The 72,089-nt window shown below is 42.2% G+C and overlaps 1 long non-coding RNA gene across 1 annotated transcript; it reads right to left on the bottom strand.

The window, feature by feature from the left end:
• Positions 1–30,305: 30,305 nt before the first annotated feature.
• Positions 30,306–49,761, bottom strand: LOC128848556 (uncharacterized). Its single transcript, XR_008447068.1, has 3 exons — positions 49,682–49,761; positions 41,318–41,430; positions 30,306–30,854 (listed from the first exon to the last, which is right to left on the bottom strand). It is a non-coding gene; the product is annotated as an uncharacterized LOC128848556 (long non-coding RNA).
• Positions 49,762–72,089: the final 22,328 nt, after the last annotated feature.

Here is a 72,089-nt window from a genome sequence, read left to right as displayed (position 1 = left end):
ACAGGGTGTTACCACAATTCCACATGACATTGTTCCTTTTTCTCCAGATCTGTGCTATCTCGACCCAGTATCCCTGGGCCTTTCTATTCCTGAAGAAAAGTAGTTTTCTAGCAACAAAAATCCAAACTCCAGTGCTTACGACTTGCAAAGTGCATGAGCTGGCACCAAAGTTTTGTTTTCACTAGATGTAAATGTAACCCACATACCTCCTGGGTGTGGTGTTCTGTCCCCTCTAGTGGCACCGAGACCACTTAGAGATTAATGAGTCTGCTACAGCCTTAGCTAAGGGCCATGTGGCTTTTAGCTCATGCTGTAGAGGCTCATGTATTTAGCTCCAAAGGTCCCAGGTTCAATCCTGCCCGCTAATGACTGGGTTCTCATAGACTTTAAGGTCAGAAGGGACCATTATTATCATCTAGTCTGACCTCCTGCACAACGCAGGCCGCAGAATCTCACCCACCCACTCCTGTAACAAACCCCTAACCTATGCCTGAGTTATTGAAGTCCTCAAATCGTGGTTTAAAGACCTCAAGGGTCTGTCAGTGTTACATAAATACCTCCAATAGAAACATTTTTCAATAGAGCATCTACTAAAGTTAACTATATTATTATTATTTACTATTTATGTTATAGGAGCACTCATGAGGATCAGGCCTCTGTTGTGCTAGGTACTGGACAAGTACAGAAGTAGACATGGTCCATGCCCTGATCTTAGTGGTGTGCACCAAACATACTGGGCCAGATTCTGAAACTGGGTTATGGCCCCTTTATGCCACCTGAGTAAAGCAAAGGGTTTGTAATCCATCTGCGAATCCCACCAGAGAACTCCCCCAGCCAAGGGGGACTACTGTCTAGTGTAGCTTCACGACAGCCAGGGCCTGCACCCTTCATCCCAGCACAGAGGACAGGCTGGGGAGAGGCAGAGAAGAATGCCTCCAGGACAACATCTATTGGCATAGGGTCCTTTAAGGATCCTGCATTAGTGTCACAAGTTAAAGTTGCCTGGAATCACCTCCTCCTTGCATCAGAGACTCTTACAGAATCCAAAGCAGAGTTCTAGCTCAATAGAGAATCAAGCCAGTGCTGTTTAATTGATTTTATGTCTTTTTCTCATTAAATATGATTGTTTTTCCATTCTCTTTCCATTTAAACCTGGAAATGCTGCAAATCTTCTTCAACCATGTGCTTCCTTTCTCCCCTCATTCACTTTTACCCTGCAGCATCAATGAATGGGAACATTTTTCTTGCTTTCAGAGGCGTTGCAAATGATTTCAAAGTAAATTCTTTGGAAGCCCAACCAGACCCTGAGCTTCCCCCCATAGTGTATTGATGGCAAGGAACATAGCACAGAGCAAGCACCATGACCCTATCCCAGCTATGAAAAATAAATACATTTTCTTCCCCACAAGCTGTATTTCTGTGTGGAGCGATATGAACATTTCCCACCGCCCACAGGGACTGAGGTACGTAATTGAAATCTCGAGGAGAAAGTAAACAAACAAAAATGGGAGCCAGGGATTTTCACAGGTAGAAAGAAGTAAGATAATTTTGGCTGCAAACCTACTTTGTTTTTAATATGGTTTTCACTAGCTCATTAACTACCTCGCTGAGCACCGAGGGAAGGCCTTCGGAGAGACAGTGCTGGAGACTGTTGAACTCCATTCATCTACACAACAGGTACGGCACTGGGGAAGCTTCTGTCCACCATCGACATCCCTCAGCCCTAACCATGCAGGGACTACTTCTAGGAATGAGAGAAGAGTTTGGCTTCTATTGGCTATTCAATGCTTTGCCTTGCTGTTCAGAGTGCCAGAAAGACACTAATTAGTGCCAATATTAGCAATAGTTTTTCTGATGTGGATTTCTGTCCGTTAGAATCTGGACTGATATCACCAAAGCATTTCACGTAAGACACTGAACATCACTAAGATGACACAGCCATTAGGCCTAATTTTCAAACTGGTTTTAACAGTGCAGTTTTGGGCCCACCATAATTACACCCACATTTTTGTGATGACAGTGAATTTGGGAGGCAAATACTAGCAGCGAGGTATCCAGTGACCTATTTGCACCTTCACATCAGGTAATTAGAAATCTGCAGCACATTTTTTCAACCCAAGGGCAACTTGTATGTGCACAAAATGACTTATGAACTAGCCCCCAAGCAGAGAACGCGGATGAGAGAGGACGACTGACTGGCTTCCTCTGAGAAAGCAGGTAGGGGGAGTTAGAAGGCAACTGAGCCTCGCGTCCAGACGATGACTGAAATAAAGCAGGGTGTTGCCGGCACAGAGTGCCCGAGGACAGCAACAAGGGGACCAAGCATGTTTTGGAAGTGGGCCTGGAGTTCCCACAATTATTGTTGGTTTTGTAACAAAAACCGCACCAACGTTTTCTTTGTTGTTTGTGTGCAGTCTCTCAGGCAAACTTCACATTTTTAAAGGCACTTAAATGGCATTGCAAAGGAAACCCTCATGCTGAGAACTGAGACCGGCAGGCTATCAACATTGCTGTTAAGTCTAATTCCCCACTCTGGCGCTTCGAATGCAGAAGGTGGGGGCCCGCAAGGATTTTAAAAACGAATACTGGCCACTCCAGGCTTGTATTAAACTCCCAAGGTTATGCATAGCAATGAGCCTTTTTAACTCTTTACAGGTAAAGCAATTAGACAACAGCTACTAAGAGGGATTTTATAGCTACTGGCTACCTGGGTGTTTCATTTATCACAATTGTGCTAGTGAAACCCAGAAAAATCTTACAGACCACCTTCTTGTTTACTAAGCATTTTAGACAAAATAGAGACTAAACAGCTTCTCTGTAAGCAGTGGCAGGAGAGTAGGAAACAAAAGGAAGGAAATATCACTTGAGAAAATACCCAAACACATCAAGACTGGATGAAGAGACTTTACAATGACTTGAATATTACTCACTCCCAGCCCCATTCCCACACGCTGCCAAAAAAAAAAAAAAAATCCCTTTGAATCTGCTAGTCTATTGTAAATACAAGCAAAAGGAGCAGTATTTATTCATTTGGATTCATACAAGCGCTAACAAGGGCCACCCATTTATCTGCTCTGAAAACTACATCAATAAGTAGTACCCCAAAATTACTGGTGGTAAATTTTCCATCAAAACTTTTCTTTCCCTTGTGGAAAATTGGATTTTTGATTAAATGACAATTTTTGTGGAAAGTAACTGCTTCCCTCAAAAATGTTAACCATTCTTTTATTGGAAAGCCAGAAAGAAAGAAAAAAATTCAGCCCCAACCCATTTTTTGTTTCAGATTTCAGCTGATTTCTCCTCTCTTCCCCAAATATTTGGCAGTTTTCAGCTGCCATTTTATTATGACCATTAAAGTGTAAAATTTTCTACAGAGGAAAAAAAAATGCAACCGGTTCTAGCCCCAATATAACTAAAGTACAGAAGTACAATTCAATACAGCCCATCAGTAATGTAAAACAGATCAGTAATAAGAAATAGTCGGTCAAAGCTATGCCGCGGCCAAAGCTAACCTGTGTGGCAAATGGCAACAGAGCAGCTTTTGAGTGTTTTATCCCATATCTTCACTCACCTTCCTATCTTTGAGCCATACTCTACCCTTGCATGGCTCCCATTGACTGCTATAGAAACCATGCAGATCTAGGCTCAGAATTAGTCCCTTTCTACACCCTCTGACCCAATGGGAAAGTCTCTTGTGAGGTTTTAGCTGTGTACGTCCTGTTAAAGTCCCTGCCTTAGGCCCATCTTGCTCAACACATTGGTCAAGATGACCTTTAGTTTAGGAGTGGGAAACATTCCTATAAAATAAGTACCAGTCAGAAAAGATCACATCACTGTTATAAAACACAGTATCACTGGAAACGTGGAAAAAATGTACAGTGTTACGAATACATAGGGATGATTTTGACCCCCCACCAATCTTGTCCAGCTCTAATGATACTGACGTGATTTTTTTTTTTTTTTTTTGTCTTGCACTGTATCTGACCTTGAAAGTACTCGATGCTATCTTGGAAAAGCCTGCAATCCTGTAGCACTGTCATATTTTACCATGATGAGCACTTAAACAAATGTAAATAAAAACAGCTTTTCTCTCCAGACTCGTCCTAACAAGGTTTAGCTGGGCCTCCACATAATCCGAGGGATTTCTGAAGCTTTTAGTTTTAACTAAGTAATTTGTAAGGCTGCCTGAGATGCTGCCAAATGTGTGGTAACTTGATTTTGGTAAATTCCCAATCATCTAATTAAAAACATGGACTGGAATCATTCAATTTAGGTGGATTTTTGTTTAAATCAAAAGAAATCTTTTTAAAATCACACATCTTGGAGATTCCAAAGAACTATTTTGAGCAAAGAGCATACACCAGAACTAAAAAATTGATTGTGATGGCATATAGTTGTCATGCATGCTTACAGAGTTCATAAATTTTGAGCTCGCAAAAACCATGCTAAACACAAGAAAGCCGAATTCTTTGTGAGCCTCTTTGCTAGTTTAATGTCTCTGGAGGAAAGAGCAAACATATCATGCCCTGGGGATTTCCGGTCCAAGTTTCTAACTAGGATTTTGGAACAACCGGTAAAGAAACTGCCCTAAAAGAGTCCAGTTTTGATTTTGCAGTGAATATACATGGACAGAACTTTGGGAGTTTAATGAGTGCCCTATGGCACATGGGTATTCATGCCAGGTGAAACTTACCCATGTGAATAGAGCCTGCAGAAGTCCTTGTGTGGATCTTGTGAACAGGAATGAACTTCACCCCGAGAGCAGAAAAGATCACTAAAGTCCATTTATGTACCATTAGATAATGTCTTGATTAAAGGAGCTCCCAGAAATGGAGACACTATTAAGTGAAGCTGTGGGGATAATCTTGCATTCATTATTCGGAGTAATTAACTGGAGGAAAGCAACTTTCTCCCCACAGACATAATCCGTTTGTAAACAGCAGCATGCAAACTAAATGGCTTTTCTTTCTCCTTTGTCAAGATAGCCAAAAATCAAAATTTTGTGCCTTTATTGTGATTGTTCAGCACAATAACACACACAGAGTAGAGTTTTGTTTTAGTGGCATCTGGCTAGGCATGTGAAACTGATGTGGATCAAAGACTATATGGTAGAATTAAACAAATATAATCAGGGTAATATGATTCACTCTTGTCCTGTTGCACAGATGTTTAAACAGATGTCAGGTAAAAAAAAAAATGTGATGGGGGTTAACACATTAGTTTAAATTATTGCATTTAAGAGAAGGGAGTATCTTTGTTAAAAACATTGAAGGTGAAAGTTAAGTATTTATGACTTCAGTTGCTGGGAATCTTATCTTCCATTTGCCTTTTAGTGGACAGCAATCACCAGCTCCCATAACAGGAATGCTGAAATTTCTACTGTGCTTATAATCCTTGCCCATCTTTCCACTCTGTCTGAATCTCTTACATCTAAAGAAACATGAGTATGCTACTTAATGTTTAATAAGGTAATTAAATTAGTATAGCAGGTTAAAGACTCTGGCTCACCTATTGGCCTGCCATTATGGGAAAACCTAATGAGGTATGTGGATTACATGATAAAAGTGCCTTTATTGTTATTCCCATGGGTAGCCTGGTGCCATTGTGGATTATCAGGCAAATAATTACGTACTATGCATGCTTCCCTCTCTAGATGTTCTAACATTTCCTGGGCCAGACTGACACTTTCGGAGCATACTTACGTGTCTAATCTGTGCATACAATAGCAGCAACTGGACGCAAATTGGGTAATTACATGAATGATCACAATTAGACATTGGCATGCACATTTACCTGAAGTATGTTTGCAGTTATCATAACTGCATGTAAATTAGGGGCCTGATCCAAAGTCCACTGAAGTCAATGGGAACCTTTCCATTAATTTCAATGGAACTTCAATGGGCTTCATTGAATCAGCCTCTTAGGGTGTACATTTTGCATTTGTAACTGCTTATAGAGGTTGAAAAGTTGGCTTCCCTTTGTTAGCCAAAAGCTACGCTAGTCACAGAAATAACGGTTAGCCATAAAAGAGTTCTTTTGGTGAGTGACTGTATAATTAACGCTGTCTAAAATGACATGTATTCAGAAGGATGCCTCTTAGTCTTCAGTTCTGAAAGTGGGACATTTGAGGGAAAGGGTATGTATAATGCTTATCTTTTCCCTGTAATATCTGTGCCTTTACCCCCAAATAATAATCAACCCTATTAGGATTCTGTGCTATCTTTCTCCCACTAATTGTGAAAAAAGTGTAAGGTTTTCCCTATCCCGTATGTTTGTAGAACAGAGAGGAACACAGAGCCCTGAATGTCTTGGAGGGTAATTAGTTTATAATTAGTGATCTTGGGTGATTTCCCCATAAATCTCTACGGTAATGATTCTTTTTCTAACCATATAATATATGTCACTGGGGAAAGTTTTTGTATCCAGAACATTCACTTTTCCACCAATGCTATTTGACATTGGTCCTGTGATGTGGCTTTGTTAACTTTGTCTGGCTATGTAAAGACAACCGCGTAAGTTCATTCTTTGCAACAACAAGCACTTCCAGAGCGGGGCCAACAAATTCAAGCCATATTACCACAAAGCGTCAATACTTTGAAACCGTTTCCTGCAGCTAAGCAGGGATGCAGTTGCTTTATTTGGAAACCATGAATATTGCTTTAATTTGCAGAACTATTTTTCACTGGTTTTCTTTGCTACATTGGAGATCCCACTAGAATACATCGTACACCCCTTTCCACCCTACCCAAAAATAAAATAAGGCCTACTTTGATGGAACCCTTTCAAGTGGTAAATATGCTAGAGATGGGCCTGAAACAGAACCCTAACCCTGTTATCATAGGGGTGTGATTCTAGTTCTGGGTGTGGGAGGTTGCAGGTGCTGGTCTGGACAAGTGCTTATACAGACAGGCAATTGTGGTCCAATGGATAGAGCATCAGGGAGTTGGGTTGTATTCTGCACTACCACAGTCCTACACGAGGTCAGACTGGATAATTATAGTGGTTTCTTCTGCCCTTAAAAACTGTGAACTGCCTGGGTGTTGGATCCAAATCCAAATATTGCCACTCCAGCTCATTTCTACTAGATTTAGTCTGTTGATCTGAGCAGGCTTGGATAAAGATTTTACTGTGGATAGATTTAAAAGAAGGCCTCGCGGGCGAGATGTCATTTACTCCCTGTATTTCAGGGCGGGCTTAAGCTATTCCATAGATTGCTTGGAGCTCTGTACAATGCTGCTTGCGATCAATGTCTGTTCTGCTTTTACACAGCAAGTACACCACAGCTTTACTGGTGGATGTAGACCACACTGATTATTTTAATTTAAAAAAAAAAAAAAAAAAAAAAGCTCAAGGCAACATTCTTGCATATGAAGTATTCTAGCCCTAAAGGTGTGATGGAAGAATAATCCTGCACATAACCCTTAGTTCTGCTGCCTAAAATAATACTTCAGGATGCTGGCAGGGGAATAGTGCACTTCCTGTGAGTGTTTCAATTCACATTCTCCCAAAAATAACACAGAGACTGTTAACACCTGCACTTTTCAACGTTTCCTTGCTAACAAGGAGATTAATGGGTTCCATTCAGAATGGACCTTTTTGACCTCATTTATGATGTTGGGAAACTCAGGAAATTGCTTGCTAATCCAAATCTTGATAATCCCAGTATCCTTTAAAAAAACCAAACAACCCCCTTTTCCCCCCAACAACATGGATCAGAACATAACAGAATCAGGAGTTCTATTTTCCAAAGATTCAGAACAAATAATTCTTCACAAAGGGATATAAAAAACAGTGGATCTTGCATTAAAAATGAAGAACAGCAAAATGGTAATTCAGTAAGTTATAGAACTAACTGGTTAGTCCCTGTAAATAGTATCATTTCATACTGGATACCAGCCGTGATTTCTAGGGAAGAAAGAAGGGCGAGCCCTCCCTCTGTATTCTTCATAAACAGTCTGCGGTTTCCCATTTATTTATTTCACATTGGTTAGGGGATTTCTTTGGTTGTGAGGGTAAAAAGGACTGAACCCCAATAACACACTTAAAGGATTGTCTGTGTGTGTGAAAATTTGCACATGCAAACACCTGTACAAGTAGTTACAGCTAATGAAACATACACCCAGTCTCCAAGTGGTATTTGCACATAAAACAGTTATCAAGTGCACCCAGATGTAAGACCATGAAAAAGCACAGGCAGGTGTCCGTGTGTAGCAAACTGCATGAACACAACAAGAAGCTGGGATGAGTCTATATCACCTCCTCAGTAATAAGGGAGAGAAAACATCACAAAAATGAAGAATACTTATGAGCTAGAAGGGAGAGAGATGTAACAAGACACAATCAGTTATATAGTGGCCATTTTAGGACTGCTGCTGCTTGCCAAATTTGAAGGGCCAGCCCCCAGAAAGGCATGCTGGGGCAGCTCCCCTTAAAGAGGCAACCCTGTACCAGGAAGGTTTGTACAGACAAGGGGATCACAAAGGAAGGCATTGCTCCTATGTTTTGTAGGCTGCCACGGCCTTGCAAGTCCTCTTGGGGAGAAATATCAGTAATCACTTAAAATCAATGGAGCTACGGATGTTCAGCACATTTTTAAAAAACAAAACCCAGATCATTCTTATTTAATTCTATGACAGGCAGCACGGCATAGTGGATAGAGCACTAGACTGGGATTCAGGAAACCTGGTTTCTATTCCCAGCTCTACCACGGTCATCCAGTAGAGCAGTGGCAAAGTCACACCCTGCACCTCAGTTTCCCCATCCATACAATGGGGACAATGATACTGACCCGCTTTGTGAAGTGCTTTGAGATCTAAAGATGAAGAGTGCTATGTAAGAAGGTATTATATGGATTTAGAAGTCCATCTTTAGTCACTTTTGAATTTTGGTCAATGCGTATATTCTAGATTTTAATCTTTTTTCCCCAGTGGCATTGCCTTTCCAAGCCATGTCTTACTCAGCATCCCTTTTATGGGATAAACTCTTGACCCATCAAACACTTATAATGATTCTATTTGCACCTTACAATCCCAATGGGGAGCAGAGTCCCATTTTACTGAAAACAACATACAGTCATAGTCCCTGCCCCAGAGAGTTTACAATCTAAACTAGACAAGACAGAAAAATAGCAACAAACTACACATCAAAGGTCTATCATTCTTAGCTACATTTTAGGGGTGTTTTTACTTTGCTGACGCAATGTGCTTCTCTGCCACCCTGCTCAAACACCAATATTTTTATTCTATGTTTAACGTGTCTTATGAACACTTGGTTACCACCAAATCTTAGTTTTATTCCAATTGTTTTCCCCTTCCCTCCATAGTCCCGTAAGGTTGATTGGTTCAATCCTACATTGCTATCCACAGGCTCTCTGCTCCCCCTGCCTCCAGCCTTTTCTCGCTTCAGCCCAGCTAACACGCTATGAAAATATCACTTTTCTTTTTTAAACACACAAGTCAAGAAACTTTTCAGAAAAGCTGCTTATCAGCCACAGGAGTTTGAGATTCCTTATTATTTTTTTCCTCCAAAAATTCAGTGTTACTTGTGACACAGGCTGCTTCCAGGGAATCAAAGAAAGCTTGCCAAGGACCGGAGAAGCTTGAATTCAAAACTAAAATCATCCATGGCCATTTAATTATTATCTATTATGGGTATAAGGGCAGGGTCCAGAACAGGTTAGACTTCTAACATCTGAAGATAGAATCCCTGACACTAAGGGCCGGGGTGCTGGGACAATTTTTATAGTGGGGGGGTGCTGATGATGGAAACCTGTATTTGGGGGTTGTTATTACGGGGTCTGGCAGCACCCCTAGTTCCAGCACCACTGCTAAGGTCAGACCTTACAATATAAGAATTTCAGGATGGTAAATCTCAAAGACCCAGCTAAACACGAGGGTATTGTCTGTTATAACATATGTGCTGTCAGTGCTTAATTTGTAATGAAAGATGGGCCAGGGTGCAAGCAATTAGTCGCTGGGACTCGAGCAATATATAACGAATGCAGCAAGCCAGAGGTGCTGGGGCTATGAACTGCCAAGCCTAGATGTGCCAGGGCTCAGCCCGGGCACTAATTAAGCACTGCCTGCTGTGTTTACTGTAAGAGAGGAACCCCATATTCAGTAGTTCTCACTAGAGAGCAATAAATCTCTTAAGCACATGACAAACACTAGCCATGTTACTTAATGCAGCTTTGGTTGCTGCTCAGATATAATAGTACTGTGGGTGGTATAAAAACCTGAATAGAAGAGAACATGTTTTAGTCTGATCAACCCTACTGGAAGTCAAAACACTGCATAACAACCTTTCACTGAGTTACCTCTGTACACAGCAAGACATTTTGTCATAGCTATATGGTGACGGACGCATAGTAACACCACAGGAAACAACAGTAACTATGTGGTATTGCTCATTTTTGGTACGGTGTTATTTCCTGCTAAGGTGGTAAATAACATGTGCTACCATTGTAGCCATTTTCACGAGTTGTAACAATTAAACCAGCACAAGTTGTTTTGCAGCTATTGAACGGGGGGAAGGGGGAGAAAGGCAATTTTGTCATTTTAACCCATTTGCTTAATAGGAAGTTTTCCACAATTGGGCTGAGAAAGTACAGTAGGTCTTGTGGGTATGCGCAGCAATTTAAAGCAGAAACTATAAAGGTCATGCCACTGAGGGCTAATAGAAGGAGTCTATTGTTTATAAAGGCCAGGTTCTACAGCGATACTTGCAGGAAGTACATTGCAAGATGAAGGCTGCTCTTGCCAAAATATTAGCAAACCGTTTCCCATGCCAAACGGAGTGAGCGACTCACAACATGACATAGTAAACAAAAGCCCACCTGGGCAGTGCTAGTCTTAATGAGCGTGAGGAGAAAATGTCTTCAGACGTGGAAATATTTTCACATTTGCTATGGGTCGGCTCCTGACTCCCTTACTTTGGTAATATTTCCTTTGACTTTATGGTTATTTTAGCTTAGAAAGACTATGGTGCTGATCCTGGTGTCATAACCAGACAGGGGGCCTCCAGTATCCAGCGAGCTCTGCATGGGAACAGAGGTTTGCCTGTGCAGATCAACATGTACTAAAGCAATCAATGAATGGATCAAACTGAAAAGCTCTGCTCTACACTGGTTAATGGAATAAATGTGTGTGGCAAAGTGATGGGAGTTTTATTCCAACATGCTATTACAATTATAGCATTACATTCCCTTCTCCTTATGTGATACATTCTCTTTTGGTACTCAGTAACTCTTTTACTTACTTGCCTGTGGATGTACTGTTGTTCAGGTCTTCTTGTGGAGCCAGTTGTTGAGTTTTTATTGGTGATGAGCTTTTTAATTCCACACAGCCCATTTTTGCTACCTATTGTGCCCCAGAAGCTGGTATTTAGTAGAGATAATCCACCCTGTGTAAGCAGGCCCTGCGTACTGTGTCATCAGCTGGCGAGTTAACTCATGCCATAGGCCACCCCTTCAAGTTGCAGGTGTGTTTTTTATTATTGCTGGAAGTAAGGCTTTTGGGGAATGGCATTCTGGAGAATGGCTTTGCAGGATTCAATGGCAGTGGTCGATCGGCCCAAAGATCTGAGTATGATCAACACAATCCTTTGGAAACAATATATCTGGAAATTCAACATTTGGGCTACCCATTGTAGGACAGGTATTCAAAAGTATCCACAGCCAAGGGAATTAGCATTTACCAACTAGTTCGTCACTTGTATTTAGAGGGCAGATTTCAAGCCAATTGTTGTGGGTCATTTTTAAGCCTGAAATGAATTCCACACTCAGTTTTGCACTCAAAATTCAGTTGTATTTTCTTCCTTCCTATTTGTGGATGCAAAATGTTGGGTGCAATCCACTGCAAGGGTATAATTGTACCCCTTCCAATTGAAGCCCCAATTTGAAAATTCTGCTTTCCTAACTATAGAAACTGTTTTGGTCAGGGACGCCGAGTATATTCTGTTAAGCTGCAGGATCACTTCACCTGATCTTCCCAACTGTGCATAAATGAAAACATCAAGATTGGGAAACTGCTGAACTCCAAAACATTCTTTTTTTAATGTCAGTCAAGAAACAGTTTTTCCTAAAGTGCTATGCAATATGTAGCTAGCTAATAGATTATGAAAAATAGAAGGATTCTTCATCCAAGCAAAAATGCAAAGCGCCCTGCTCAAGAATGAACTACCACCACCAGCAGCGTCCTCCAACGTTTGTTTATCCTGCCTCTCAAAGTAAAGTTGACAAAACATCTCTCCAATACTTGCCCTGAAGTCACAGACTTCTGGTGCCTTTTCTTATTCTCCTTTGTCACTCCGTTTTTTGTTTGTTTGTTTGTTTTTGAAGTAGCTCCATTCATCTTTGTCTAGTCTGTTCACTTTCACACAACACATATTTGAAAAGCTGTGAACATCATTTTTTGTAGACGCCTACAGCTGTAGATTTTGGATTATTAGAACACTGGCATTCCAGTCAACCTTCCATTAAAGATTTAATTAAAAACAAAACAAAGCTCAAGCTACACAGCTGTGTATCTGTGAGTCACACTGAAGACGCGCAGAAAGACTGAAATGATCACAAATGTCAAGTGGTTCCTGACATTCTTCTAATGCCCCACTGGGAGAATCCATTTTTACAGCTGATTAGCCTATGCGGTAACTGATCCCCTTTAATCACAAGTGGACTTTAAACAGGTTAGTATTTGTGACCAAGTTCATTCTCACAGCTAGAAGCAAATCATGAAATATGGGGGGAAATGATGACCATGAACAAGAGAAATTCAGGAATCTAGTGCAGAAGATATGGAGAGATGGAATCTATTTTGAGCAGAAGACAGTAGAGATGCTATTGTTGCCCTATAGGAATATCAAAGTAAGCAGAGATAGAAAAGGTTCCTCAATTCTGCGAGATCCTAAGGATGGCAAATTGCTGGAAGTCAGGAGGAGATAGTTGAAAGATAGCAACAAGAAGCCACAGAGCAGAGCTCCCTCCATGACAGAAACAGCAACGAGCTTGATGAAAGGCAGGCAGCTGTAATGAGGGGTTCGCTATTTGGCAAAGTAAAGAGCAAAGAGTATAGTCATGAGTATAGTCATAATGGCTTCAGGTCCCATACAAAGGCCCCAGTTCAGCAAAGCAGTTAAGTATTTTTGCTGAATAGGGGACGAACACAATCAACATTCCCTCCCAAACAGGCAGATGGGTTCCTGACAGAAGCTGGTGGTTTTTAGAGAACTGATGAATAGAACAGTTGACTAAAATGGAAGATGTTTCCTGCCTTCAAAGACCATGAGAAATAGAACAGAAACGAGAATTGTGGGCCTGATTCACCAATGCATCAGTCCAGTTTTACATAGGTGCTACTCCTTTGATTTCAACTGAGTTAGCCCAGCATAAACCTGGAGTAACACATTGGTGAATTAGGACCTGGGGATATAACCATACAATAGTAAGAGAACAAAATTCAGAGGCAACAAAAATCTTCATGACTATACTGGTGCAGCTCTACTTTCACCTACACTGGTGAAATCTCATTGATTTAAATGGATTTATAGCTGATTTACAAAGATGTAAGAGCAGAATCAGTCTCAGGCAAGGAATAGCTCTGTAATGCACATCAGAAACTTCCAAAAAAGTTTTAGGCATTGTTGGAAAGCGGGAAGAGTTGGACTGAAGCGGATGTTCAATTGGGAGCAAGTTCCCCACCCTAATATAAGTAATTAGAGGTTTTTTAAAATTATTATAAAGAATGTGACGCTAGATTCAGATGTCATGTTCCACTCCAAATGCCTACTTTGCAAAGGGAAACTCAACTTCTGCTCAGTTATTCCAATCCTGTTAATGGGCTTCCTACTTTCTCTAGTTGCCTGCATGCCAAGCTAAACATATAGATACTTAAAAACCAAAAAACAGAACCAAGAAAGTTTCAAAACCTGCTTTGCTTTCAGGCAGAATACTGTAACACTGTTTCTACACATGCAAGGATAATTTTGTGCTAATCAGGGAGAGCAAACTCCTGTGTGAAACATTATTCATCGAACTGAGCATCAGGCAATTGCAGAAACATTTTCGTAGCTTGTAGATAAACAGTCGCACAGTATCTGCTTAAGATCGGTTCTCCACCTCCCCAGCATTAATGTAATTTCACACTTTCCCAAATAAAACGCCCAGAGGTTCCTGCACAAGATGCAGCTGTTGTGCCGCAACCATTGAAAAAAGAGCAGCAAATGAAAATTTGTAGCGAGACAGTTTTGGCTGAACTGCTCTGGTCTTTGTTTCAATCCTTCTGGCTGATTTGATCTGAGCTACTGAAATTAGAAACAGTGGGCTTTGGGGGTGGAGGGGTTGGTACAGTTGTAGTGGTTTACTAGGCAAGTGGGACAGAAAGAGGCCCAACAATGTCAAAGGAAGATGGGGGGAAAGCCAGATGTACCTAAATGAAAAGGCATCAGAATGGGTGTAAACTATGCCCAGTGCCAAACTGAGGCCCCAGTTCAGCAGTTATGCCCTTGGGTCACATGATAAATCAGTAGGCTTATTCATGTGCTTAAAGTTATGCATGTGCTTGAATATTTTGCTGAATGGGCGCCTATGAGAGCAGAAGGCAGGAAAAGATGCCTGGTGATATTGGCGAACAAAGGAAGAGTGACCAAGGGAAGTCCATTCAGGTTGAAAAAATAAGCTGGAGGATTGAGGCAAGATCCCAGGGCAGGGGGGAAAATTGGGAGAACGAGGGAAGAAGGAAAAGAATCAAAGGTGCCAGAGAAGGGAGGAAGAAAGTCCTAGTGGGATCGGAGAAAAGTATAGGAATGCAGGCGCAAAGGACAAAAACTGAGCCACAGTATGTGCGGGAGGAAGACAGTGGAGTTACACTACAGACATGCCTTGGGAGGTGAGCGACACACAGCACAGGAGACAGACACACGGGACTGGCAGTCCAGAGTCACTCTGGGTCTATTCCAGACACTGACCTTGTGCTAACCTCTCTGAGCCCCCATTTTTCCAGCTCTAAAATTGGGATAAAGTCACTCACCCACCTGATGAAATATACAGTTGCCAGAGTTGAGCTAGGCAGTCCAAGAGGTACCCAGTTGTTTAACAAGGCCGTTTCTTTTAATCTAGGGTTGCCTTTATTGCTATGGGCTGTATTAGTATATGTATATTTAAGTACTTAGTATGCTGGTGAGTGCTATATATCTGAGAATCATCAATGTGTTTTATCCTCACTGCACCCCTATGAGATAAGGCAGATAATAGCTCTTCCCTTTACAGATGAGGAACTTGGGCACAAAGTAAATTAAGTGACTTGCCCCAGGTCACACAGAGAGTCTGTGGCAGGAACTGAGCCCTGTCTACTGGATCCCAGTCCAGCACACTATTCACTAGACCATCCTATGAGTAGCTATATCAGGGCTAATTATGCCTGATGAACTATCCTATTCTGCAGTGGTGGTGAGCAAGGCTTGAAGACCACCACTTAAGTATCATGAAGTCTTCAAAACAGGGCTTTATTAGGGCTGACAGTGCATAGGTGTTGCATTGGCCTTCTACAGAGGGGTGAATGTCACCCTCCGAGTGCCAGTATGCTTGGTATGGCTTCTAGTACTGTGCAATAGTATCATGATCAAGATGAGTTCAGCAAGGACCAATTTTCTTTTTGTGAAAGAAAGAACATTATCTGGTAGCCAACCAGGTGTCTAAAAGGGAGCCAGTGGTGGCAGGAGCTTTACTAGGTATGCAGCTGAGATTTCACTCAAAAAAAGGTTAGATACTTCCTTTTAATTAGCTCCCTTTCCCCTCCACGCCCCCAGGATGTGAGATGAAGTGGCATAGAAAAGTTGGCACTGGTGCCCATGAGACGTGCTTTAACAAATCGGCTAGGGCATCAGAAGACTCTTCCAGGGAATTTATTCTGAGCAACTTGCACTGAGACTATAGATGTGCCCAAAATTCAGACCCAGATCTGAACACTTCCAAATTCCAAGACTGCTTGAAGCTGAACTTTTAGTTCCAACTCAGCTTTAAGTGAGAAGGAAAATTTGTCAAGACTCACAGTCTGTGTTCTGATTGTATATCATTTCTCAGCCCATTTGTCCTTCTGTCCTTGTCATTCATATCCAGTAGATCCTTCAAATACACTTCATCATAGGCAGCAGACATCAACGTTTTATTTGACTACCATACCATTTGGCTAGACTACTGGGGCTTTGATTACTATAGACAAAAGATGACCAAAGTAAGGGGACATGTCTAAGTTACTCCATTGTCATAAAGAGTCCATAGTCCGCTGTTGAAAATAAAACTGGAATTGGCTGGAGGAAGGTGACATTTTTCTTTGAGACAGCTGAAGGAAGCTTGCTAACTGCTGTCCAGGATATCCGGAACTTGGCAGATTCCTTTCTCCTCCCTGAGTTTGCTCACTGAAGGTTTTCTGTTTATCTTACAAAAGTCTGTTCCTCTTTGACAGGTGTCCTGAGTGCAGCAAATATGTGCTGGCTAGGGACACTCTGTAGGGAGTTAGTTTCTGGATTTCTTCTAAGGAGGAATGGGAGTTTCTCCGCAAAAGGTAAAGCATTGCAAGGATTATATATTGGTAACAACGTTCCTTTCTATATTTAGCCATCTTACAATGTGTGTTGCATTTTAGAAGCAGTAGTAAAAAAATCTGAGATTTGAGAGGCTGCATAAAAATAAGAGATCTTGTAGAGCCAGACTGCCCGAGAGCTTTTGGATTTTAAATTAATACAGGCAAAGAAAACATGGTTTGGGTTTGCAATATTTTGTCAACCAGGGCCTTGGTATTACAAAATCAAAACTAGGGTGCTACAGATCTGGGTTTCATTTAATCTGAACCACTGATGTTCAAGGGAGTTGAATTAAAAAGCTCAGTTTTGGCCTTTCTTTTAAGTATTTAATGTGCGGGTGGGGGGCATAGGAATTGTGTCAGTCAGGTGGTTTAAATATTCCTTTAAAACCTTTATTTTAGCTCCTGTCCACTTCTCCAGTAGTTAAGTGAGGAGGAAAAGAGATCTAATGATTAGAGCTGGGGACAGAGAGCCTGGACTCTCACCCTGCCTCTGGACTCTGTGTACCTGTACCCTTTGGCAAGTCATTCGTTTCTCTATTCCTTAGTTTACCCATCTGTAATAATGCTCCGAGTACCTCCCAGCAAGGCAGTGAATCTCAGTTAATATTTGATGTGTTTAGCTGAAAAGTGCTATACAAAAACTATTACAGAGCCCCGCCATGGCATCTTCATCTCTACTCAGGCAAAACGACTAGCGGGTTCAAGAATACCTAAAAAAGTACCTGAATAAGTACTTCAGCTTTAGGTACACGAGTACTGAAATCATTCTTGCTTCTGTCAGATCTGTTAGTATAACCCCATCCAAGATGTGCTATAATCATCCAGAAATTCAATGCCTGCAATGTCTTCTTGCTCCGTTGATGGATGATCCATTGGGAGGGGACTGTGCATGTGCACTGCTATGTTGCTTATGGACAGGAAAAGGCAACGAACTTGAGTTAGTTTTTGTGTTTTTGAAGTGTGAACACTAGAAGGGAATGAATCAGCAAGTACAGGGCAAAAAAGGTGTCTCACTAATAATATAAGTCAGAAGAGGACAGAAAACAGCTATTTACACTGTCCGCATGTGCGCAGACAATGAACTGCCTACACTAGCTTTTCAGGCCCAAATTCAACAAAGCATATTGGCTCGTGCTTAACTTTGAGCACATGCTTAAGTCCCATTAAGTCAATAGGACTTAAGCACAAGCTTAATTGCTTTGATGAGCCGGAATGGTCTTAAGTGCTTTGCTGAAGTGGGGCTCTTTGTAGTGATCTGTGACACCACTGGAGCCAGAAAACAATACCCCTATTATAACAGACTTTTTTATACAACTGCAGGGAAGGTTCAGCCAGCATTTTGCAAGGAGTTCTGTATCTTGGGCATAAATATTTAACTATAGACCAGGGGTCGGCAACATTCGGCACGCGGCTCGCCAGGGTAAGCACCCTAGCGGGCCGGGCCAGTTTATTTACCTGCTGACGCGGCAGGTTCAGCCGATCGCAGCCCCCGCTGGCCGCAGTTTGCCGTCCCGGGCCAATGGGGGCAGCGGGAAGCCGCGGCCAGCACATCCCTTGCCCGCGCCGCTTCCCGCCGCCCCCATTGGCCTGGGACGGCGAACCGCGGTGAGTGGGGGCCGCGATCGGCTGAACCTGCCGCATCAGCAGGTAAATAAACCGGCCCAGCCCGCTAGGGTGCTTACCCTGGCGAGCCACGTGCCAAACATTGCCGACCCCTGCTATAGAGAATTCTTTCCCAGGTATCTGGCTGATGGGTCTTGCCCATGTGCTCTGGGTCTTAACTGAGCACCATATTTGAGGTTGGGAAGGAATTTTCCCTCAGATCAGATTGGCAGAGACTCTGGGGGTTTTTTTGCCTTCCTCTGGAGCATGAGGTATGGTTCATAAACTAGTGTAAATGGTGGGTTCTCTGTAGCTTGAAGACTTTAAACCATGATTTGAGGACTTCAGTAACTCAGTCAGAGGTTACAGGAATGGATGGGTGAGGCTCTGTGGCCTGCAATGTGCAGGAGGCCAGATTAGATGATCACCATGGTCCCTTCTGACTTTAAAGTCTATGAATCTGGGCTAAAACTTTACATACAAGGTCTTTCTGGAAGTTTTTATTTTTGTTTAAGCTCACTATCACTGATGAATTCGTTTTGGAAAGGAAATGCACACAGAGACAAACAAATGCTATGGATTTTACAAACAGGAGAACTACGTCGGAAATCCAGAGGATACAAATATGGTCTCACCCTGATTTTACAGCCCAGTATTTTGTTAGGTCACTACTGCTACAGAACTGTCAGAGGAAAGAACAAAGACCTTGTCCTTCAGGAGCCCCACAGAAATAATGGCGATTGGATAGGTGCTATTTTCCCAATGAGGTCTTCTTTACTGCTGAAAAATAATCTGAGGCAAATCCTCATTCTGTGGAAATTGACCTTCCTCCACTGAAGTCAATGGGATTGAGGCCAATTTACACCATCTGGCATCAGATAATAACAGTATTAAACAAGCTCACATTTTAGGCCTAAGAACTGTGAGGGTTTCTCTTTAATGAGAGGGAGGAAAGTTTTAAAGACAGATGGTAGGGGTGATCTACCAAAGCTCAGCCAGCCATTTAAAGTGTTACTTGGCATATTTCAGTAACAACAGCTTTCATGCCATCCTATACACTTAAAGCAATCAGCGTGGCCTGGCAAAGATCCAGGTGGACACTTTCTTTACCTCTTTTATTTTAAAGAAAAGAAGTGTCATGGCAAGTCTCCAGTTAATATTAATATACATCACTAATAAGGCAATTCACATTATGGACCTGTGCCTGCTACACAAAAGGAATTCAAACACATCCCCGAGAATGCAGAGTGCTAGTGATTTAGGAACTACGATTTCTGGGACAAAGGGCACACTTAAAAAGCACGATCTCATAAATCTGCGCTCTCTCTCTGCATTTCTAGATTGTGTGCCTGAGAACTCCCACACTAGATAGCAAGACATATGTAACATTCTTCAGTCCATGAGCCTCAGTCACATGATAATTATTGCAAGCTCTGAAGTAAAAAGGCTACATTCAGTTCTGAAATAAGACAGTGAAACTCCTATTTAAGTACACTTGCTTCAAGGCTGAATTTGGTTCAAAATTACATGGAAAAATCGGTTTTACTCTATAAAGCATCCAGGTCCTCAACATGTTGCTGTTCATTTGCATATCTAGATTATGAGACACGCTATGTGTAAAAGGAGATATTCAAAAGCAGCATTTATAATGGGATTTTCAAAGCATTCAAAGCAAGTAAGACACCCAATTTCCATTGGATTGGACTTCTTTTTCCCTTAGGCACTTTGAAAATCACAGCCTTGATGCTTTATAAATAAAAACCTTCTTACCACAATGGGCTGGGGTAATGGACACATTCCTACCATATGGAGTTTCACATCCTGCATATAAAGGTTCTTTAGAGTAGGGTTTAGAATATCTTGAAACTATTCCAAATTTGCGGAATACATTACATTGCCAGATAAAAGTGGTGATACATACGCTTTGGTGCCATTCTGACTTGGTGGGTGGGAACACCGAAAACATTGGCGGGAGGGTGTTGGGGACTGCTGAGAGGGGATCAGGAAAGTAAGAATACAGAAGGAAGAAGAATAGGAACAGAAGGAGTGGGTACCTTCTCAATCTACTGAAATCAGTGGGAGGCAAGGATGCTCTGCACCTTGCAGGATTAAACTCCTCCCAATGAACACAACATGTTTTATTGAGGTGACTTTACCTCCCTCTCCTTAGCAGGTCAGAGAGGATTCACACAAAGCGAGATCAAAGGTACTTTTTACTTAGGCAAGGTCTACACTAAGGGGGGGGGTCGATTTAAGATACGCAAATTCAGCTACGCAAATAGCGTAGCTGAATTCGGCGTATCCTATTTGACTTACCCCGCTGTGAGGACGGTGGCAAATCGACCTTACTCCTGACAAGGTGGGAGTAAGCGCGTCGATTCGGGGATCGATTTATCCGTCTAGATGAAACGCAATAAATTGACCCCGAGAGATCGATTTCTACCGACCAATTCGGGTGGGTAGTGTAGACTAGCCCTTAGTCCTACTGACATTATTATTCACCTGTTTTCTCTAATTTCCTATGCAATAAGAATATGCCTGGTTCTGCTGACTCATTACCTACAATGAATTCTCAGGCAGCTTGCTTTTATGCTCCTCCCCTCTGTCTTATTTAAACTAGCCAATTCTTTAGAAAGAGATAACAAACCAGATCCTCGTATAGTGTAAATTGGCATAACTCCATTGACATGGAGCTACAGTGATTCACACCAATTGAGGATCTGGATATATATATATATATATATATATATATATTTGAAATCATTAAAATGTTGCTTCACCCTGATAATTGCAATTACCAGTGTTCTTTCAGCAACTCCTTGTAAACACAGAAAGTTCACTGGCTTGTGTGCTTTGCTCTGCTAACATACTCATCTCCTTCCCAGGACTTCCTATTTGGCAATCGGCTCCCGCTTCTGAATCACTATCCGGCTCTTGCAGACTCCGATGGTCTGATATCGCCCTGAATAAATGCTAAGTACTTCAAACTGAGATGACACATTTTAAACACAATCTAGACCAAGAATGTATCTTAACATTATTATTTAGAGCTGTTTGGGAAATGGAATTTCTGTTCCGCAGGAAATTCCGACATTTTGAAATTTCCGTTGGTCCTGAACAAAAAGTTGACATTTCAAAATTTACCATGAAATGAAAATGAAAATTCAGAAATATTTTGTTTTTGAAGTTATCTTATAGAAACTTTTCATTTCAAGAAGGTTGAAACATTAAGTTTAAAAGTCTAAATGATAAAATTCTATGTTATATTATATTATATTATATTAATATTATATATTAATAGAATCTAACATAGAAAGCAGAATGATAGTCAAAAGGAAACATTTTACCTTATCGGAATGAAATGTTTTGATGATTTCCCATGAAAAAATTCTGCACAATCGTTACAGTCGTACAAATTTTTTTGATTTTTTGTCAAATCAGAATTTTCTGCTGGAAAACTTTTGCACTGGGGACATTTTTCAGCCAGCTCTACTGCTATTACATTTGTAACTATCCTTTTGTTTCTTTCAGCATAGATATCAAATCAACTTCAGGGGTGAAATCCTGGTCCTATTGAAGTCACTGGCAAATTCCTATTGACTTCAATGAAGCTAGGTATTTAAAATTAATAAATAAAGATGATTAACATAAGAATTCTCTGGTTTTCAATTGTATAGCTTTTACAGAGTTTCCATAGATTAATTCTTGAAGGGAGAAAGGATGGTATTGTGGTTAAGAGAAAAGCCCAGGGTTCTATTCTTGGCTATGGTGCATGGCTTTGTGCATGACAGGTGAAGGCCTGATTTTTAAAAGCACAGGTATGCAATTGCTTCTGCATTTGCACACATTTTTATACATGAATAGCTCGATTGCACATGCAGCGATGATAATTACACACATCAGACTAGTTAGGTATCTAACTGGTAATTTGCATGCATAATCATGATAAGCGCATACATTTTTACCCCTTAAACTTTTAAGAATCAGGCCCTTACCCTCTTTGGGGCATCATTTTCCCATTGAAAAACTGGGGATCATATTACTCAACAGTATGGCATTAGGTTTCATTCACCAAGGTTTGTGAAGTGCTTCAAGATCCTCAATGAGAAGACACTAGATAAGAGAAAAGTGGCCTTATCATGATCCTTCTTTGAGAAATCAACACTTGTTCAGTATTGTTCCTGTGGAAACATGGCTTGGGACTTTGGATATGTCCTTCAACTACTGTAAAAGACGACGACGGATGTCTCCACATGCCGCTATATAAAAGTCTGCCAAGCCAATGCTGATAGTATCAGTCTGACTACACTGTGTAGTCAAAGAGAACAACTACACTCTCGCACTACAGAAGTTTCCTAGAAATAGTCTCTGATAACAGGATTTCCAGGCTTTGAGTCATGAGGGTCACAATCTAGTGTAGAGATCTGCATCTGTCCCTAAGCTGAAGATATTAGGAAAGAGAAGACTTATCTTATTTGTTCTTAACTAGGCCAATCGCTTGCTTCACATAATTGAGGTGCTTTTATCTGTCAGAATTTGGGTCAGCAAAAACCCTTTTTTTCTTTGCCCAAAGTAAAAGAGGCATTGTAAACCTTTTGAGGAGACAGGTTGTCCAATTATCACGGCAAATTTCTTAAGACATGGGGCAGAAGAAACCAAGAGATGTTGCCCATATCCTCTCTTCTCCAGAACCACCACTGATGCCTTAGCACATAAATAAAAATAAGAACAAAGAAGACAGACAATGCTTGCTGATTGAGTGCTTATAGTTCATACTTTTTCACTCCTGACATAGTATTAACTGTCTTATTCCCCCACTGCAGTACTCTGCTGTTATAGTGGGTGGGCATATTTGTGAACACACACTTTCCCCCACTGTTGAGTATTCCTGTGTTTTTACACCTAAAATATCAACTGGTGTAAGTGGTCGTGAGATGCCAAGATTTGACACAGAGCAAGGATTCCCTGCAGACTAGCTGGCACTTGTAGTGTTTTGAATGTGGACCATCTAAGCTCAAGCTAGACATTGGGTCAAGATCTTAACCAGCTTGCAAGCTAGCACTGAAATAGCCACAGAGAGAGCCATGCCTGTATGCCATTTTGTATGTTGCAGCAATTACATTTAACTGCAGCAAAACACTACATAGGATATTCTCAACCAGGTACCTTTAGTAAGTGTTCCCAAGAGCAACATATATGTTCCCTAATGACAAATGAGTAAAAATAACCAGTCAAGCCAGGTGACACTCGCAAACTCTGAAGAACTTAACCCATGTAAAGACAAAGGTGAAGAATACTTACAGAAACATGTTCTTTTCTTTAACCTTAGGCAGTAGAAAAACATGACCCTGAAGGTTTGGTCCTTCCACATCTTTCATGCAGCAGCAAGGGTGGCTAAGAGATCAGGTATATAAAAACATGGATATTAAAGGCATAATTCCTAGTTTACATGTTTGAAATGGCTCTTCTTTCACAACTTCTGAAGATTACAGAGACAATTCAGTAACAGCATAGCAAAGAGGTGGCTCTACGTAATAACTAAAGTGAATTTCAGGTTCACTGAAATTAGCTAAAGGATTACATGGGCCAGAGAATATCATTGCAATTAAGCCCCTTTGAACTCCTGTTCCAGAGTAAACCCAGTCAAGCTTCTGGGGGACTTGGCTAAGTTGATTAATAGGTGAGCAGGTGTGGGAGCAGGTTTCATGGGCTTCTGCAGGCTGAAAATATTCTTCAGAATTTGAATAGAACCTTAAGACAGTACCAGAACTTAGCCCCCATTGTGATGCCTGAGTTACCTCTGAGTCAGAAGCGCCATAAGTCTAATGAGTCATCGCTGAGCCAGAGAGCGTGATGAATCATCAGATGCAATTACCAGCAGGTCTTGGGATAGATCCCACCCCATTCATAGACTCATAGACTTAAGGTCAGAAGGGACCATTATGGTCATCTAGTCTGACCTCCTGCACAACGCAGGCCACAGAATCTCACCCACCCACTCCTGTAACAAACCCCTAATCTATGTCTGAGTTATTGAAGTCCTCAAATAGTGGTTTAAAGACCTCAAGGTGCAGAGAATCCTCCAGCAAGTGACCCGTGCCCTATGCTGCAGAGGAAGGCAAAAAACCTCCAGGGCCTCTGCCAATCTTCCCTGGAGGAAAACTCTTTCCCGACCCCAAATATGGCAATCAGTTAAACCCTAAGCATGTGGGCAAGACTCAGCAGCCGCACCCAGGAAAGAATTCTCTGTAGCAACTCAGATCCCACCCCAACATCCCATCACAGGCCATTGGGTATATTTACCTGCTAATAATCAAAGATCAATTAATTGCCAAAATCAGACTATCTCACCATTCCATCCCCTCCATCAACTTATCAAGCTTAGTCTTGAAGCCAGATATGTCTTTTTCCCCCACTACTCCACTTGGAAGGTTGTTCCAGAATTTCACTCCTCTAATGGTTAGAAACCTTCATCTAATTTCAAGTCTAAACTTCCTAGTGTCCAGTTTATATCCATTTGTTCTTGTGTCCACATTGGTACTAAGCTTAAATAATTCCTCTCCCTCCCTGATATTTATCCCTCAGATATATTTATAAAGAGCAATCGTATCTCCCCTCAGCCTTCTTTTGGTTAGGCTAAACAAGCCAAGCTCTTTGAGTCTTCTTTCATAAGACAGGTTTTCCATTCCTCGGATCATCCTTGTAGCCCTTCTCTGTACCTGGTCCAGTTTGAACTCATCCTTCTTAAACATGGGAGACCAGAACTGCACACAGTATTCCAGATGAGGTCTCACCAGTGCCAATCAGGGTTCAGCCAATCCACAGGAAAGAACCAACCCAGCTGATCCCAAGGCAGGTATATAGATTCCAAAGGAAAGCAGCTTCTTCAGTCTGCTCACTGTCACTACCCAACTAGTCATGCGCCCATTGCTAGTTGTTTCAACAGACTGCCCTTGCTCCTGTTCCTACTTGAACCATGCTGGTTTCCATACTAGCTATCCCCTACAGCCAATCTGCATCTGCTTTGCCTTAGCCACTGGCCTGGGGACTGAGGCAGCAAAGCCAGAAAGCACATGCTTAAAGCTAAACACAGGCTTTAAATACTTTGTTGAACTGAGGCCTAAAGCCATCAAAGGAGTTTTTCCTCCAGGGTTCTAGCAAAAGAAGGTGGTAGCAGTGCGTGTCTTGAAGATTTGGGGGGGCCACTAATGATGCATTTTCAGTCTAATGTAAAGCTTTAAAAGATCACTTGGCAAGAACAGCGTAATTAATTAGCTCACTCAAGTGAACATAGTTTGCAACCAAATCCATTGTCTTTGGAGGTCCTGAGTATTATCGTTTCCAAACCAGCCTCAATTATATGATAAGCAACGATAAGAAACTTTACACTTGATAAGCGCTATAATAAGCCTATGATAATTCCTTCCTCCCCCATCCCTACTCCTTTAATGAGCATGTCCATTAAATGGAAGTACAAAGGGAGTTCACTCTAAGCCATAGTAATTTTTGCATGTTAGGATGGCTGAAGAACAGTTCAAAAAGCAATCTGCCTAGAAACCACAAGTTTATGAATCCCAGAAGTTTCATTTGCTCAGGTCAGGTTGAAAGCTTGGCTGAAGTTACAGTAGAAATTTTTCTCTGTCAGGCAACAGAAAGCAGTACAAAGAACCCAGCTGTTAGGCCTCATAGCCCAGGCTTCTAATTAAAACAGTGGAAAATTAGATAACTTCACAAATTCATCACTGCCACCACTGGCTGTCAAAAAAAGCTCGGGGGGTTACCACCCACCTTTGTTTATGTTGCTAACTTGTATCTCCATTTCGCTTGTATGCGCGAGAGAGTGTTTTATCTTTCGCCCCTTTCTTTGCTCTCGGACATTTTTTGCACCTCATTCAAGAAAACTTGTATCAGACTGTAAAGGAAGCCGTAGGGGAGATTTTTACACACACACACACACACACACACACACACACACACACACACCATATTTTCAAAAGGGCTCCACTCCTATTTGGACACCAAAATGAAATGGTCGGCTTTCCAAAAGCACTCAGCATCCAGAAACTATCCCTGCTCTCAATGAGCTCCATTATTGTCGATCACAGGAGCTGCTCAGAGCTTCTAAAAAGCTGGCCCAAGGTCAACCAATGCCACCTGAAAAGTCATTTAAAAATAAAGGAGGAAAGGCTTTCTGGCAAAGCCACCGCCCCATCAGTAGAAAAAGAAAACTGTTACTCTTTTAAAAGTTGTGTTTTATGGTTTTAATTATTGTTTGTTAGACATGCAAGGGCTTTCAGGCCAGAGTCAATAAAAATAACTTGTATTATTCTTTATTATTATAAACAAGATGCTATTTCAAGGAATGAAGAGAGAAAGAATCTCAATCCAGAAAAACCTTAGCAGCCATAAAGAAAAATACCACAGGCCAAATCCCAGCATAATACAATAAATAAATAATAATAAATAATTCTCTGCAGTAGGTTCTACCCACATGGCTGTGAGGAATATCCTGCTCCCCTACACCACTAAAGTCAAGGAGGGTTTTGAGCTTGACAGTGGGAGCAGGAGCAGGGCCTACGTTGTTATTACTAATTTATTATTTGTATTACTGTAGTGACTAGACTGTCCCACTGAGATCAGTGCCCTGTTGTGCTAGGCATTGTGCAAACACACAGTGACAGTCCTGGCTCTGAAGAACTTACAATATAAACAGAGGAGAAAGACAAAGGGCACGTCCACTCTGCACACTCACCGGCAGCATGTAGGGCAGGGGTCAGCAACCTTTCAGAAGTGGTGTGCCAAGTCTTCATTTATTCACTCTAATTTAAGGTTTCGCGTGCCAGTCATACATTTTAATGTTTTTAGAAGGTCTCTTTCTATACGTCTATAATATATAACTAAACTATTGTTGTATGTAAAGTAAATAAGGTTTTAAAAATGTTTAAGAAGCTTCATTTAAAATTAAATTAAAATGCAGAGCCCCCCGGACCAGTGGCCAGGACCCGGGCAGTGTGAGTGCCACTGAAAATCAGCTCGCGTGTCGCCTTCGGCACGCATGCCATAGGTTGCCTACCCCTGATGTTTAGCTACTTGAGACTGTGAAAAGTGGGCTGCATCCACCCTGCTGTGTGTAGCTACACACATCCGTAAGAGGCTTTGGCGGTGAGGGGAGGCAGCGAAGACAAGTTCCAGCAGCAGGGAGTTGCCAGAGCCTTACCCGGCTGCCAGTCTTTCACTGAGGCAGGGAAAGTTTCCAGAAGTTCGCAGCAGTGGGGAAAGGCTCTGGTAGCAGGACTAAAATAGCAGTGTAGACATGGGATGCACTGCTTGGGTGCACCCTAAGTTTACACCCTAAGGTTGTGGCGTGTCTGTACTCCACTTGCCTAAGCAATGCCTCGCTGTCTACATATTTATATCTGTGCTATGGGAAGCATGCAGTGTGTGTACTCTACACCAGTGGTTCTCAAACTAGGGCTGCCGCTTGTTCAGGGAAAGCCCCTGGCGGGCCGGGCCGGTTTGTTTACCTGCCACTGGCTGCCATTCACCGCTCCAGGCCAATGGGGGCTGCAGGAAGTGACGCAGGCCAAGGGACGTGCAAATTGTGACACGAGGGGCTTGTTTTCACTACCTGCCTGGATTGGCGGGTAGAAATCGATCTCCCGGGGATCGATTTATCGCATCTCGTCGGGACGCGATAATCGATCCCCGAAGCGACGTGCGTACTCCACCAGCCCAGGTAGGAGTAAGCGCTGTTGACGGGGGAGCCACGGCAGTTGATTTGCCACCGTCCTCACAGCGGGGTAAGTCGGATCAGATACGTCAAATTCAGCTACACTATTCCCATAGCTGAATTTGTGTATTTGAAATCGACCCCCCCCCATAGTGTAGACGTAGCCTAAGAGTCACAGTCTACTTCCTGATCTATTCCTGAATCAGTGCAACAATGCACTACCCTTCACATGGGGCAAGGGGGAAGCCACAAAGTAGCCCTTACTGCCATGAATAGTCCCCACTACAGAAGTCAGTGGGGCTGCTCATGCTAGTGTTCTCTCTTTTATGACCCTAGCAGTGGGCCAAAGGTCAAGGTCCTGTGGGTTATTCATAGATGATAAAGCCAGATCACCATGGTGATCATCTGGGTTGATCCCCACCACCTCCACCACTGCACAACACAGACCAGAGAACTTCTCCGAACTGATTCCTGTTTGAACTAAAGCTTTTCTTCTAGGTTGTTCAGGAAAATAAATTGATGACTGAATGAGGAATCTTTGATGCCACCTTGTTTATTTACAAAGAAACATACAAAGTCCTGTTCCCCTGAACACTGGAGGAATCAAATAACAGGAGATTGTTTCTTTGCTGATAGCTCCAAACCCCTTTCAGCCTGCACGCAGCCCCAAAGCTCTCTCAGGTTTTTCTCAGGGCTACATTACCAGTGCTTCTGCCACTCTGACTGGCGCTTCCTTTCTGCCTTCTCTCTCAGGGTATGTCTACAGGCAATGAGACACACATGGCTGGCCTGTGCCAGCTGACTTGGGCTCGCGGGGGTTGGGCTGTGGGGTTGTTTAATAGCAAGGTAGATGTTTCAGCTTGGGCTGAAGCCTGAGGTTTGGGATCCTCCCATCTTACAGGCTCCTAGAGTCCAGGCTTCAGCTCATGCCCAGACATCTACACAGCAATGATATAGCCCTGCAGTCTGAGCCCGTCCTCTGGCACAGGCCAGCCATGGGTTTTAATTCCAGTGCAGATATACCCTCGGCCTACTCTTCTCCGGTCCTTCTGTTGTTTCTGTCACACCCCGCCCCCGCAACCTTCACAAAACAATCGCCTGAGAAACCCGTCCCCACCCACATGCCTATGTTTGGGGTGGAGACCTCTATTGTTTCAGCCATAAAGGAGCTTAACCATTTCTTACCACCGTCTTACACGAAGGGTGGTAGTTACACGCATCCCCAGTTTCAAGGAGGTTTAACCCAACCCGTAAGAGTAATAAGCACAATGGCCTATGCGAAATGTTGGCAGGATTGGGCCCTAATTTGTGCCTTTTGACATCTAAATGGTGAGATTCATATATTTATTTATTAAGGAAAAAGCATGTTCTTCACCAAAAGGTAAAGACATTTAGAAGAAAGGAGCTCATTATCATGTGTCACCTTCTAAATCTTGGGTCTCCCTTTGTACTCTGACAGTAATGTTACATATAGACATGGCTGCCAAACGACATTTGTTTGATGTTCTTTCCTGCCTTTGTATGGCGTTTCCTTTGGGGGGTGGGGTTGGGCAACGGGAGCTTATAAATGTGGAAAAGACTCTTTTTGGCATAAAATTCGTGTCACTTTTAAAATATCTACTTGCATGGCTCTTTCTTCTTAAGTTGGCTACCGTTGGGATTGTCCGTTTGGAAAATGTATTTTTAAAAAAAGAAACACAGAAGGAAAAATCATCATCTCTGGGAAACAAGCAAAACACTGTGAAGCCTTGACCAGTTTATCTGTGGTACATATATAGCCTGTAACACTGTAGGCTCTGAGCAGTTCACAGTTTTAATGCATTTAGGTACTGGAAGTATTAATCCCACTTTACAGATGGGAAACTGAGTCACAGAGACTAAATGACTTGCCCAAGATCACACAGGAAGACTGGGACAGAGCAGGGAAATGAACCCAGATCATCTAAGTCCCAGGCTAGTACCCTACTCACTAGAGCATCCTTCCTCTCATTGAAGATTTAATTAGATCCATACCCTTCTGAGGTGCTCCATGAACTTTGTACTCTTCCCTTTATTTCTTCTTAATTTGCCTAGGCATGCTAATGATTCCTTTTGGCTTAAAAGCATTTATTCAGTATAGTTTTTGGTGGGCTTCAGTTTGATGGATAAGTATACTTATTTGGTATTTATGTAAAGTAAGCATTCAAGGTATAACTCACTATTGCAGACCATGTAACTTCCTTAAAGAAAGAGATGTTTTTGAAGGAAACTTCTATGTAGCTTACTTGGGAAAGAACCTGTGATAATCAATAAACATGTTAAGCGTGGAAAATTTCTGTTGTCTTTATTTAACAAGGCTACAAAGTCAATGGGGATGCACCCACCTATATTGTATTCAGAGGATCAGGGACTAGGACTGTAAAGTTTCAAAATCAAACACAAAGAAATATAATTATTGTAATCTTGAAATAGCAAGTAATGTAAACAATATGCCAAACTTTAACAATTTTGGAGGAAATACCTGGTCTAATTCACCATTGTACTACCCTAGTGAACCCGGCCCAAAGTGAGCATAAAATAGGTTCTGTGTACACAAGCCAAACCCAATTTTTTTTTCCCCACTCACAAGTGCTTGGTAGCCTTGACATTCATTTGGACTCAATTAGCTCTGTAGATCTGCCTGGCTAGTGCTTTTTCTTATTTCCTGCTTGGCTGTTGGGCTGCAGTATTCAAAAGAGGTCCAAATCTCTCTCTTGTTCTTGTTTAATTTACTCCTGTGACTGGTTTCATCAGGTTGCTCTTGACACTGCACACTTTTGGTTTGGCACATGAAAATCCCCTTGATTAATATGTATATCTTATAAACAGAAGAAGTGAAAAAACATATCCAAAGTGCCAACCAGGTTGCCAACGGGAACATACAGAAGAAGAAAGATAAGATGCCTCTGGACTTTTTTGTAGAATCACTGAAATTAGAAATGGAAAGATCAATTAATTCATCGAATGCAGGATTGTTCCCTAGAGTATATTCCCCCGGTTCTTTGTCCAGTGCTGAATGACTCAAGTGATGAAACTTCCAATACTTCTCTTGGGAAATTATTCCAGTCTAACAGATTTCACTTTTTGGAATTTCTGACCAGCTGTATTTCAAAGCATATAAATGTGCTAGAGTGTTTGCTTTGGAAACCCTTTTAACATTTTTTAAATCTCATATTTACAATATCACTCAATTACTGGGGTCCACATTTTCAAAATGTGTCCTTTAGTATTGTGCATGCAATCACTTGTGCATGCAATTGAGCTCACACTAATAATTGTGCAAACAAAATTGCTCTCACAAAATAAGACCCTTTGAACATTTGGCTCACTACATCAATTGGAGTTTGGTTGTTGGGAGCCAAGTAAAAGTAACAGAATAAACAAGGTTTTTTAGTACAACCAGTTTGACTGGTCTTCTGCATAGAATAGACTAAGCAGTCCAAAATGCCCCTGTCTGGCATAAAGTGGATCTATTGTAAACACTGGATGGATTCCCTGGAGACTGTCTCGACTTCAGTGATTCCAAAGTCACGGAGCCTGATCCAGATCTCACTTACAGAGGTGTAAATCAGAAGTATATTGAAATCACTTGAATGCCGGGAGTATAAAACTGATGTGAAATCAAAAATCAGACTCTTGGTGTAGAAAGTGGAGGGGATCTTTCCCAGACATTGCATATACAAGACAGAGCCTACTCCCAAAGACCCACTGACAGCAGAGATCCGGAGTCTAAAGCCTGTTTCATCCATTGATGGTCATTTCAGCATGAGATGTAAGAAGCCCTCCTATGTTCTTGCAATCCACTACAGGATCATTTTACTGATATGGCACACAATCTTCTCTGACTTTCCTGCTTTGGGCAAGTCCAACATCCAGTCCTAGTAGCAAATTAAGTCCATAATTACTTGACATGAAAAACTTACACCATGCTGTTCAGAAACAAACAACCCGGTTCTCTACTTCACTTTCTGGTCTTTATGGTCACATCAGTCTTCACTTACATGTTCAGTTCTAGGGAGACTGGAAGATATCATTGACCAACTGATATTTCAGTGCTCTTTGAAAGGAAGTTTTGGCAAATTTAGAATAAATTTGAAGCTGTGCAAGGAGTAAACCACTGTTAGCTAGAATAGCTGCCTTACAATTAATGTATTATTATTATTAAATGTTTATTTCTATTACTGTAGCATCTAAAAGCTTCAGTCGTGGACCAGAGCCCCATTGTTCTAGATTCTGCACAAAGGCGGCACAAAAAGTTGGTCCCCACCCCAAAGGGTTTACAGTCTAAGTAGACTGGCCCACAAGACCAGTTGGGAAACAGTCTAACTTTAGCAAATATATATTTTTAAAAAGACAAAATGAGAAGATGCTCTAGGTCTATTTTGACCCCATGAATAGAAGATTACCCCACATCCCAAAGGAAACAAAGGAGGAAGTACAACCACTGGTAGAAATATTCATTTTACCATTTTAAGGACTAGCCATAATCTCGGGGAAATATAAACCTTGCAGCTAAACCTAAACCCTGAAACTAAAGCTCATATCCAAGGAAACCCGCACCCCAACTTTCTGGTGGTTTGCAATCCACATTCAGATCTGGATATGAATTTTGCAAATGGCCTCAATTTTTACAGGGAGACCAAAACCTGCATCAATGAAGCCAATGGGTGTTTTACTATTCATTTAAATGGGTGCTAGCTAAAGGCAATAATGAGAAAAATCAAACGCTCAGGTCTGAACACCACCAAACTTTAGGATGTTTGAAATCTGAATTTTGTGTCCTAAACCAACTCTCTGGATAGATGCACAAACTGACTGTCCAGCTCAAACTTTATTAAGCAGACCTAGCCGTTGATATCTCATGTACGCAAATTTTGTTTTCTTTTTGTCTAGGTAACATAATATGCTGTATGAACGACAAAAAAAGGGGTTGATTGATTGCACTTTATTGCATAAAACACACTGAACATATTTGGGACGGGGGGAGGGAGGAAGGAACCACAGAAGGGATTATTGCAGATGTTAGCATCAGATAGCACTACACGTCTTCCACCGCATTAAGATGCTTCATATCATGTAGCGACTTGACAAGATACAATAATGTAACATGATATCACATATCAGCATGCAAATAAATAAATAAATAATAAAAAAAAAACCCAACAAATGCAAAGGAAAAGAAATCCTTGTTCTGGGAGGGATTATACATTTCACAGTAGGAGGGAAGTCCCTCCAGCTGTTGGGTGTGTATGTAGACAGTGAGCTATCTACTAAAACAAAAGATAGCCTACATTTCCAGAACGCTAAGCATCACAGATCGAAGTAGTTAGGAGCAGCTAACAAACAAGATATAATCAACAGAATTAAAACAAAATGTGGGTTTAAATTTTAATCTGTACACGTGTCCAATTCAAACATTGTTCCGCTTTCCTAAGGGATTAGTAATTATTATGAAAAATAATATTGATACATCTTAAGTTACTTTCTTGAAACTTGTTACAATCTGCTTCCTCAGAGACCTCACATTAAACAAAATTAACTGAACAGCAATCACTTACAATGTGTTTCTGTAACCTAATGTGCACTACATGATAATGCAGAAATCAGACTGTGGACCAAATGGTTTGAAGTGGGAAAGTGTTTTTCAAAGGGGCCAGGTGTAGTCTGAAAAGTAGTAATGCTTTGGAATGAACATGAAAACAAACCACTAACTTTATTATGATATTACTTAAGGCAAAATGAAATCAATGGGACTTAATGCTCAATGCTGAATCTAGGTCTAAATTCCCAGCTTTAATTGGCTTGGTAGTGTTAAAATTCATTGAACATGGTGTATCAGCAACATATAGGGGATTATTTTAAAATTATGTGTGTGTGTATATTTATATAAACTGTTGTTTCTGAAATATGAATAATGGGCCAGATCCTAGATGTTCATCTTGCTCCATTGAAACAATGGAAATTCTTACTTTTTTAAATTATTTTTTAATGATGTCCCATTAAAAACTAGGGAACTTCTAGTGCATGCCAACGGGGTCACGCAGGCCAGTTAGTATGCCACATGTGCACTAAAATTTACACCCCTCCAATGCACCATCTCGATAAGCCTGGAGAAACAAACGTTTCAGTATTTTGCTATGGAAAAAAGTTTTGTCAACAAATTTTGGAGCTGCTCTAGTGGTCACAGCACATCAGCTGCCAAATTGTAGTGGGGGCATCATGATGTGGGAGAGTTTTAAGGAAAGATTTGAAGGAGCACAATGAGATAGTTCTTCTAGAGGGCTCTAGGCATGTCCAATCACAGCAGGCAGTGTTTCAGTATGCTAGTCACCAGCCACTACCAGGACCATTCATGGTGAGCCATTATGCTTGCCAGCAGGTCCCGTGATGGCACTTACTTTGGCAACAACAGTCAATGAGCACTGAGATACTTGCCTATTGCGACATTGCTCCGATTCGGGTATGGAAGACCACAGTATATTGAGAGAGCTGTTCAGGTTAATGGAGTTCCCCAGCACTACTAACACTGGGCGCCCAAAATAAAAGATCACCCGGTCAACTGTGTGAGTTCAATAGAGAAAGGACCAGACTAGGAAATGTTCCAAAAGAAGCTATGATGCTCACTAGGCATCTAGTTAAGGCAGAAAACACGGAGATAAACCATCAAAACTAGATCACTGAAAGTTTCTCCACATAGACCCCAACACTGAGCAAGTGATAAAGCCCAAGAAAGAGTGTGGAACTCCAGCGGACTGAAATTTCATCTACAAACTACAAGCCAAGGCCATGCCACGTATCTAGCTGAGTCATGTCTGAAGATTTGGATTCCACATAGATTCATGTTCAGCATGCACCCATAGAACACACCCTGTTCATTCTACCACCGTCACCCCATAAGGTCTTGCACAACAAAAGTCTAATCTGTATTTGCAAGCAGAATTTGACCTTAACTATACTATAATTTGGGACAGTACCTTCTATTGGAATTCGTGCTGGCAATAGCGAGATTGATGGTTGCTAGATGCTGCCTCATGATTTATATTGTCTGAGAGAGAACGAATGAGAAAGCATCATTCTGAAGACAGTTCTGCCTGAAATGGACATTACCAGTTCTAGAGAGTGAAGAAAACTATATATACAGTGAAAAAAGACACCTGAACAGAAATAAAAAAATAAACCAAGTGGAATACGTATTCATTCACTCCCTCAATTTGCAAAAAGGAACATGTATTCAGTGGTTAATATGTACAGTGTAAAAGGCCAAATTGTGAGGTCGTATATCAAACAAACTCCTTAGTGGTTAGAGCACTGCTCTGGGACTCTGAGATCTGTATTCTAGTCCTGGATCTGCCACTAGCTTGCTATGTGACCTTGGACAAGTCACTTTATTTCTATGGGTCTTTGTTTCTCCTCCCATCATTTTTCTGTCTAGTTCAGTGGTTCTCAAAGCCGGTCCACCGCTTGTTCAGGGAAAGCCCCTGGTGGGCTGGGCCGGTTTGTTTACCTGCCGTGTCTGCAGGTTCGGCCGATCACAGCTCCCACTGGCCGCAGTTCGCCTCTCCAGGCCAATGGGGGCTACAGGAAGCGGCGTGGGCTGAGGGATGTGCTGGCTGCCCTTCCCGCAGCTCCCATTGGCCTGGAGCGGCGAACCGCGGCCAGTGTGAGCCGCGATCAGCCGAACCTGCAGACGTGGCTGGTAAACAAACCGGCCCGGCCCGCCAAGGGCTTTCCCTGAACAAGCGGCAGACCAGCTTTGAGAACCACTGGTCTAGTCTACTTAGACTTAAAGCTATGTGGGGCAGGGTCTGTCTCTCATGTGTCCATGCAGATCCTAGCATAATGGGGGGAAGGCTATTTGGAGCGTGGCCTCAATCAGTTATTTTAATAGACATAATAACTAAAGCTGTGTGATTAACTGATTTCTTGGTTTGGTGGCCAACCCCCCATCTTTGCCGCTCCTTTCCCCCCCCCACCCCCCAAGTTTTGGTCAACTCAAACAAATTTTTTTTTTAATATTTCAATGAAAAAGTCAGAAAGTTCTCACTTTGAGTCAAATGAAATGATTCCTTTCATTTTGGGGTGTGTCTAGCCTTTTTAAAAAGAAAATTGCCATAAAACTTGAAACAAAAAGACATTTTGAATGGAAAAATGGAAACGTTTCCTTTCAAAAACGTCAAAACAAAAAGTTTCATTTTTTTCCAGAATTTTCTGCTTCTTTTTTCAACCCAAACAATTTAGCGCAGTTCAGCCAAAATTACAAAATGTTTCAGTTGATCCAAATCTGCATTTTTCAGCCAAAAATGTTTCAGCAGCAAAATTTTGCCCAGCTCTACTTATAAAACCACTCAGGTTTCAGTCTTGCTGCTTTTCAAGATAGGCTTGAGCTGGACTCCACTGTGATCCTACACTTTCCCAAAGCCCCGGAGTACTCAGATTCAGAATTCTGATCCCCCACTAAATTTGGTACAGGTATCCTAATATGGACATGGGCCTGAACTGTAAAGACTGGATCTGCACCTAGTTCCAAACTACATTAAAGTTCAAAATGTTCAAATGTTGCTTCCAATTTGGGTCCAGCTCTTGTTATTTTCCTAGGAAGCTCTATGCTTTGAGCCTTTATGAACATGTCTCCACGCTTGGTGTGGAAGGAATGATTATGATCAAGGTTATAATGCCAACATCTGCATCACAGGGGAAAAAATAGAATTCTTGATATTGTGCCTAAATATAACTATAGAGAGGGATTTGTTATCATGAAAACTGAATTTGTACCATGTCTCTGACCCTGGAAGGTAGATGACAGCAGTCCTACGGGGTAAGTGCATTATAGAGGACTATAATCCATGTACTGACAGGATTATTCACTAGAGCAGCTGTTTGTTCTCTTTGCATCAAACGTTTGATTGGTTCTTGAACATGCATCTTGCACTATTTGACAACCGAAATGCTATGTGGTGATTGACAAATGAGGTGGTATCTGACAGATTTAAGTGTAATCTTGACATATAGTGTCAGCCTAAGAGACCCACGAATTATGAGATATAAATAGATGTTCCAAAATCTATTTGGGCTCAGAATGGCAGCACATACCATATACTTTTGCAGTTCCTATATTTTCATCTAAGCCTAAGAAAAAAAAACATTGTACCAGTTGGGTCAAATCTCTATCTTGTTCCTTGTTGTATTTAAGCACAGATTTGTAGATGTCCAAGAGTGATCATGCTTTCAGAAGTGTATAGATAAAATGTTATAAGAAGTTATCTAGAAGAAAACTTCAGAAAAGTTATTCACCATAATTTTTAAAGTGCAGAGAAGGGGTAAGGCATTTCCAATCTGCCTTTTCAACAAGCAAATAGCTTTAGGGTTTATATAAATGGCTTGATTCTCCTTTACACTGTCAGAGCATAAATGAGGATATGTCTGCAGTTGAGAGGTGTGGATGTAGCACATATAGAGCTATCCAAGGTAGTTTAATCTAGATCAAAACTAGTGTGGGTAGGTCTACACACACTGCAATCACACCTCCTGATTGCAGTGTAGACTTACTGTGAGAATCAGGCCTGAAGCATCTACAAATACTCTCAGAACACATTTAAAATGGTTGGTAGAGAGTTGTTTTGAGAAATCAACATTAGCCGATGACAAATAGAGATGGGTTTGAACTAAATCTATGTATCTGGACACCCTTAAGCTTTGGGGAAAATCAATATCCATGATGCGATCTGGTTTTGTTGATCCTGCTCATCTTCACTTATAATAGGATTTTAGTTCTAAGGCAACTGGGGGCAGGATGGAGTATCGGATATATTTTATTTGATTCACAAGGAAAATTTTGTTGGTTGGACATGGGGCAATATCAGAGAGAATGGTGTGCTGAAATCCACAGGTCCATCAACTGTGTCTTAGTAATTAATTTTTCATGCCAACATCCATATTGCACCCTATCCAAGAAAGGTCTGAACAGATTAGTGTGAGCTCTTCAAACAAGGAGCAGAGATGGGCACAAGGTGGAGGCTTTTATTTCTGTGAAATGTTGGTTTTGCAAAACCACGGGTGATTTGGATCTGGATTTCATTTCTTATCTGTACCATCAAAAGTTTGGGGATATTCAGAATAATATGACCTGGTTCTTGCCCAACTCTAACAGACAGAGGTGTTAAAGCTGGAAATGAAATCACACTTCAAGCTAGTTTTATTGTGTCCTTTCCACTGTCATCCAAGTGATAGACAACTCTCACTGCCAATGTATTATCATTACTGCCAATGCACCCTGTTACCTGTGGGCAAACACTTTTCACAAAGCAATCACGCTATATCTGACCTATCAGTCCTCATCATACACAACACTTTCAAAAGGTGAGCCCGGGAGCTTAAATTCATAATTCTCTTCAACACTAAAAATCATGGACTGAACAGTGATTTATGGATTTATGGCTTATACCAACAATCTGTAGCCCACTAATGCCCTCTTTTTGTCCTACGACTGCAGAGGTATTAATGGGCCACTCTACCTTGAATGGTCCCTTACAACATGTGCTCACTACCTATGCTAAACAATAGGTTCCACCTGGCATTTTGCTGTGACACTGAGAGTACCATTCCCAGAGCTGGAGAAGAGCTCTGTGTGGCTCAAAGGCTTGTCTCTCTCACCAACAGAAGTTGGTCCAATAAAAGATATGACCTCACCCACATTGTCTCTCAATATCCTGGGACTGAGTTGACTGCAACTACACTGCATAATGCAGCTTAAAGCACAGTAAGACCTAAACCCTGTGTTCCTAGCAGATATAAGTGGCCGTATTTATGAGCTGGTTCACATAGCCCATGTGATGAGACATGCTGATGCAAGGCAGTAGCCAGACACTATCGTTGACTACAGTTAAAAGTCCTGACATGTAGTTCACGATGCACCCAACTGGGAGCAAAGCTGCACACTTACATTGTGGACTCACAGCGGAACTCACTTGGACGAGTCACCTGCACGACCTGAGAAAGGGTGCCAAGAAGCCCTTCACATGTACCAGCGTGTCAACAGCAAAGTGACTCAATATCCCACCGTGCAAGCCACAGGGTGTTCTGATAATGTCAGCATTGACATTACCTAACCTCTTATGATCTTGCCGGCCCTGGGAAGGGCTGAACAACAAGGCACAGGGTTGGTTGAAGCTTAACATTTACTATTATGTCCCTATTGCAGTCACAAAACAGTTTGCATTTTCTATGTACCACTCCAGTGGAACATCCAACACAACAGCAACAAAAAAAGTGGACACTTAAGAAAACGTTTGGAATAGCAGAGGCCATAAAATTTATCATAGTAGCATATTCTCAGGGCAAATGGTTCCAAGCAACAGGGAACAGAGCCAGTGATTTAAATAGGCCAGTAATAACAGCACTAAAGTCTCCTCTTTCCAAGACTAGCTTTTATCTGTTGTTATTGATCAGTCTTCATTTGTGCATGGCTGCAAAAGATGAGATGAGGGGAGAGGTCATAATTTTGTGATCAGGACTTCCCCATAACAAACAGAGCAGGGAAATAAATACAGAGATGTACCCTGATTTAGGAGTTTGTTATTTTGCTGGGAAAAAAATAACTTGGTTGAAGGAGTGGTGCGTCGTTAACATTTCAATCATCTTGCACAAAATATAGGTCTAAGGGCCATGGTTCTGAGCTGACCTTTTTTAAAAGGGTGTGACTGTAATGACTTCAGTGGTTTTACTCCTGATTTTCTCTGGTGTAAGCCAGATCAGGTCATGTATAAAGAGAGAGAGAGAGAGCAACTTAATCTATTTAGAAATAAAGAGCTGGATTCTCCGCTGGTGTGAACTGGCATATCTCCATTTAAGTCAATGGAACTATGAAGACGGACACCCGCTGAGAAGCTGGCCCTACATCTCTATTACTTTACAAAAGCCAGCCAGGCTTATGGAATGGCTATATTTCTTCTAAAAAAAAAAAAAAAAAAAGCAAACCTTTCCCCAAACCTGCTATCATGCTGAGTTCAGTTCAAGCAAGACACCCTGGGGTGTGCCCCCGCTCACCTGCCACAAAAAGCCTCCCAGTTGATTTAGTCAGCCATTTTTCTGCACTGCACTCATGGAGCATGGGTTTCTGTCTCTGGCAGTGACTCCTGCTGCTGGCTCCAACTAAAGCAAGAAGCCATGGCTCCGATTGTGTCCATGTATGCAAAGTGAGCCAGGGTGATGCTGTTAATATGACTCAGCTGAGCATATTTGGCGAGAATAGTAAGGTCAAAACACACACTGCAGAGGGGATCTCAGAGGAAGGCTGGCTGCAAGCCTGCAGTCCACCACCCTTAAAGAGGAAGCACATCTTTTGTACTTAGGCCCTGATTGGTCTCTGTTGACCAATGCTGCCAAGCTCTGACTCATCACATGACATTTCTGTTTGATGCAATGGCATCAGATAGGAAAGGAGCAGAATGTTTGTAAGATTTTATTTTCTTAAGGGACAAATTGTGCTTTTCAGGCACCGACCCTTCTTATGGCATATGGTGGGGCAGCTTGGGAAGGGACAGTCTTTCTACAAGCAGGTTGGCGCACTAGAGGACTGGGAAGTCTTTGTCATCCTACTAGTCCCAACATGTCCACTCTACTCAAGGGCCAGCCCTAGGCCACAGACCTGTCTTCTCCTCAGCCTTTGGGAGCAAAGTCCCCTGAGCTCAGGGTCTGTGATTATGATGCTCCTTTGCACTAGAACAGTGGTTCTCAAACTGGGGACACCGCTTGTTTAGGGAAAGCCCCTGGAGGGCTGGGCCAGTTTGTTTACCTGCCGCGTCTGCAGGTTCGGCCGATCCCGGCTCCCACTGGCCACGGTTCGCTGCTCCAGGCCAATGGAGGCTGCGGGAAGTGGCACGGGACAAGAGATTTGCTGGCCACCGCTTTCCGCAGCCCCAATTGGCCTGGAGCAGCGAACCGTGGCCAGTGGGAGCCGCGATCGTCCAAACCTGCGGACACGGCAGGTAAACAAACCGGCCCGGCCAGCCAGGGGCTTTCTCTACACAAGCAACAGCCCCAGTTTGAGAACCACTACACTAGAAGAAGTTCCTTGTGCCTCCCCCATACCCTCCCTCATACCCTCTGCCAGTCACAATGTGGCCCTTAGTATTAGAAAACCTAGATGCATCCAGACTAAAAGATCTGAGGTAAAGAGCCTCACGCAGATGGACAGACAGACACACACACTTGTGATAGGTAGCAAAACTCTGCCATATGGCACAATCTTTCTTAGCATGTGTTTTTACAAAGATTCTATTCTGCATGGTCCAGGCACTTTGCTTTCTTCCCAGAAAAAATAAATCAGACCAAAATCCATGAAAAATCACCCACAAGCAGAGGAGCATGCAAGCAATTTGTCTGCATTACTTACTTCTCCAGGAATACTGAGGAAGGGGAAATGGATGGCTGGAATGTGCCAGTAGTTCAAACTTTCTGACTGCTCTCTGCAGCTGTGACTTGGACCCGGAATGCTCTGGAAGCATACTACATGTGGACATGTTTAAAAAGATACTGAGATTAGGAAAACATTATTGCACTACAGGAATAACACATTTCCGCTGCCTTTACTGCCACTAAACCTGAGAAAGCTTTTCCACCAGAATGAGGATTATGCGATGACACCAAAGAGTAAGCAAAAAACAAACAAACCAAAAAAAAAAAAAAAAAACTCTGGGGCTTTAACGAAGTTCAGTTTTAACATGCAGGGCAAAGTTCAGTTTCAAAAGAGCTCAGCATTGTCCTAACTGCGCTGCTAGTGAAGTCACTATTAAACTCCCACTAACTTCAGTAGGAGCAGGGTTAGGCCAACTCTTTTGAAACCCCCCCTCTATTTTTCTCTGTGTGTGATAAAAGCAACTTATATTAAAACAGCATCCGTTTTACGTTCTTCTGCTTGAGGATTAAATCTTCCCCATGTGTTGGACCTCAGATTTGCCAGCTTCCACTTTAAAATTGCCCTAATAGTTTTTCAAACTTCATTCCGCCCTATCTGATATAATAGCCGCTTCCGCCCTTACCCCATCTATCAGATTTTCTATTTTCTCTCTTGAAAGCTCCCCTTTAGCACCAGACCAGCAGGAGCTAGGAGCAAGGCAGATGACAAATGCTCAGGATGCACCTTCATTCACATGTTTTGATCAGATGCGTCAGCAAGGATTGGTGGGGTCCAGAAGAAGCTGTGACCCCTCCTCTTTAATCAGAAGGCAGAATCACCTTAACATGGAGACTTGGAGGTGAAGAAAAGAGGAAAGATGGCTGGAGCCTGCAGACTTATGCTGCAACCCCCCTACCCCACCCCACCCCAAAAAATACTCCCTCAAATTCATTTTCTCTTTACTACTGATTCTCTTAGAATCATTTTCTGTTATTCTACTTTGTCAAGAACATGATAGTCCCACTGCCAGAGATAGCGGCAGATCTAAACAGGCCACTTCATGCAGTGTAGTGAGGCAGAATGTTTGAGGGACTGAGGGAAGCAAGAAGAATTGTTGCAGCCCAGTTCCATGACAAAACAAAAAACCTTCTACTGGCATAACTATGTGAGTTAGGGATGTGATTTATTAACCAACATAGCTATGGAGGAATAAGCCCTGTTTGCCAGAAGCTGGGAATGGGCGACAGGGGATGGATCACCTGATGATAACCTGTTCTGTTCATTCCCTCTGGGGCACCTGGCATTGGCCACTGTTGGAAGACAGGATTCTGGGCTGGATGGACCTTTGGTCTGACCCAGTACGGTCATTCTTCTGTTCTTATGACGTAGATGCACTTCTACTAGGATAAGAGTGCTTCTGCTGGTATAGTTTAGGTCTCTCAAGGGACTGGTATAAACTGTACGGGCAGAAGCCCTCTTATGCTGGTATAAGCTGCATCTACACGAGGAGGGCTAGTCAATACAGCTCTACCAGGATAGCAATGCCAGCAGCTCTTCGGGTGTAGACAAGGTCTAAAAGGTAAATATTGACCTAAACCTGAACCCCTTTCCTCACTCTAAATTTTGGGCATGTTTGAACCTGGATTAGAACTTTGTGACTGGCCCAGCCCTCCTTAAAGGTTAGCATCAAGCTTACCCTGAGGTTATCCAGGGACACTGACAAATAGTTAGAAAAGGACTATTGGACACCTTCCACAAGGCTGTGAGAACTAAACACAGTTTTAAGGCCTGTTTCCATTGGGGAGCTCTTCAGAACGAGGAGCTTGTGACATTTTCAAGGCCTACAGCTGCAGAAAACTGGGGGGAGTTGCATTGCCACAGTCCTGTTGAAAGCAAGCAAGCAAGCTGGGGCATCATCATGAAAAATGAAATATGTCTCACCCTGTGTATCTCTGAGCCAAATGACTTTTGTTTATTTACTTGCTCTTCATTTAGATTTTAGATCAGCAGCAGTTACCCAGCAAGCATGGGAGAGGCAGCTTAAATGAGTCCTCATCCTACAGGACAAGACTGGAAACAGATCTGAGCAGTGAAGGAGAGTTTTCAAAGGCAATGTTTTTGATCATTTGTTTTTCTGTTTTCTTGGCCCCATCTCAAAAGATCATGTTTCTGGAAGGGAAGTTTCCCCTGGCGAAGTGGCTGACCCATTGGCAATAGTACAAAGTGCTGAGTTTTTAGGAGATGAACTCATGCTTTTGAATTTAATCCCCTTTTGCTGATGAAAGCTGCTGATGAAGGGGAGGCTGGCAGAGCTATGGAGGAAGTATGGTCCAGTGGTGAGGGCGCTAGCCTGGGATGTCAGAGACCTGCGTTCAGTTCCCAGTCTGCTGCAGAGTTTCTGTGTGATCTTGGACAAGTCTCTTTGGGCCTTAGTTCCCCATCTGAGCAGTGGGGAACAGAGCACGGCCCTACCTCAGAGCGGTAGGATGATGAGAGAGTTGAAAAAAGTAGCCTTGCTAGATCTCTAGTAGAAAATACTGATGGCAATTTGTGTCCTCTGAATGCACTTCAGGTTGTGGAGAAATGCTACAGTGATGGGACACCACTCTGCACTTGTCTGGCACATTCCCTCCAAGATACTTAAAACACTTCACAGATGTTAATGGACTAATACTTGGGTGAGGTAGGGGAATATTTGTAGGGTTGTAAAGTATTTAGGAAAGGCAACTGAGGCACATAGAGGTTACATGCCCAGTGACTCATTGGTAGAGTTAGGAACAGAGTCCATGGGCCAAGATTTTCAAAGAAGTAACTAGTGATTTGCGATCCTTTTCAAGTATCCATTTTGAGACATCTTAAAAGAGCTCTATCTTCAATGGCTGGGGCCTCAGCATTTTCAGAAAATCAGGTCACTTTAAAGTGTCTCACGCCGGCACCTCAAATACTCAGGCACCCCACAACACTAATCAATCACTTTGGAAAATCATGGCTGATTTCAAGACTCCAGACTCCCATTCCCCTCTCATAACCTTCAGACGTCTCCCCCTTCAGTGGACAGTAGTTTATAAAAAGCCTATTAATTCTTGTGTGTTTGGCCAACAGCTCGTACGGATGCAGTGAAGGTTATAAGGGCTTTGTTCAAACTTCATTGGTTAGTCTGTATTTTGGGGATGGCAAGAACACAACATTCCCATCCTGTGGCTCAGCTGATAGTGTTAAGTGCTTCACACACTGGCCCAAGCAATGGAAAAGCTCTCAAGGGGCCTCCTTCTGGGTGATCATGGAGGTCTCTGTTGAATGATCGTTCTGTCTTAGGATCCAGACTCCCCAGCTGTCAAATGTTCATAAGGCCTCCAATTCAGCAGCTTATCTTCTCTTACATCATAAAGAAATAGGTGGAAACCAGCCAAGGGCACATAGAAGGGAAGATACGGCAGGAGTGGGGAAACGGTCAAGGGGAATACAAGCGTATTTATAAAATCAGAACAATGAATCCACGGCGTTCTGATAAGAGCTGCAGGAGCTATTTTTTACTCTCAAATCTGAATTTGGATTTGGATTGTTTTGGTTCCCCCTGCCCTTTAAAATAAAAACACCTTTTAGTGGGTGGAAAGGGTTAATATGCTAGCCTTTTATTTATGGTCTGAATTCAGATCTACCTGAGGGCCGAAGGAAATGAGCTGTGTGAACTTAGAATAGCAGGGTTGGAAGGGAACTCAGGAAGTCATCTAGTCTAACCCCCTGCTCAAAGCAGGACCAATCCCCAGACAGATTTTTGCCCCTAGATCCCTAAATGGCCCCCTCAAGGATTGAACTCGTAATCCTGCGTTTAGCAGGCCAATGCTCAAACCACTGAACTATCCCTCCCCCCTTAGCCTAGTCCCTGATGGGCATTTATTCCTATCATACTTAGAACACAGCTCACAACACTCAACACAGTCTTAAACAATTGGCTTGAAGGGTGGCCTGCATTTGTAAACAGCAGGGGATTTGCAATCTAGCCAGCAGGGCTGAAATCCATTGGCAGCGCTGCATTGGGAGACTCACACAGTATTGCCCTGGCTTGAAGCCTGGCCTCTGAAAGTGTTATCAATTGCTCGCGTTCATGAACATTAAAGATATCAAACTTTCCTTTTTTTAATAGCCGCTCAAAGGAAATGCAAATTTAGATCAAGGTCAGAGGCATAAAAAGTTCTTTTTCTCATGCTCTCTTTTGTGGAAATACTAGGGCTCATATGGTGGCTGTAATGATATATCTTCGTGCAATGTCAGAGCACAGGCTTGATTCATGGGCTTGATCACTGTGTATATCACTCACGTCATTTACTGTAAAGTGATGCACCCTAGGGCATGAGATTATCATCCTCAGAAGATCCAGCAGTAGTCCATGAGGGTTGCACTAACCAAAATCCTCTACGGCCGCACTGTTCTCCCCCATGTGGTGCGAGTAGCAGTTCTCATGTGTGTCTATTATCTTCTAATGTTGCTTTGGGGGTTGTTTGCTAGAGATGCACAAGGGCCATAAAGTGTTTGTATTAGATATGCATCCACATAAGTGAGATCAAACTGACCCCTAGGGAAAGAACCCATCAACACTTAAGCATGTCAGTTGAGTAACTTTGCTCAGGGGAGTAGTCCCATTTAATTCAATGAAACCACTCACCTGAGTAAAATTATTCATGTCTGCAGGATTAGGTCTTAAGGTTGTACCACAAAGTAGCACCCAATCGATTCCTATACATGCTTAACTAGATATACAAGGTTACGCTTCAGTTCTTTGTGATGACCAGACATTTACCTGAACAAAGCTGACCAAACTCTAGTTAGGAGAGGAAACTTCCAAAATTACTACATCTAGGAATATTTTGGGGAAAGTTGAAGAACAGGATTTTTTGTTTAGAAAATAAAATCTAGCTCTTTTCATCAGCAGATTGCCAAGCACTTTACAAAGGAGATCAGTATAAATACCCCTATTTTACAGATAGGGAAACTGAGGCACAGAGCAGCAAAATGACTTGCCCAAGGTCACCCAGCAGTGCAGTGGCAGAGCTAGGAATAAAACCCAGCTCTCCTGACTCCTAGTCTAGTGCTCTATCCATGAGGTCGCACTCTCCTACTGCTTTTAAATCATGAAGAAAATAACATATTTTCATTCATGTCCTATGACAATCCCCTGAGTGGGTATTAAAAAAAAAAAGATTCTAAACTCATGTTTAAAATAACTTATGTATCTTGGACACCCTTCCAAGTTCATCTCATGAATTTTGTGCATTAAGCCAAGGTCTTATATATTGTGTCATCAAGGGATCACATTTACAAATAAGATTAAGAAGTGAAATAAAATCACGCTAGAAGAAGATAACTCACTCGCTGGCACAAAGCTCGAAGCTGAATTGATCTCCTGGCACATGTGCACACTCTTACGGCTGCCAATAACACCCAGCAATTAGTCAGAGCTACAGTACACAGTGTTTATAGTCAAGGGTTGTAATGAAATCAACATCTTCTCTCCTGAAGGGAACTTAACCCCTGTGTGTTTATTTAATAGCACAAAAAAAGTCCCCCCAAGGATCATGTCAGAGAACTGCATAGTGAAATACTGGTTTTGATCTGAGAATGATTTGGTATGCAATGTATACATAACTTCTTTATATCGGTATCTGCCAACAACAGAAAATCATTTTTTTAAGTGTGCTCTAGTAGATAGGGCCCTGGACTGGAACTCAGGAGACAGGGGTTTTATTCCTGGCTTTGACCCTGGACAAGGCATTCATCTTTCTGTGCCGGTTTGCCCTCCCACGCTTTGCCTGTAAGAACTTTGGGGCAGGAGCTATTTCTTTCTATATGTTTGTTCAGCCCCTAGCACAATGACAGCTCTAGGGGCTATTGGAATATGAATAATCCTATTAAGATCCACTGTATTTGAACCTTAACAGAAGAGATTTCCCTCCCCCTTTGGCAAATTACTTTACATATATGGAGATATACCTATCTCATAGAGCTGGAAGGGACCCTGAAAGATCATTGAGTCCAGCACCCTGCCTTCACTAGGCAGGACCAAGTACTGATTTTGCCCCAGATCCCTAAATGGCCCCCTCAAGGATTGAACTCACAACCCTGGGTTTAGCAGGCCAATGCTCAAACCACTGAGCTATCCCTCCCCCCGTATATAATGTTTACATTTCCTTCCACTTCTGCCTTTTCTAATGAACTTTGCAGTTTGTGTAAACAAAGAAATGAGATATGGCAGTTTGGGGAGGGGCGAGCATAACACATTTATATCAATAATGTAGTGGGAAACACTGGGTGCTGTCGATAGCCTGAGATGAGCGATGAAAGGTTCGGGATATATTCCAGCTATGTTAATAGGCAGCTTGTTGGTTTGCTTACAGAATCCTGAGCTCAGACCTAAATTCTTTTGACTTGTGATTCAGAAGCAGGAAGGATTGCGTGGGAATAATGAAGTGGAAAAGCCAAGAATGGGATAAATACTGGTGTTTGTCTCCACTAAAAGGTGAGATGAAAGAGTTTTCTACCTGCCAAAAGGTGAGTTCAATAATTTAGCTGTCTAGGGATCAAGTTTTAAATACCTAGACTCCTTAAAATCTAGGGGGGTTGACTCAGCCCTTTTCTCTTCCAAAGTGAATAAAGGGTGATGCAATTTATTGTGTATGGGTCTTTCAGCAGAGATCGCATGAATCAAAATCCTGTGGGACAGATTGTGCCCGTATGGGTCTGAATTGCCTTCAGGTAGGCATGATGCTTGCTCTAGTGTCCCAGGGTGTAGGAGGTGTATGCCCAGTGTTACACCTCTTAAGTGGATGTAGACTGAACGCCCCGTCACAGTTAGCCAGCTTTGCTGGGGGAGTGCAAACTCACAGGTCTTCTTTAGAGTGGCTTGTGTCCCTCTGGGTGCGAGGAGATACTAGTTCCTGCACTCAGGTGAGGGACCAAGTTTGTGGAAAGCCATTAGGGGCACAAAGATAGAGAAAGCTTCTTAACCCTCCCCTCTGTGAGCCACAATCCAGCTCTTTAAAAGCAGATGTTCCCTGGCAGGCATAAAAACGTGGGTGCAATCACCATGATTTATACCACATTTGTATATCAATTTAGGGCCATCATTTTCAAATACCCTGGGCAAAAGCTTGGATGCCTTTTGGGGGACGGGGACGAGGCAGCGGGGCACCTAGTTGAAAATGAAGCCCTCGGTTTAGTACAACCTCTGATTCCACAATTCAGCACCCAGCTCGAATCTCTTCTCACCCTTGGAGTTCTTGCTGCTTTGGGCTTCCTCCAGAACCTTTACCCAACATCCCTCGGCCTCCTAGAGAGCTTTCCCCATCCTGGCTACATATGGAGAACTGCCAACTCCATTGTCAACAAGCAAGTTGCTGATTCGTTGAAGAGAGATGAAGAGGATGGGGCAGTTAGAAGTTTGCAAAAACAGAAAGATTTTAATGAAGAGTGCTCAGTTATTTATATTATTCTTCTTTTCCCTGTTTAGCATTTCATATTACATCCACACCTGCACCTGTTCCACTCTTCCATGTATATGGTCTCCGTATTTCCAGCTTTGTAGCTCTCCAATTGATATTGACATTTTCTGTGTTGGATAACTCTCTTTTCTTTGTCCATAGGAGGGGGCCGAATTGGTTGCTATGGTAGATCATCTTCAAGTACTGGCTAGTTTGGAAGGGGGAAGACTAGGTGAGTGTCAGGATGAAAAGAGAGCAGGAACTCATAACAGTCAAGGTATAACACGATGAAGCCTGGACTAGGGGGGTTGTAATTGGAATGGATGGATTTTCTGAGATATTTTGAGGAGACAACCAGCAGGATTTAGTGACCGTATCTATCCATGGGGAAGAGGGAGAAGGAGACATGGGATTCAACAATGAAACCAAGGTGGTGGAGCGTCTGACAGCTATGGAGATGGGAGGGGAAGGGGAGGATCTCGGAGGAAAGATAGGCAATTTTGTCTTTAACATGTTGAGTTTACATTGCTGTCACATGTTGAGGAGTAGATGTCAGAGATATCTAGAGATGGCTAATTGTCCAGGAAATCTTTACAGCAAAAACAACGATCACTTTAGCCACTGTCAGGCCATTAATGTTTCAGTTTCTAAATAGCACTGGCTCATTTCCCCATAAAACTCCTTCTCCCAGGTCTCAATAAATGGTTTTAATCTAGTAATCATCCAAACTTTTAAGTGGTTATGTGGCAACCCCTTTATATGCGCTTCATTTCAGCTCCACATATAAACACATTGCAAATTAGCAATCAGGTTAAACCCCATTTCACAGTGATAATCTGATGCAAACCAGACACTGATTCATATGCATCAGTCAAAACAAACATACCTGTGGACCATCAAACATAAATTTCTTCCATACTGCTGCATTATAGATTGAGTAACTTGTATGTCTTTTCTTTCGCCACGGGGCTGTAACTTGGTTCCTTTGCAATAGCAGGATTCGAGAAACACTGTTAGAAGACATGGGAACAGCTTTAGGGGAAACGAGCTGGCCTAGTATTTAAAGTGAATGTAAACACGTTAGGGTCAGATTTCAGGAAGCTTTAGAGCCAGCCAATAGAGAAAAACAGGAACAAGATTTGTAGATTCTAAACCCAGAAGGGACCACTGTGATCCTCTAATCTGACCTGCATAACACAAGGCCTTGGAGCGTTCCCAGAATAACTCCTGGAGGTGCAGTGGGCTAACCCTGGAAACCTGGGTGCAAACTAGATCTCAGATTCGTTTCCAAATTAAAATGCATTTCGTATCTCACCACAAGCCCCATTTATGTAAGCTAAAAAGCTCACTCGATAGTAGAACCAGTCAAAATATTTTGAAACTTTTGAAGAGAATTTGTTGCCAGCATTTTCCATATTTTTTTATTTGCTGTTTTGCAACCAACGTACAGCGTGGTCAAGATAGTTAAAAAAATCAAACTGTTGATGACTTTTTTTTTTTTACAAGACATTTTTTTTTAAACATTTTCACAACACTTTTTCTGCATTTTTTGACCTGCTCTACCAGGCAGCTGAGTAAATTTTAGCCTGATTGACAAATTTTGATCAGAGATATTGGAATAGCAGAACATCACAGGTCTGAATCACCTGGAATTTATGCCCAGTTTTGCTGGAGGGGCTCTATTTATTTCAATGGCATTACTGCAGAATTAATCCACAATACGATAGGGCAATCCGGTTGTATAGGCTGTGGCTGAGGTGAATTGGCAGAGCTGTCTATGGAAAGCAGGCAGAGTACTTAACTTCATTAAGTACTCTGTGATGGGCTAAGGCAGCCAAGGCAGCCACCTCAGACCATCACTTTCAAAAGCCCCAAATTCACAGATACATTAAAATAAGAAGTGTTTCAGGGAAAAGACAAAGATTTTTTTAAAAGTCATATGGTATTACATGGGGTAGAATTCTAACCCAGAAATATCTGAGGAATGTTTTATAGCTATATGGTAAGGCCAAAAAGTATTTTGATTAGAGCTGATCAAAAAAACAGAACTTCAGTCCCATGGGCGATTCCACTACTTTGACGTTTGGACAAATCACGACAAAAAGTCAAAATAGCAACACTTTTCATGAATGAAAAATTCCAGCAAATGTTGATTCGGAAATGTGGAAGCATTTCATTCCATGTCGACATGAACCTCTGTGTCCACATGAGCTGCTACAATACATCATGGTAGTCTCATGCCTGCAGTGAATCATGGGAGAAGTAGTCCAGGTGGGAAGCCCAGCCCAGAGGAAAGAATGAGGGCATGAGACACCCAAATTATAGTTGTCATAAAGCATTGCAGCAGCTCAGGAGGGTTCAAAGATTAAAGTCAAACCAACCGGGAACAAAATGTTTTGATTTGAAAATGTCAGCAAAATTGTCATTCCCACAAAAATTTTGATTTTGCAGAAAACACGTCCATTGAAAAACACCGAAGGAACATTCCAAATAGCTATAATCATGAGCAATTGCTAATGAAACAGAGGAACATGAAAGTAGAACTGGGATGTAATCAGCTGAATCTGAATTAAAAGAAACATATTTGATTTAAAGTTTTTAAAGATCTGAAATTTTCATGCAAGATTATGCTAATCCACTTTCTGAACTATAGTTACCCTTGCACAATCTGTCAGATTGGAGAACAAATCTATTTCCCCCCCCATTAATGAAAGGAAGCAAAAATATTCCAGTCTACTTTATACAAATTTATTGTGGCATGTTCTGGAATCTAGCTTGAGTGATAAACACATATCCTATTATCTTTTCTTCAGCCTGCTTATTGGCAATGGTTAGTAATCTTTCAGTTATGGAAAGCCAAACGTGAGCCAGTATTTTCCATTATGGTTGTAATTTTGGCCTGTAATTTTATCACTCGAATCTAAATCCACTTCAGAAACACAATAAACTAATTGTCACTGAATAAACTGAAACTTTTGAGTGGTTTATAGAAGTGATTTAATAAAAGGAGAATAAAAAACAAATGTTAGCCACAATATTTTTGGCAAAAATGGTACAATATTTCTTTCTATTCTGCTCATTTGAACACAAGTATCCACCCTAGCTTTTAAATGCAGTCATACAGGTTTTCTTTCTCTTGGATAATGTAGCAGCAGATTTGTCCAGTGTGATTTGACTTTTCTTTAAAGCAAAGTAAACAGATCAAATTTCTATGCAACAAAGATACTCTCTTTCTAATTTTTTAAACATATTCAATGCTAAGTGTTAACAATATGGCTGTGTTCTCACATAGTTATAGTCATTTTCACAATTTGCATAGCTAAACACTTCAGAGCCCATTGTAAGTTTATGTTAGGCAATAATCTGAATGACTACTGGTTAGCCTGCTTCACTTCATTCATATTAAGAAACAATATACAGAGGATATAAAGTGATCAGCTATGTTTATGCTGAAGAAAAAAAGGATTGCATAACTAGTAAACAGGGAATTTGTGTTTGAACGTTGACAGGCTTCTGCTAATCACTTATGAATGAAAATCTTTTGCAAAACCTCCAAGCACAGACAAATCTGGAAATGTCAAACAATGGAAAGTCTACGAACAGTATTTCCAGCAAAAAGCTAAAAGACATTAGTAACTCTTTTATTGTGGTGGTTTTTATGTTGACACATGAAAATTTGCAAAGCATGGCTGTGTGCAGAAAAAAAGCCCCATACTGATTCATAAACCAGATCCATTTAAGAAAGCAACATAAATCTGCCTATTATACATTAATAATTAATGCTGAGGCTGATTGCCCATTCTGACTGGCCTGTGCTCGGCCCAGGAATGGGGTGGGAGGGCCTTATCTCACCTTTCGGCCTGTATTCTGGGTCTGCGCAAGGACCAGTTCTATCCTCAATGTCAATTAGAGCAGCCCTGAATCTGCTCTTACTTGTGTTCTGTTGCAACAGGGGCCATTGCAGCAGCCAGAACACATTGGCCCTCTAACTATTCCTCTCACCTAGCTGCAATCTTGGCACATTCCATATCAGAAGGGCAGCAAGAGGAGGTAGTTTAAGAACATAAGAATGGCCATACTGGTTCAGACCAATGGTCTGTCTAACCCAGCATCCTGTCTTCTGACAGTGCCCGGTGCCTGATACTTCTGAAGGAATGAACAGAACAGGGCAATTATTGAGTGATCCATCCCCTGTCATTCAGTCCCAGCTTCTGGAAGTCAGAGGTTTAGGAACACCTGGAGCATGGGGTTGCGTCCGTGCCCATCTTGGCTAATAACCATTGATCAACCTATCCTCCATGAACTTATCTAATTCTTTTTTTATCCTAGTTATAACACACAACCTAGGTTTGTTACCAGAGGGGACTGTTTCTGCCCCTTTATGTTATTGAAGAAGTGTAAAGGGGCCAGGACAGATAACTGACCCCACAGCCAGCTACGGATAGTTATTTTTCCTCATGTTTATGCCACTATTGAGTTTCTTTCCTTTGATTCCATTCTAGCCAACATAGATTTTCATACTGCACCATCACTATGGTATCTGGGCACCATGGAATGGAGAAAAACAGACAAAACGAGGATTAATGTCTCCCCCCTTCCTTCTAACTCCTGGAGGTGCATCTGAGAAGTGGGTTTTTTACCCACGAAAACGTATGCCCAAATAAATCTGTTAGTCTTTAAGGTGCCACCAGACTCCTCGTTGTTTTTGTGGATATTGACTTACACAGCTACCCCCTGATCCTGGAGGTGTAGTTAGTTGCAGGAGGGGCAGGATGTTTGCTTGGTTTCAGTACAGTCATGTGTCCATTATTGTGGAAGAGCCAAATCAAAGATGTGGGTTTCCTTAGGTCTGTGGTCTTGCTCAACCCCTGTGGGGGGGGGCATTCTGCCAGGAAACCTCTATCCCCGGATCCTACATGTCTAAACCTTGCTGCTGAGGGTTCCATTGTATCCAGTGAACGTCACGGTGGGTTCTGATCAGGCGGTCTCTGAGGTAGATGGGCGTTCATCTCAATAAGGCTTTGAAGATCAAGACTAGTAGCGTGAACCTGACTTGGTACCCTATGGGAAGCCAGTGTAGAAACCAGAGCACCAGGGTGATGTCTTTGTATCAACCAGTACTGTTTAGTTGGGAGGCTGCAGCGTGTTGTACCAGCACAATCTTCTTCCAGGATTCCTAAGTATAGCACTGTTGCGGTACTGAAGCCTGAAGGTCATGCAAGCATGGATTACAGTTACCAAGTCCACACGTGTCAGGACTGGGAGCTATGTGAGTATCCAGTAGCGGGGGGAATTCAACATGATTCTGAGGCTACATCTACACGATGAGCTAGGGCTGTGATTCCCAGCTCGCGTACACCTGCTAGCATGATTAGAACGAGTCGTTTACCTGTGGCAGCACGGGCAGCAATAGCACGGCTTAGCCATGCCAAGTACATACCCACAGGCTCAGGTGCTTACCAATGAACTTAGACTGGGCAAAGCCTCTTGTCCATTCTGCAGAGAAGCAACCCCTCTCCTCCCGATGGAACACTCCAGGGGAATCTTAGCACGTCGTATAAAGAGTTCCTTGTCTCTGCGGCCCCGATTCAGCAAAGCACTTAAGCACCAGCTTCAGTGCTTTGCTGAATCAAGATCTGTGTGAGCTTTTATCCTTCAGTGCAGTAATTTGGCCTCTGATTTTCAGGCCAGCACAGCTAAAGAACATGCCCTGTGATCTGATTTCCTTTAATGGCCAGGTGCTTTTAATAACGAACTGCCAACTGCGACTGGTATTGCAGCAAATGGTGCCTGGAATGAAAAGGGAGGGGGGAGGGAAGTCAATGAAACAGAACAGATAATTTTGCAATTTAATTTTCCATCTTCTCTAATAATGGTACCAATGTCATGGTTGATGGATGAAATTGCTACAGAAGGCTTCTTAAGATTAATTCCCCTCCTATAACTACAGCTGTGTTTTTCCAGAGCACATCTTTACTCCCTTACTCAATCTTTCCTGCCCCATCCCCCCTTTTTTCCCTTAGAAGAATGTTTTGGATCATAGACTGCATGGAGAATTAGACCGGGCATAAGGGCCAACTTTCATGTTTACTAAAGAGACTACAGTCCTTTTTCTGAAGGAGAGAGTGCAGCTTTTATGTGGAAAACTTGAGCACAGCAGCAAACAGACCAGAATACCCTCTTCCCCTTATCTGAAACTGCTGACTATCACACAAATACAGTGCATCTGCTCCTTCCAGGATCTTGGTGGATCTACATTTTTTACCATTATGCTTAGGCAAAATCTCCGAAGCCCATTAAAACCGACAGTGTAATCTGAGCCCCATATTTTCTCAGACCAGGAGATCTGCAATTTAAAGACAAGGTTCGATCTTATCTATTTTTTATCTGACAATGCTGGCTCCACCACATAAGTTTTATCTGCAAAGAAAATAATGCAATTAATGTCCTGGCTGTCTAGAACTTTACGGAGAGATCTTGGTTCTAACAACTCAGGGCGGCCTCTCAATTAAATGTAACTCTGTAAACTTTAATGAACCAAATCCTTATCAAAGAACATGCAAAGCTATTAAATTAAGTTCATGGACTTAGTAAACTATATGGAAAGGTTTGGGGTTTGTTTGGGGGGGGCGGGTTATGTGAGGGAATATAGAGACACTGCGTTGAACAAAATCTGATTTTCTTTCCCCTCCACTGGCAAAGAAAGCACATACCGCTAACAAGTGTCATTACTGTGTTTACGTCACCGAAGAATTTTCTCTTTCTGGCACGCTCACTGGTATCCCACAGCTGAAGGGGCTCCAGGAAAAAAAAAGAACAATCTGGCCTAATGGTGGCAGTGGAACATGAAAACTCCTCTTGCTCGATTTGCACATTTAGCCCTGACAAAATGATTTTAGATCTGGAAATCAATGCATTTTTGTATGCATTTTCTAGGCGCGCTAGTGATCAAGAAAGCATTGGAACAATTCTGTAGCCACCCAGGACTTCCTGGCTACCAGTGTGCTGCACACCATCGACAATCGACATTGCACTGTGACGGTGGGGACAGAACTTTGAGACTCTTGCTCCAGAAAACACAGGCCCTTGCCACTCTAGCTAAAGAAGACTTGTTATTAGTTAGCGGTGGGGGGCCTATGGCACACAGTGGAGCAGTTCTGATTCTCTACAGTAGAGGGTAGTGGTGCACAGATAACTCATCCAGTGCTTTCAGAGCAACTCTTTATTTGCTTTTACTGCCTGCAGTAACAACAAGCAAGTCTCTTAAAGTTTGAAGTTTAGATTCAGCTGAGAGACACATCCAAAAGTTCAGATGCTTATCTAGAGATTATCCAAACTATTCAAACCTCTTCCATCTGCAAAAATCCATTGGAAATCTCATTAGAGCAAGCTGCTTTGTTAGATTTCAAGCACTTCAGAATCCTAATGATACCTAGCTCTCAGAGTGCTTTTCGTCCATGGATCTCAAAGCACCTTACAAAGGAGGTCAGTATCATTATCCCAGTGGGAAACCGAGGCACGGAGAACTTGGCCTCCTGACTGCTGTTGAGGCATATATGACCTACCCTGCCAATCACGGTAACAACCAGCGGCAAAATAACAGCTGTTGGACAGGGTCGGATCTTTAAGGATTTTAAGTTCTGCATGGAAGAGACAGGGCTGACGCCAATTATTATTAGCATTTCAGTAGCACATAGAGGCCCGAATTGAGATCAGGCATTGCACAGACACATGGTTAAACAATCCATGCCCCCAAAGAGCTGGCAGTCTAGACACAGAGAAGGGCAGCCATTTGCCCAAGCCCATGCAGCAGGTCAGTGACAAAGCTAAAAATAGAACTCAGCAAGAATCTTAGGCACAGCCATGCTCACGGTCCCCACACCTAATTTGTAGGCGCCTGAAACATCCCTGGGATTCACAGAGCCTGAGTTAGGTGCCTCAACTCCCTGTCCCATGAATGGAAAGAGACAGACAGGCACTTCAGAATGGGATTCACAGACGCCAGCATGCTGTGATTTCCCTGCCTAAACTAACCAAGGCTAAGCCCTAGGAGTTTGGGGCCTAAATCCAGGCTGCATGGAGGTGCACCCTTTGCTTGGGATTCTCAGCTGCAAACCCTCTTGGCATTAGGTTCCTATGACCTTTTTTGCAAGAAGCGGGGGGGAAAGGAGGTAGGGAGAGGATGCCAACAGTCCTCATAATTATTAGCTCAGCAGTTAGGGTAGTCACCTGGGATTGGGAGACCAAGTCCCTCCTCTGTCTAGGAAGGAGAGAGAATTTGAATAGGGCTTTGCCATCTCTCAGTGAGTGCCCCAGCCACTGAGCCATGGGATATTCTGCTGTGGGGCTCTCTCAATGTCTCCTGGTGAAGCTGTTCCCCTGTGAATAAATAATAAAACAAAAGTCATTGGAGGAGGGAGACTGGACAGTGAGTGCTCTAGACACCAGGCTATAGAGACATTCTCAAGCTCTCTCTCGCCCAATGATTCTTTCATTCCTTATGAAGAAGGGACCCGATCCAGCAGGTGAGCTCTGAGCAGGGTCACCAGATTGGGCCGCTCAGGTGAGCTAGACAGAGGAACCCTTGTCTTCTCCTGGTTCACATATCGCCCTGGAATTTAGGCATCTGGACACTTGGCATGGGGCTATAGTGCACATATGAACAGGCAGAAGCATAGGCGGCTAGGGGACTTTTAGTGCCAAAATTGTATGCACCAAGCAAGTTTAGGTACCTACGGTATTCAGGGACAGATGAACAGGAGGGCTATGAATCCTAGTGGGCCCTGACTCTGGGATTTAGACACCCAAAATGGCAGCTAGGCACTTAAGTCCTTTTGTGACTCTAGTCCCAAGTCTCTTGATTTTCCATAGCCACTGGAGATCATTGCCACTCCAAAAAATGCAATTTATTCTCAACTAAAGATACCGTGAGGAACTCATCCAGTTGGATTCTTTCCAGACTCACTCATCTCCCTAGTGCTGACTAGTAACTTCAAGTGATTGCTGTGATGAGTTTGAGCTGTTGTTTGAAGATGATCATTGATAACGCCAGCAAGAAAAGTTCAGGTGTTGGCATCTATGGTGACAGCCCATTTGCTCACTGATTGGAGAAACTTTCATCATATTGGACCTGATGCAAAGCCCGCTGAGGTCAATTGAAGTTTTTCCATTGATTTCAATAAGCTTTGATTCAGGGTCATTGTTCCCAGCCTGTGTTCTTCCTTACAGTGGTTTCCTACAAAATGCTGGATTGATTGTAAGATGACACTAGTGATTTTTAAAGTTTGTAACAGTGCAGGACCCTGGATGCATTAAACACCTCCTTTGTGAGCCTTGTCTTCGTGGGTACAGGTGTTCATATGCCATCTGCCTTCAGGGTTTCCACCACAGTACCGTTGGCTGACATTTGGTCGTGTCTTTGCTGTGGCAATCTCTACTGTGAAACATTACTCGTCTCCAGAAATCCATCTCAGTCACTCTCACCCCACTTTCAAAAAACACCTAAAGCTGAAGCTTGTTGAAATATTATCTAAATTCAGAAAAAAACAATAATTATGGGGAAAGTTGATAAAATTTTCTTGCTATTTTTTATGCCAGCTATGGTTAATAGTTTTCAAATTTAAAAAAAAATAGGAAAAAAGTTGGGAAATTCTTCCCCTGCCCTCGAGGCAACTTCACCTAAAACCATTCCCTACCTCCTTAAACGTGTTTGTTGAAATGGTTGCTGTATGCCTTATGCATTTATCCTTTTATTCCAGCTAATTTCCCTGCTTTTTCTTTGTATCCCAGCCTTCCTTAAATGTACATTAGTTGTTACTGTTAGTAAGTATCATTTTTTGTTTTTGTTTTTAACTGTTTTTGAGGATCCTGGAGCGTGTGAGGCTTTAGAATTCATATTATTATTATTATCATTGCAGTTATGGCTGGGAAGAATGCAAAAATAGCCTTCCCAATAGTATAAGACAGCAAGACAGTGGTAGTGACAATGCCTTGGCCATGTTTTCACTGCATCTTGGTGCTAATGGGAGCTGTTCACGCATATAGGAAAAAACAAGACACTCCCACAACATTAGCCTTTCACTGAGAGGGACACCAGCATTATACCCTACTCTTTCAAAGTCAAGCTATGAGATCTTTAACTTACACCACCACAAAACCTGCTTAATGTAGCATCTGGAGAACCTGAGTTCTGGCAGTGTTGTGCCATCTCTTGTAGCTTGCCCTTCAATACCTTCACAGGGGTTATGGCGAAGTTCTGGGGTAGAGCTTGCAGCCCACAGCATTGCACTTCTGTCATTAAGCATGCTACTAAATGAGGCCCATTAACACCTGATAAATAAAGACTTCTTGGGATCATGGTTGTTAGAGATGGAATACACCTTGCAGACTGAGTAGTCCCCTAATGGATATTAAACTGTTCTACTACACCTGATCTTAACCAAATGGCCAATGGCAGTCTCAGCAGGAACTATTTCAGTGAGAGGAGAAAGAACCAGAAGGTTCACAAGTGCCTGTTGCACATCACATTTGAGCAAGTTCACCATCAATTCACCGTGATTTTGAATGAATATTAAAGGCACGAGCAGCCTCCCCATTCTCCTTATTTAGCTCATGGAAGAATTGCATCCAGCAAGCTGAGGAAGTCAGTTACATTCAGTAAAACTGAACTTTCCATTCCTTGTGTAAACACAATGTATCTCCCCAACGGTGTCCATAAAACGCACAAGAGTGCAAAGTCAGCAGCTTCAGACAGACTTGGTACCTCCATGCAGTGAGTGTAAACCAGGTGGTCTCTGTCAGGGGAGGTGATTTATGCTAACTCTCTCCCTCTTGGGCTGCTTTTATTTAGTTAGTGGGAGTTTGGCAGTCCAAAGGTCACAGACACTCCAATCACCAGTGGTTTCTCTGCTGAAAAGGAGAAATGCCTTTATAAGGGGAAAAAAACACAGAACTGAAAGCAGAGTATCGTTCTCACTGGAAAACCAGCAGATGCATAAACAGTAAAGGGCTTCGAAGCAGAGAGATTGTGTACACTGAATTAATCACAAATGAAATGCAAGAGAAAGCAGGGCTTTTACCTTCCTATTTATTCCCGCTTACTCACGATCTAAAATCTGACACCCGGTCACTAGGTACAGTACAGTGAATATGTTATAAGCATTCAGTGAACAATCACTTCCTGGATTCTTACAGCTTTTTCCTGCTGTGTTAGACTAAACCATCAGAAAATGAGTGACAGTTGGCAGAGTTCTATTCCTGCCTCTACCTTACTCCATGGTCTTAGCCACGGCATTTAAAGGCTCCGTGCCTCAGTTTACACAACTGTAAAATAGGCAGAAATGATACTTACCCACCTTTATGAAGCACTTTGAGATTTGCGTAGGAAAAGTGCTAGATACATGATCGGGGTCTTTATTATTATTTGAGCCAATTAAAAGGGAAAAGCTTCATTTAGTCCCCAATTCAGCACGGTGCTTAAGTGTGTACCTAACTTTAAGCATGTGAGTTGTTCCATTGACTTCCATGGACTGTTCCATGTGCTTAAAGTTAGGCATGGGTTTATGTACCTTGCCGAACTGGGGACTTTAAGGTAATAAAACCCGTGAAGACATCTGAGAAGGATCCAGATTGGTGTCTTATTTATTGCATCTATAAATGTGCCCAAATAGCCTTATTTTTTAAAAAACAAAACCTTAAAATATTCTTCAGGAATGTGCCAAAACACTGTGGTAACACTAATGAAAGCTCTAGTTTTGTATCATTACTGTAGAATACCATATTATACATAACATGCATACTCTGCAGTTTTAACATATGTACAGTACTAACTCCCATCAATATTCCTGGGGTTAAGCAGGTGAACACATCTCTAAAAGTGTTACCAACTAGCCCAGTTAACTAGGTTTTTCCCCCTCTATGGCTCGATCGAAGCCTGGAGACCAAAACTCGGATGAGTTCTTGTTTTCCCTTTTTAGCATCCATTATATGAACGCTTTCTCTATTAAGAATACAGGATGGTGATCTCACCAGCATATCAGTCTAGAGCCAGAAGTATATTATTACTATCTAGAGTCTAGAGCTGCACAAACACCGAACAAAGAGAAAGTCTTTGAAAGAAAGTCCCTGAAAGAGCTTACCATCTAATAAAGGAAAATAGACCAGAGATGGATACAAACAGAGGGTTGAGCACAAGGAAACAATGCGATAGTACTGGTCAGCATGATAGGCGGTTTTCTCAGTAGACCACATTTTCAAGGTTTTTGTAATGCTGTTGGGTTCAGTGGAGCTACTTTGGATTTACACCAAGGTAAATGAGATCAGTTTCTGTCCCACACACTGTGCCAAGTTCCATACTGCCCCTGACATACTCCCTACAAAATGGTTAAAATTGAGTTTGGTCTCTGACCTGTTCTAAATTTGGCCGCTATCCCCAATAGACTATATAAGGTCAAGTCACCAAATCGCAATTGTTTTCCAGGGTTGTGGAGGTCAATGCCTGATTTCACACTAGACCTTTCACTTGTAAAAGAAAAATAGTCTGGGTTTTGTTTCATACCATACCCAGCACAGAGAATACAGGAAGCCATTTGGTTTGGAAATTTCTTGTGAGACCAATCAGCTTTTTCATACATCTGCTGATACAATGTTGAAGGATAATATGACTTTCCTCAGGGAAAATCAACAGTTGGAAATCTGACAGGAAAGCTAGTTTTCCCAGGAAAATCTCCATTCAAGTTCATAGGAAATGGCAGTGACCTGTGCAGCATAGACTTGGGAAGCAAAGTGGGCTGTATGGGTTGGAAAAGAATGCCAGTGCAAATGGAATTCTTCCCAAAGGAAGAAATTAGCTTGTCTGCTAATGAAAGAGAGTTAACTTGAGTTAAGTAGCACGTTACTCTGATAGTACTCAATGGGATTACTCACAGGGTAATGCGCTCGTCAAGGTGAGTAAGAGTGGCAGAATCTGCCCCAAAAAAATCCACAGGAACTGCAGAGGAAGGGAGAGTCATCTAGAGATCAGAGCCGCTGAGTGAAGGTCAGAACGCCTGGGTTCTATTCCTGACACTGCTTGTGACCTTGAGCAAGCCACTTAACCTGTCTGTGACTCAGTTTTTCCAGATGTAAAAGGGGTGTAGTTTAAAGCAGTGGTTCTCAAACTGGGGCCGCTGCTTGTTCAGGGAAAGCCCCTAGCGGCCGGGCTGGTTTGTTTACCTGCCGTGTCCACAGGTTCGGCCAATCGCGGCTCCTACTGGCCGCGGTTCGCTGCTCCAGGCCAACGGGAACTGCGGGAAGCGGCGGCCAGCAAATCCCTTGTCCCGCGCCGCTTCCCGCAACCCCCATTGGCCTGGAGCGGCAAACCGCGGCCAGTGGGAGCCGCGATCGGCCAAACCTGTGGACGCAGCAGGTAAACAAACTGGCCCGTCCCGCCAGGAGCTTTCCCTGAACAAGCGGCAGCCCCAGTTTGAAAACCGCTGGTTTAAAGGGATATAATACTTCCCTCACAAGGGTATTGTGAAGAATCAATGAATGTTCATAGAACACTTTGAGATGCACAGAGAAAAGGTGCTATATGAGTAAAACATTATTATGTATGTTGGATCCTCTGTACAAATAGATGGTGTGTAACAAACAATTGACAGCTCCTAAAAGAATATCTACAGTTATCAGCATTTCATACATTCATAGATTCTAAGGCCACCAGGGACCATTATGATCATCTAGTCTGACCTCCTGTATACCACAGGCCAGAAAACTTCCCCAAAATAATTCCTACAGCAGATCTTTTAGAAGAACATCCAATCTTGATTCTAAAATTGTCATCGATGGAGAATCCACCATGACCTTGGCAAATTGTTCCAATGATTAATTACTCTCAACATTAAAAATGTACGTCATCTTTCCAGTCTGAATTTGTCTAGCTTCAATTTCCAGCTATTGGATTGTGTTATACCATTTTCTGTCTTTCTTTTAAGTCACCCCATAACCTTCTCTTTGTTAAACTAAATAGATTGAGCACCTTGGTCTATCACTATAATGCACATTTTCTAATACTTTAATCATTCTTGTGGCTCTTCTCTGAACCCTTTCCAATCTATCAACATCCTCCTTGAAGGATTTCAGTTGTTAGGGTTCCAGTCTACCTTGACTAGTATATCAGTGATGTCCTATGAGATCTACTGATGAAAAGCACTATCTAAGAGTTAGGTGTTATTATTAGATCACATAAAAATGGCAGAATTAATGTATTTTATGGGCTCCATGCTGCCTTTGGTTCATGCACACTATTCCTATTAACATCACCAGGTGCTCCACAGAATTCTCTCTCATGGGATGAAATTTTCCAAGCACTTCGGGGATTAAATATGTTCTAACAAAGTTGGGACGAGAACTCTGGAAAACGGGTTTGGTTGGAAGGGTTTTGTGCAAACCTTATTTCCATTTTTGGATTGTGAGTTCAAATTATCTTTCATTTGAACGAATGCAAGTATTGAGCCAAAACTTTATGATTTGTCTGGTTTGGGCTCAAAAACTTTGAAAACTACAGATCTGGGACTACAGGTAAGGGGGAGTGTGAGTCAGCATAATGTGCTTGCTACAAAATCTCTGAGTTTTATGAGTCATCGGGGGCTCAGTCCTGCTCCCAATGACTTGAATGGGAGCTGCTGGGTGCTCAGCACATTTGAAAATCAGGCCAATTATTTAGGTGCTTAAAAATGGATTTAGGAGCTTTGCTTCAGGCAACCATTTTTTTTAATTTTAAATCTTGTCCATAATTTTTTTGGGTTAAATGATGTTGGAAACGTGAGGTGCAGCTAAAAGAGAACTATCCCTCCATGAGAAAACACACAAAAGAACAGCAGCGGAACAACACTCCTCTCTCTCCAAGCTCACTGGAGGCCCGGACTCTCTTCTACTCCAAGTCATCAAAGGAGATGAGTATGAAGTGGGGGGGGTCTCCCCCTTAGAAAAACAGCTGCAGAAAACATAAAAGGAAAGGTAAAGTGGCCTGAATGAAATCACAAGCGCTCCTGGAGAGATAGAATCTCAAGGGAAGTGAAGACAAGGTGTGAGAACTGTGCTCTTGTATCATCACAAAGGGCCCTTTTGAAGATAAGCACACTTCAGCGGGAGGTTTTGATGGGCGTCTGTGCATTTCAAGGGCAGCACAGGCTCCAAGGGCTTCCAGCATTGGTGGATCTAACCAGGGTCTGAGTTTCCATCTCCTTCCTGTTTGTTTTTTAATTTTCGTTTTCACTCTCTCATTTGCTCTCCAAGTGACCCTCTCTCATCAACATCATCACACCTCCTCATGGGGCAAGGGGACAAAGGTTAATAGGCCTTATAGGAGAAATGAATTTTAAGAGAGGTTTTGAAGGAGAAGGTGAAGGCATGAGCAGACAAGGTCAAGGAAGGAGTTCCAGGTTCAGAGAGCTCTGTTGGTGTTGCAGAGACAAGATTGGGAAAAGGAAATGATGTAGTTAATCTTAGATTGTAAGCTCTTTGGGTAGGGACCATCTTTTTGTTCTGTGTTTCTACAGCACCGAGAACAATGGGACCCTGGTCCATCTCCGGGGCTCCTAGGTGCTACCACAATACTAAAATAAAAGAATGAGTAATAATAATAGTGATAATTAATTGTGCAGCTTGGGCAGACCAAAGGGGACTTGAATGGAACTCAAGGGACTGATCAAAAACATGTTACATCACTCAAACAATCTCTAATATAGCAAATCAAATACTCCAAAATATTCACTTATGGCAATAAACACAGCATGAGCTCAGCTTTGCTTGTATTCAAATCAAATGAACAAAATGGGGATCTTGTTCTATAGCCTTAAAGAAGAAAACAACAAAAGATCAAAACAACACCCTTCAACATCATAAAAGAAAAAAGGTTGTTCTTGCAAGTGCTCCAGGTACGCAACTGTAGTTGACTTCAGTGGGAGACTAGGAGTCCCATGAGTTGAGCACCTACAGGATTGGGCCTAAAAGTGCTACTTTCTGCAAAAATAGCTATTCTTGCTGAATATCTTGGGTTTGGAAATCTTCTGGAGACTGTGGATCCATTGTCCAATGGGGAAACAATGCATTCACCCTGTTTGAGAAAAGATTTGCATCTGTGACCTTCTAATGGAAGAACTCACGTAATGATATCCGAAACAACTTGGGAAGGATGAAGCTGCATATGATCCTATCTCTACAAGCTCGAGAAATTGTAATGCTTTAGCAGTGCCCTGAAATGGGGAATGGGAAAATGGTGTGTGATATGGTGAGAATACGGCAGTAGGTGGGATGTTCTGAGTGGGCTGGACTGGCACTTTACAAAACACTCTGAGACCACTCATAATTACAAATTATGGAAGTTGGGGGAAATTTAAAAAAATAGTGCTTTGTGCATGTGTTTGTGTTTTTGTCGACTACAGAAGTGGTCAACCTTTTTGGAATTTTGACAACATTTCAAATAGCAAAAACCAAGAAAAATGAGTAAACTATGGTTTGATTTGTTTTTTTTGTATATGTGTGTGTGTGGGGGGGGGGGTGTTGTTTGTTTTATTCTGCAGGCCCTTGTGCTTAGACCTGGACTGGTCCCATCTATGTGAGTAAATTTCATCCATTATGAATAACCCATATGATATTTTAAGCACAAAGTGGCCAGTGAGATGATAACATTTACTATGCCTTCCTAACTTGCTGATGTCTTTGCTACAAGTGCCTACAACCTCCTTTACCAGGAAACACAGATTGTAATAGAATCTCCCTGCAAAATTTCACATGCTTTCTTCCTTTGCAGGATAAAATTAGCAGAGTTCTCATGAGATGGTAGCTAAGAAATCTGGCTTTCCTTGGATGACCTCAATGGAATCATTTGTTGCTCAAATGACAGACAAACGCAGTAATTAGGTCTATTTAGTAAAGCGGAGGTGAAAGGTCAAACTACTGGGCAAACTGTCTCCACTGCTTAACTTGGTCACCAAGTCAGGGCTTTGCAAAGGTAATGTTTGTACAATAACCTGACACTAGCAATATCCAGCCAGCAGGTCCCTGCTCCGTGGCTAGCGCTCCCCTAGGGCTCTGCACACCAAATGCCTTTTTGTTTAGCTTTAAGCATAAAAATGTTGGTTTCCACTTGGATACCAATAAGATTCTGAGTTCCGGCACTCAGCAACAAATTAGACCTGCAAAAAAAGGAGCAGTTAATGAAGAGATATTTTATGATATTACTTAGATTTTAGCAAATATAATCATAAGTGCTCAAGTTGAATCAATCAGGAAGGGTTGGAGTGAATGGACTGAATTAACCCATTAGATGGTAAGTTACAAACCTATTCAAACTCACCATCCCTTCCTCTTTGGCATTTTTATTTGTTTGTTTTCAGGACTGATTTTGTTTCCTTTTAACAAGGAGCAGCTTGGAAAAGAGGAGACTAAGGGGGGATATGATAGAGGTATATACAATCATGAGTGATGTGGGGAAAGTAGATAAGGAAAAGTTATTGACTTATTCCCATAATACAAGAACTAGGGGCCACCAAATGAAATTAATGGGCAGCAGGTTTAAAACAAATAAAAGGAAGTTCTTCACACAGCGCACAGTCAACTTGTGGAATTCCTTGCCTGAGGAGGATGTGAAGGCTAGGACTATAACAGCGTTTAAAAGAGAACTGGATAAATTAAATGGAGGTTAAGTCCATTAATGGCTATTAGCCAGGATGGGTAAGGAACGGCGTCCCTAGCCTCTGTTTGTCAGAGGGTGGAGATGGATGGCAGGAGAGAAATCACTTGACCATTACCTGTTAGGTTCACTCCCTCTGGGGCACCTGGCATTGGCCACTGTCGGTGGACAGGATATTGGGCTAGATGGACCTTTGGTCTGACCCAGTACGGCCGTTCTTATGTTATGTTCTTATGAGCAGATAATCACTGTTATATGATTGGTTCTTTCTGGATACCCTGGAAGTATGGTGGCTGAGTGGTGATAATATTGAATGGTCAGGGGTATTGCTATTTAGTTGGGATTTGCAAAGTCTGTTAACATCATCTAACAGTTATAACAGTATGTATATTACATGCACACAGATGTAAAAATATGCATACATATATAAATTATAATATATATAGTGTGCAATACATAAATATAGAACACACAAAAATAACATTATTAAGGTTGCTAAGTCAAGCATTCAGCAGTTAGGAAATGCCAGTATTGAGGTGGCCAGTGCAACCTTAATTTGGCCTCCATGTGCATCTGCATTATGATAGTCTTTCATTACAAGATCATGTAGTATTTTTCCCCTGCCTGATTCAGTGCACATGATGGACCTGCTCTAGTGATGAATTGGGGTTCCATAACAAAGGAGGATGTTTTCTGCAGGACTCCGGCTTCATTTGTTCCAGAACTTGGAAGGTGTTTAATAAATGAGGCAGGGGATTGCTGGAAGAGAAAGGATGTGCTGAGTGCTTGACTTTGCAACCTTAACGGTGTTATTTTAACACAGTTTTGTGTATAATTTCCTAGTTTTTTAAAAAAGCAAATTGAAAAAACAGAAATTCCATCATGTGGCATTATAGTGACCTCTGCATGGGTCATCAGCAAGGTTGGAACCTTTAGCTCCACCACACAGACCTCTGCCACTTAAGTTAATAGAGTAAATAATACTAGAAGTGGTTGTTATCCTCTGTGTGGACCAGCACTAGAAGGGAGTGAGATGCTTTGCCAGTGGGATATTTGCTGAGAGAAGAGGAATGGTGAGACTTAGGAATCTTGGGAGGGGAGTGTGCTCTAGTGGGCAGAGATGCTGCTACCTGTTGCCCCCAAGCACGATCCCCTTCTGCCTTGTCCCCTGGAAACTGTCCTTGTCCTCTCTTCCCCACTTCTAGCTTCTCATCCCTGTTCCAATTCTCCTCACCTAGCCAGGGCCAATCTCCACTCGTCAGCCTTCTCCAATCCCAGCTCTTTGCCCAGCAAATCCCAGTTTCCCCCCACCTGGCTCCATATCCAGTCTGTATCTTTCCTCCCCCATCCCCTGCCCCCAGCCTCCATTCACTGACCTCTCACCCACATTCCCCATCCCCGGTGGCTCCTAGTACCAGTCCCCCTTCCCAATCAACCCCTCCAGTTGCAGTGCATCCCACTATCCCCCAACCCCTCTGTCCCAGTCTTTTTGCCCAGCCAGTCCCAGTTCTCGCCTCACATCCTGGCTACTTATGAGATCTGACTCACGTCCCTCATCTCCGTGGTTCCTAGTCAGTCTCTTTACCCAAACAGTCCATGTCTTCTTCACCCCTCCTCCTAGTCCCAGTTTCCCTCTTCCCTCCAGAAGATTAACAAATCTGGGATCTGGCGCATGCACACACACACAGGCATTTCTAATAAGCCAGTTTGAGAAGTATCTAAGCAAAATACACAGAAGTAAGAATCAAAACAGATTTTGTCTGAAAAGGAAATCTACTTTCCACCATTACTTGAATCAGTAGCTCTTCCATAGATGGTTTTTATCTTCCTTTGATTTTCATTTACACTCATATAGATACAGTTCTACAACCCAGCACACACAAATACACTTTGGGAATATGAGAAGATGGTGAAATACGAAAAGAGCTAATGCAATCCTAGGATGCATTAATGGGGACTCTCGAATAGGAGTAAAGAAGTTATTTTACTTCTGTATTTGGCATTGGTGCGACCACAACTGGAATACTGTGCCCACAATTTAAGAAGGACGTTGACAAATTGGAGAAGGTTCAGAGAAGAGCCACAAGAATTATTAAAGGATTAGAAAACATGCCTTATAGTGAGAGACTCAAAGAGTTCAATCTATTTAGCTTAACAAAGAGAAGGTTAAGGGGTGACTTGATTACAGTCCATAAGTATCAAAGTGGGGATCGAATATTTAATAATCAGCTCTTCAGTCTAGCAGAGAAAGGTCTAACACAATCCAACGGCTAGAAGTTGAAGAGAGACAAATTCAGACTTGAAATAAGGTGTACATTTGAAATGGTGAGAGTCACTAAACATTGGAACAACTAACCAAGGGTCGCGGTGGATTCTCCATCACTGACCATTTTTAAATCAAGACTAGACATTGTTCTAAAAGATCTGCTGTAGGAAATATTTTGGGGCAGTTCTCTAACCTGTGTTATGCAGGAGGTTGACTAGATGATCATAACCTTGGAATCCATGAATCTATGAAACAAACTTCCTTATAATAAGGGGTAAAGATCTACCCAAGTTAACACACAAAGCATTTAGGAGCTGATTGCGCAATCCTTACTTACACATGCAAATGGTCCATGTGTTTTCAGGGGGAATTACTCCTGTAAGTGTTCTCTGTCATGAACAAGAGTTGTACCATAACATCAATGAAAGGAATAGCAGAAATAACCTTGCAATGTTATCTGGGCTGGCTTTGAAAAAATCCACAGTGCAATGTCTAGAAACTGCCAGACTTGGAAAAACTTTCCATTATTAATGGAATCTGCCAACTAGCATGTGTGAGTTTGTCCCTTACCCACACCCTCTTGTCCCTTACCCTATTCACATTTGTCACTAATATACTAGGATACAGAGGGGGCATTTTTCACTAAAACATCTGATTGTGACATTCCCTTTCTGCCTGAACTCCATCTGACAAGCTGTCCTCTTTAAACGGAAGTGATTTGCAGGTCTCTCACAATTACCAGGGGAACAAAGTGTTTTGGGTGGGATCTTTTTAAAGAAAACCTGGCTGATAAGGAGTCTTTGCAAGGTAGACTTCTTCATATGCAAATAATAAACTATTATGATGATGAAGAAGAAAAGTAAATTCCCCTACCAAAAAGCCTAAGAAAACAGAATTCCTTAGGAGCAAAGGACATTTTGATACATTATTTATAAACTTTTAGAAGTCCCTACCAAGATCTTGGTTCTATGATGTTAGGTCTCTATATAAGGTACAACATACAGTAAGAGACTTGGGGTATGTCTACACTACCCGCCAGATCGGTGGGTAATGATCGATCTATCGGGGATCGATATATTGCGTCTCGTCTAGACGCGATACATCGATCCCCGAACACGCTCCCCGTCGACTCCAGAACACCACCAGGGCGAGAGGCAGAAGCGGAGTCGATGGGGGAGTGGCGGCCGTCCATCCCGCGCCATGAGGACGCGAAGTAAGTCAATCTAAGTCAATCTAAGATACGTCGACTTCAGCTACACTATTCTCGTAGCTGAAGTTGCGTATCTTAGATCGATTTCCTCCCCCCGCCCCCAGTGTAGACCAGGCCAAAGAAAACAATACTTCAGTCATGTTGTCTTTAGTTCCCTCACTCACAGATACTCCTACAACAACAAATGTTACAACAGCAATATTAGTAATAATTAAAGAGGACATTCACCCCGATTTATAGATGTTCATCTTGGATAGAGGGTTTGGAGGGGGAAGTCAATCTAAACTTTTTGTTCATAAAACAAACTTGTCTTCCAGCTCCCACCAAGAAAAGCAACTTGGAGCAAATGTCAAAGGAACATGGCCCTGTCTCAACAGAGGTCCAAGTTCTTGCTTTACTTCTTAACAAGATGACAAATTTTGTTTAGACTCCTGGCGTCACTAAAGGTGTTGGCTCTAGCTGATGTGTTTTGATGCAATGTTTGTAGAGGCATTAAATGAGGTATCAACACCTCCCAGATCTGGAATGGGGAAAGGGAGAAGCATTAAAAAAAATATTCCACGAGTACTGAAAAAATAGAGAGAGAGTACAGCATCCTATCTAGCACTATCACTCTTTGCTTTATTTCAAGAACAGCTTTGGAAAGTGTGTATGTTTAATTGGAATCTGCCCATAGGCAGATTGCTACGCAGATCGTAACATTAAATAGCTTCTGAGGCTCAGACTGAAGGCACAAGGTTGATGTTTGTTTTTGAAAGAGACAGGAAGATTGTTTGTTTGTGGAAACAGGTCATTGTAGGACCATCAAGTATTAGACTTAACTGCGAGTCAGCACTCATTACAGAAACATACACTTCCCAACCGGGGGTAGTGTGTTTTATTGTTCATACTGCGACTATGTTAAATCAACTAAAATATGATGACACACATATATGATAAAGAACTGTCAAAAATAAAATGAAGAGCTTGCTTGAGTCTTCAGGCAAAGCAGTGGGAGCTCTGACCTCCTACTGTATATAAACCCTTCCTGAGTAAATATTTCTGTCATGTAAAGATAAAAGATTATTTTTATAACTTGTAACAGAATTAGATTCTTCTTCCCAACGGATCACCTTTGCTCCCTTTGCAAAACGCGGGGTTTGAATTGCTTCACGCTGAACGGATGCATGGAAAATCCCTGCTTTCAAAAATAAAATGAGCAAGCGAGTTAGAAGGGGGTGGGGGAGAGATCAGCTGTATAGTTATTTATTTTGCTCAGTGTCATACCTCTGGCTGATTGCTATGATTGTCCAATTATTCTTACTTAATGCTCTAGTACGGTTAATGGATACTCCAATGAATCCTGAAACATTCTGATGCATATTGTATTGCATCTGGTGTGCATAATATCACACACATACCCACTATGCGTTATGGGCCAGATCTTCCACCCTCTACAGCAACTTTGCTCCAATCTGGTGGTGGAAAGAGACTTGTAAGATGACTCCATCAGCTTTCTGGAGATTCTCCAGGCATAGTGAGTGCCTGGGGTTATGGGGCTGGCTCAACACCATTACTATTTCTGCCTCCTAGTCTAGGGGGCATCTCCGGACATGACTAGGGACAGGGAACATAGCTGGAGCGCCTGCTGTGCTACAACTCCCCAAAGCTCTTTGGTAGCCATTGCAGCCAGACCTCTAAGTAGTGATAGGGGCCGAACCAGCCCTAGCCAAGACCTGGGGCAGGGCATTTCTCCCTAGCTCAGCTGTACTGGGGGCAGCTCTGGTATCTTTGAGGCTCAAACCCTATATGCCCAAGCATTTAGATCTCCCCCCTCCCATCATACACATACCTACAAAGACGAGAGAGATTGAGCTCTGCCCCAGCCTTTACAAATGAGAGCACAATGAATAATACGTTATTCTCCCTGAGGCTTGTAAAAAGCCTTTGCTAAAAGGTACACGATTTAAAACAACAAAAGATGTCTTAAAAGCCAAAGTAAAAGGTGTCTTCAGTCCACTATCTTGGTTTGAAAATGCAGACCACCTTCAGAGGAAGTTGGTGAACATTACTGCTAAAGCTGCTGGCTCTAATTTATAGATGTTCCATCTGAAGACTATTTATCCCATTTCCTCATGATTGTCTCCTCCTAGCTATGTATTAAT

This window comes from Malaclemys terrapin, chromosome 14 (genome assembly GCF_027887155.1).
Source record: "Malaclemys terrapin pileata isolate rMalTer1 chromosome 14, rMalTer1.hap1, whole genome shotgun sequence".
NCBI classification, from domain to species: domain Eukaryota; kingdom Metazoa; phylum Chordata; order Testudines; family Emydidae; genus Malaclemys; species Malaclemys terrapin.
The sequence above is the reverse complement of the archived record's forward strand: the minus strand, read 5'-3'. Positions and strand labels throughout refer to the sequence as shown.